This window comes from Castor canadensis, chromosome 8, assembly GCF_047511655.1.
Source record: "Castor canadensis chromosome 8, mCasCan1.hap1v2, whole genome shotgun sequence".
Lineage (NCBI taxonomy): Eukaryota > Metazoa > Chordata > Mammalia > Rodentia > Castoridae > Castor > Castor canadensis.
In genome coordinates, this window is record NC_133393.1 from 8,750,961 (window position 1) to 8,823,049 (window position 72,089).

At 37.7% G+C, this 72,089-nt stretch overlaps 2 protein-coding genes and 1 long non-coding RNA gene across 6 annotated transcripts; 1 reads left to right on the forward strand and 2 right to left on the reverse strand.

The window, feature by feature from the left end:
• Window positions 1–9,250: 9,250 nt before the first annotated feature.
• On the reverse strand, window positions 9,251–13,530 carry LOC109690995 (uncharacterized). Of its 3 annotated transcripts, XR_012450456.1 has the most exons (4): window positions 13,375–13,530; window positions 12,439–12,607; window positions 12,233–12,341; window positions 9,251–11,038 (listed from the first exon to the last, which is right to left on the reverse strand). It is a non-coding gene; the product is annotated as an uncharacterized lncRNA (long non-coding RNA). The 3 variants fall into 3 exon arrangements; XR_002212838.2 differs by having other exon boundaries at window positions 12,233–12,607; XR_002212839.2 differs by having other exon boundaries at window positions 9,251–11,405; window positions 12,233–12,607.
• Window positions 13,531–18,285: 4,755 nt separating this feature from the next.
• Rhag (Rh associated glycoprotein) lies at window positions 18,286–39,812 on the forward strand. Its single transcript, XM_020170665.2, has 10 exons — window positions 18,286–18,506; window positions 29,511–29,694; window positions 30,087–30,237; window positions 33,075–33,222; window positions 33,602–33,768; window positions 35,279–35,416; window positions 36,294–36,415; window positions 38,021–38,094; window positions 38,440–38,513; window positions 39,173–39,812. The coding sequence occupies exons 1-10, from the start codon at window positions 18,350–18,352 to the stop codon at window positions 39,245–39,247; spliced, it is 1,290 nt and encodes a 429-aa protein (XP_020026254.1). The 5' UTR covers window positions 18,286–18,349; the 3' UTR covers window positions 39,248–39,812.
• A 22,777-nt stretch (window positions 39,813–62,589) lies between these two features.
• On the reverse strand, window positions 62,590–67,020 carry C8H6orf141 (chromosome 8 C6orf141 homolog). Of its 2 annotated transcripts, none has more exons than XM_020170669.2 (2): window positions 66,050–67,020; window positions 62,590–63,289 (listed from the first exon to the last, which is right to left on the reverse strand). In XM_020170669.2, the coding sequence occupies exon 1, from the start codon at window positions 66,902–66,904 to the stop codon at window positions 66,296–66,298; it is 609 nt and encodes a 202-aa protein (XP_020026258.1). In that variant the 5' UTR covers window positions 66,905–67,020; the 3' UTR covers window positions 62,590–63,289; window positions 66,050–66,295. The 2 variants fall into 2 exon arrangements, with proteins under 2 accessions (XP_020026258.1, XP_020026257.1); XM_020170668.2 differs by having other exon boundaries at window positions 65,989–67,020.
• Between the last annotated feature and the right edge of the window lie 5,069 nt (window positions 67,021–72,089).

The following is a 72,089-nucleotide window of genomic DNA, read 5'->3' on the forward strand; positions in this document are numbered from 1 at the left end:
CTGACCAGCCTCAGATTCAGGCCTCAATTTCTCACATTTTTGTCATATTAATTCTTAGTTGAGCTTTACATTTCTTACAGAAAAACCTAACAATTCAAATATTCAGGAAAATTTTTTGAATATTTGGCTATTTATGAAATATCATAAATTAATGGTATCTTTCTATAATTCAAAAAGGAGAGAAATGCAATTAAAATAAATGGTATAATCTAATAAAATATATTTGGTGGGGGAACAAGAAGAAGTAATAGAGGAGATGATTATGATCAAAGTACAATATATGTGTATTTGGAAATATCACAATGAAACCCATTACTATGTACAATCTACATACACTAATAGAAAATAAAAATAGGCACATCTATTAGCAGCATCTTATAAGTCAAGGGAAAAGATTGATGCAGTGAGTAGGTGTAGGGAGCCCTCATCTCAAACCTGTCAAACTTCCTTTCTCGAGGTCATAGAGTTTTTCATGACCACCATCACTTCCAAAATACTTGAAAAGCTTCTCTTTCATTTTCAATTTATTTATTCTCAATGGACAAAATGCATCCATAGAAGAAGAATTTCACATTTAACCACAATTTAATTTTCTACTTTGAGCAAGGGAAAACTTGATTTTAATCACACTATGGATTTAAAGGAAAATATAGCCATTCCTGTGACATTTTTATTGATATAACAAAATGTAATGTATAAATATTTTTAAGTGAAAAGTGTGATATAAATATTAATATAAATTTTAATCATTAATGTCTATGTGTAATGAAATCAATCTAGATGATATGCAAATGAGAATCTACTATATGGCTTCAAATAAAGTATTCTTAAAGCATCAAGATGAACTCATGAAGTTCTCAGCCAGGAACACAAATGTAAACTTAGATAGTCTCCATCAGGAAGCCATTTGCACTTTCTGTACACATGGCTGATGATCATATTTACATGGGCACAAGTTAAAATTGTCAAACATGGTATGACAAACATATATAAAGAACAATTAGCTTTTCCAAAGATATTAGAGTTTTCCTCTTAGCTTTATTACACAGCTCTTAACTATTTCAGTTCAAAATACAGGAAATAAAGTCTCAGGGTTTTTTTATTTTCTTTTTGAGTCCAATGGACTTGCAGGACATCCTGTAAACATTTGTGTAGAATATGTTTGGATGCTATTTCAACCTTCACATCCAGTTGATTTTCCAAGAATGTGACTTCTTTTATATTTTCAGGTTTATCAATAGATTTACCTGAATATCTCTACCATTTATTCACTACAGTGTCCTCCATTGGAACTCTCTGGAGCTTATACATATAGCACAGGACTGTGCAGGAATTATTTCAGTCTTATCATAACAGTCTCATAAACACTATCACACTTAACAAATTAAATTGAAGTGAGAAACAGGATCAAGTCGTGCACCTGAAGTAACATAGGATTGTGTGAAGAGTATGAATTATGAAAGCAGACAGCTGAAATCTTATCCTTTACTCATAAACTATAGGATGGACAACCTATTTTAACTTCTACGCTTTGACTTCACATTAGTGAATCTTGTTGGCTTTATCTGAAAAAGGTTTTCAGACTTAACCCAATTTCCTTCATTTTTACTGCCACAAACCTAGTCCGAACTGCCATTATCTCTGAACACCACAAAAACCTTTAACAGTTCTCTCAATTCTTGTTCATATTCCTACTACCTGATTTGTTCTGTTTATGGAAGTCATATCTTGAAAAAAATAATTCATATCATACCATTCCACTTTCAACAGCTTCTCGTTGTTTATAGCATAAAACCAAAACTGTCTTTATTTTTTTCCTCATCTACCATCTTGACTATTTTAACAGATATCTGCTCTAAGTCTATAATTAAGCAATTTTATTACAACTCAAATCAATTGGGCATTTAGTTCAACTTATAATGGATCATGTTTACAATGTTTTAAGTATCTAATCAATAATGTTTCATGACAGTAAAAATCAAAGGAATTATTTAAAAAGCTTGTTAAAGCCAAGCATAGTAGAGCACATCTATAATTCCAGCAATAGGGAGGCATGAGAGTCTCAAGTTCCAGGCCAACCTGGCTGCACAGTCAGACATTGTGCCACAAAAACAAGCAAACAAAGAAAATTGTTTAAAATGTTAGCCACAAAGGTCTTCTTTTGAGAAATCACTACTCATTTCCATCACCCATTTTTAACTGGGATGTTTTGTTGAGTTTTATAAATTCCCAATATATTCTGGATATTAATCCTTTGTTAGATGAATAGTTTACAAAAAAAATTTCTCATTCTCCTCTCTGTTTATTGTTTTCTTTCTTCAGCAGAAGCTTCTTAGTTTGAAAGAATCTCGTTTGTTTCTGTTGTTTTTGGAGTCATATCCAAAAAAAATGTTTGCTATACGAATGTAGTGAAGTATTCCCCAATGTTTCTTGTAGTAATCTCAGAGTTTCGAATCTTATATTTGATTCATTTTGAGATGATTTTTACAAAGAATGAAAGCAAGAGTCAAGTTTCAATCTTCTAAAATTAAAGATAAGGATTTCAACAAATTGTAGCTCTTGCATACTGCTGGTGGGAATATAAAATGTTCAAGTACTTTAGATAATAGTTTCTTTTCTCCTTTTCCTTTCTTTTTTTTTTTGTCAGTGTTGGTGTTTGAACTTAAGTCCTCAAGCTTGATAGTCAGGTGCTCTACCATTGAGCCACTCTGCCAGCTACAACTACTTTAGAAAACATTTTTAACGTTTACTAAAAAGCTATGTATAGAGTTACCATATGACTCAACAATTCCCCCCATGTATGCAACCAAGGTAAATAATAATATTAAAAACACTTTACAAATTTCATAGCAGGATTATTCATATTAGCCAAAAGTCCATTAACAAAATTGAATTCCAATATTCCATAGAATGGAATATTATTCATCAATGAAAATAAGTTTTTAATACATGCTATATTATGGATTTACCTCAAAAAAAAGGATGCTAAGTGAAAGAAGCCTATTGTATAAGCCTGTTTACATGGAAGCCCAGAAAGTTGGATCAAAAAGTACATAATTATATTTAAAAGTAGCAAGCAAAATATATAATCTACACACACACTTTGTGTGTATATATTCACACACAAAGTTCATATATATATTTTATTTTTGTGCTAGAGATACATTGTGGCATTTACAAAAGATCTTAAAATATATCAAATATATCATACTTGAATTTACCCCCTCCATCATACTTCTTTATCCCCTCCCATTCCTGGAATAGTTTCAACAGGTCTCATTTTTCCATTTACATACATGTGTACACAGTATTTGCACCATATTCACTCTCCTACACCTTTTCACCACATCCTCCCCCTTCCCATTGGTACCACCCCCTCAGAGAGGACCTGTTCTCTGATTTTGTAAATATACACATATGGAGTATATACGTACATTTTGTTTCTAAATTTTAAACTCAGTATTCAAGAATTCTCACTGAAAGCAATTATTTTATTTTTCTGGATTTCTGTTTTCTTTCTAGCATCAATATTCCTATGTAATTAACTGATAAAATATCAATTCAAAAATACTATACACACAATGAAATTAAATTTTAAAAAAAGAAGGAACCCCTCCATTTGTGACATGAATGAGCCTGGGAGGTCATTATGCTAAGTGAAATAAACCAGACTTAGAAAGAAAAGTGCTGCACAATCTCACATACGTGAAATCTTAAAATAGTCACACACATAAATGTAACACGTGGGATGGAGATTGCCAGGGCACAGGTGAAAGGTGAATTGAGAGATCCATTCCAAAGGTACAAAGTTGAAGATAAGTAAGATTAATAAATTCTGGAGATTGAATTACAGCATGGTGACTATAGTCAATGATACATTATTGTATACTTGAAGAAGAACAAAGGAAGGAAGGAAAGAAGGGACGGAGGGAGGGAGGGAGAGAGGTGCTGGATATTTTAATTAGTGATCATTTCACAATGCACACACATACCAAAACATCAAATTATACCCCTAAAGTGTATACAATTTATATTTCTCAATTATACCTCCATGGGGCTGGCAAAAGAAAGAAAAATCTTTGGGGAGGACCCCAGAGGACAGTACATGGTTATGGAGCCAAGAGCAGATATCTTTCTCTTTGCCTGCTCCTCACTTAGGATGACTTCCATTGTCTGAGTTAAGCCCTGAATGAGAATGAAGTCTTCAGAACAAAAGAGGCCACCAGTGATACTTCACTTTGAAAAATAAAGTACATTTGAGAAATGCAATTTACATAAAAATCAACCTCAGCATGTCAAAATAGCACAATGACAGGAGCAGTTGAAAAAAAGACAAGGATCTTGACTCTTGGCAAGTTGTGAGATGTCACTTTCCTGTTCAACAATGGCCTGAAAAGTCCCCCAAGTGTCCTGAGCAATCCTGAACATCTCCTTAGGAGAGCCATGTATATAACTGTGTCAGATCCTTGAGACAGAGGAGCTACCAACAGCAGACAGACCACCACTTCACACCCAAGTGACATGGAACATCTTTAGGCTATTCTTTTCTCTCCATATCTCTACAATTTTATTTCCCTAAATAAATATTCTATTCCTCTAAATACTTTTTCTTTCTCCATATATATTATACATATTATTTATATATACATAAAAATATATATATTATATATATTATTTATATATACATAAAAATATATATATATTATATATATTTTAGTGAGACTGGAGTTTGAACTCAGGGCCCTGCATGCAAAGGCTAGGCAGGTGCCCTATCATTTGAGTCATGACACCCCCCACTCCCCTAGCTCTCTTTGTTTTAGTCATTTTTCAGATAGGATCTTACACTTTTGCCCAGGGCCTCAGACTATGATTCTCCTACCTCTGACTCCTGCATAGTTGGTGTTATGGGTGTGCCCCACCACACCTGGCCAAATAATTTCTAAACATTATTTTCCCAAAGATATATATGCAGTAGACACATGCAGAAATCATAGAGTGTTCTGGATTCTCAGAAAGAAATGTTATATGTTTCAACTAAGATAGACCAATCTAAAAACCAGTTCTGAAGAAACAGGGAAGAACCAACTCTCATTTATTTTTAAAAGTAGTCTATAAATTCAAAGGGGGTATTTTTTTTGCAGCCTTTCCCCTACCCCTCCTTTTCAGTATATTAATCTGTACTTAGAAATTACAAAATATTTCAAATGTAATGATTAACCTGTTTCCTTGCTTAGAAACTCAATGAATTAAAGCCACAGTCTTTTTTTTCCAGCTAATTTGTTTTTTTTTAATTTTTTTTATTGTTTTATTATTCATATGTGCATACAAGGCTTGGGTCATTTCTCCCCCCTGCCCCCACCCCTTCCCTTACCACCCACTCTGCCCCCTCAATACCTAGCAGAAACTATTTTGCCCTTATCTCTAATTTTGTTGAAGACAGAGTATAAGCCATAATAGGAAGGAACAAGGGTTTTTGCTGGTTGACATTAGGATAGCTATACAGGGAGTTGACTCACATTAATTTCCTGTGCGTGGGTGTTACCTTCTAGGTTAATTCTTTTTGATCTAACCTTTTCTCTAGTTCCTGGTCCCCTTTTCCTATTGGCCTCAGTTGCTTTTAAGGTATCTGCTTTAGTTTCTCTGCGTTAAGGGCAACAAATGCTAGCTAGTTTTTTAGGTGTCTTACCTATCCTCACCCCTCCCTTGTGTGCTCTCGCTTTTATCATGTGCTCATAGTCCAATCCCCTTGTTGTGTTTGCCCTTGATCTAATGTCCACATATGAGGGAGAACATACGATTTTTGGTCTTTTGGGCCAGGCTAACCTCACTCAGAATGATGTTCTCCAATTCCATCCATTTACCAGCGAATGATAACATTTCGTTCTTCTTCATGGCTGCATAAAATTCCATTGTGTATAGATACCACATTTTCTTAATCCATTCGTCAGTGCTGGGGCATCTTGGCTGTTTCCATAACTTGGCTATTGTGAATAGTGCCGCAATAAACATGGATGCGCAGGTGCCTCTGGAGTAACAGTCTTTTGGGTATATCCCCAAGAGTGGTATTGCTGGATCAAATGGTAGATCGATGTCTAGCTTTTTAAGTAGCCCCCAAATTTTTTTCCAGAGTGATTGTACTAGTCTACATTCCCATCAACAGTGTAAGAGGGTTCCTTTTTCCCCCGCATCCTCGCCAACACCTGTTGTTAGTGGTGTTGCTACTGATGAAAGCCACAGTCTTTTAAATATTGGTTCTGAATGTGCACTAAATGAAAATACTCAGGAAAATCTATGAAACTCCCAAAACTCATAATGTCAAATAAGTGTGTGACCCAAATAGATTATCAGGTCTATCACAAAATTCATAGTCTTGATTTTGCTGCACACTTTCATTTTTATAAGTTGTGCCAATATTAGTTACGTTTAATAACTAACTTTTTATGGATTTTAATGTGGTTATTTATTTATTTCCACTGAGAGTGAAAGGGTCGGGACTGTCCTTCTTTTTTTGCACCTGAGACCCATTCTTCCCTGTCCTGCTTTGTATCCCTGGAGGGCTGGCACCTACGAACTGTGTCACCTGACTGAACACAGACAGAGAATGGAAGGAAAGAGAAGTCAAAGAGGCCACCACAGTCCTCGCCTAGATGGGTGTCTCAAGGCAATGGCTGCATCCTCTGTTTTATAGTTTTAGTCTGGGTGACCCTTCTGACAAGGGTCACTGGACTCTGTAACTCAGTTTGCTCCCTTTGGCTCCTTGGGCCTGAGGGTGGTTCCTGTGCATATTAAGATCCTATCTACTTTATTTCACTTTGCCTCCTCCTCTATAGACAATCTATTCATTGTTTCTTCCTACAATCTCAGCTTACAGTGGCTTTTACTCACTATGGAGACTTTGAATGGGAGTTTGGACAAGATTTCAAATAACAAGTTGAGAAACTAACTTACCTCTGAAGAAATTCTTAAACCTACGGCTGTGGTTGTGCATCAAACACATAAATCCCATCAGCTGAGAGAATTTCTGGGGGAAATAACTGCTAAAATGCTTGGCACACCATGGGGGCTTCAATAGAAAACAATCCTCTCTCATCTACAAACATCACTTAAACAATTCTCCACATTTATAACAGACACTTTTGATGATTTTCTACCTTTATGAATCACCAATATTGTTATTCCTGAGACAAAAATAAAGTCAAATCTTCTCTCTAAAATTTACAAGAACTGCACACTCCTCCCTTTGTCCCACAGCCTCTTTGTTGGACAGAGGTTTATGAGCTTACACTGTGCGGTGAAAGCAGACACTAATTTCAACTACAGTGTCCAGCACAGGATATTCAGGAGGAAAATTCAATTCTTTCTGAACTCTTGAGCACATAGCTTAGGTGGATTTTGATAGGTACGTGGGAAAGAATGTGAGGAATGTATTGAAACTTTATAGGAGTAAAAAAAGTTCCACAAAATTTATATTCAAGAAGTTATCTAAAATTATAATATGAAGATGCCATGTTAGATACAATGGTGGGGCATTGTATATGTGGAATGGCTTATCAACAAACTGTGGAGTAGAATTTGTCCAAGTAGAGGAAAATTTGATTTCATTTTTAAGCAATTAAAGTAAACACGGTTTTTAATTTATTCAAGTCTTACTAGGTTTGATAGTTAACTAAACCTCTATTCTCTATTTCATAAAGAAAAAAGGAATAAGAAGGCAGCCTTTTACTGTAATTTTTCCATGTATACACTTCTCATTAACAACAATACATTCATAAGTGTTCACCATGTGCAGGACCTTTTGTCTGCCTTAGCACTTTCAGTTAATTTTTTTCATATTTAGATGCTGTTGCATGCATCATACATGCATATACATGTATGTATCAGTCACATGACCATCTTATTTGCAATAGCCTTCCAACAGCACAGTCAGGTGAAGGTCATTATTATTTACATTTCATAGATTAGGACCTATTAAACATTGTGTCAATAGACACCTTGCTCATAAAATACTGAGTCAGATTTGAACCCAGGTGCTCTCCACAGCTCATGTGCCTGTGTGATGTGTAAGTACAGGAGTATGTCATCTTTCAAAAGAATGACCACCTTCTGCTCAAAGTTAACCTAGGTTCTGGATGCTCCACCCTCCTGTCTCGTCACTTAGCTCCCCTTTCTTCACTATCTTTAATAACTTTATCTGTATGGGATTCTTCCTAACAGGGTAAAGGCAATAACTGTCCATTAAGTTATAAAGAAAAAGTCTAATTCACCAAATTCCATAAAATTCTATTCTCAGTAGTAGTTTGGGGACACTTCTAAATAAAAGGCAAAGCACAGGATAGGAAAGGCAGTCTATGCCCATCCTAGCACCCACTGCGCTGCCTTTATCACTAACAATGATCACAGCACAACGTGGGAATTACTTTCTTGGTGAGGGACACCAGTGCCTGCCTGCCGTGCCTGGTGGAAGAGGGCTGGCCTCTCAAAAGTGGCTGTTTAAATTTGCAGAGCAGCAGGAAAGACAAAAGATCCTGGCAGAGAAGCAGATGACAGAAGATTAACAAAAATTCTAAGGACTCTTGTACTCAGCAGAGAGATGAGGGCCAATTGCAACAGGTGGAAAATGTTGAGTTAGAACAGCAAGAAAAGTGATAGTGTCCAGTGGAGTATTCCTTACCAGCTACAATCAGCAAGAGACATGGGCTTGCAACCATACCCACTGGATACTGCAAGGGGTCAAAAAGCACAAAAAACTATTGCATCTGAGAGATAATCCAGGTGCAGCAGTGGCAGTCCTCAGAAGCTATACAACCCTGCTACCATGCAAAACAGAGACAACTACTAGCAAAATTGCCTTTATCACCATAGGTAGTACACTACCCAAAATACTTTGACATAATTTGCAAAGTACAGGAGTCTCCTATATGGGTAAATGCACAAAATCTGTGAAAATATGCACAAAATAATGAAAATTTTTAAGAAAGATCATACACAGGAGAATGCATTTTCTAGTATGACTATACACACCCCTTAATTAAAAATATCATTTAGGAACTGCAGAAAATTCCAGGGAAGGGATGTATTCTAGGAAATTCTCAAATTATATATATTTTTGCTCACTGGAAAAGACAGAAATTTCATCAGGGAAGCTGAAAGGGATCACATCTTCTCTGGTGATGAGGACAGGAAAAGTGTGAAACTGGATGGTACCTTGTTAGTGTCCCCTGGCTACCATAACAATGTACCACAACCTGGATGCCTTAAGACAACAGAAATCTATTCTTTTTTATTGTTTTACTTGGAGTACAATGTGACATTTACAAAAGCCCTTATTATGTATCACAGTTGAATTCCCCCTCCATCATTCTCCTTTATCCCCCCTCTCCTCATTCCTGGAATAGTTTCAACAGGTCTCATTTTTCCATTTTCATACACGAGTGGATAATATTTCACTACATTCATCCTCCTACTCCTTTTCCTTATATCCCCCCTCCCACTGGTACCAACCCCACAGACAGGACCTATTTTGCCTTCCTGTTCTCCATTTTCGAAAAAAAAAATGACATTTTTGTTTAAGTAGCTACACGGAGTTTCCTTGTGGCATTTCCATGTATATATGTTTTGTAAGCCAAATTGGTTCATCTCTACTTTTCTCATTTCTACCTTAGTCCCCTTCTTATGGTGATTTTAACAGGCTTAAAAATTCTATACTCCTTCTTGTGTAGGAAGTACATCAACTTTGATAGGTCTGGAAAACAGAAATCAAAAGTGAAGACGCTGGCAAGACAGGTTTCCTTAGACTCTCTGGGAGAGAAACAGTTTCATGCCTCTCTCTAAACTGCTGGTGGCTAAGATCCTTGGCATTCCATGGTTTGTACTGCTTCTGCCTCCATCTACTCCTGACAGCCTTCCCTTTGCATATTTCCTCTGTGTCTGCAAATCTCTCTCTCTTTCTCTCTCTCTCTCTCTCTCTCTCTCTCTCTCTGCCTCCGTCCCTGCCTCCCTCTTTAGATTTAAGGCCTCTACTCAAACTCAGTATTATTTTATCTTAATTTGATTACATCTGCAAAGACTTCATTTCCAAATAAAGTCATTTCCACAGGTACCAGGGTGAGGATTTCAACATATCTTGGGACTAGAGTATAAGAAGCAAAACTTATTCCACGACAGTTGACTATTTTCTTTTTTTTGCAGTACTGGAATTTGAACTCAGGACCTTCACCTTGAGCCATCCACCAGCACTTTTTTTGTGTGATGGGTGTTTTTGACATAGGGTCTTGTGAACTATTCACCTGGACTTGTTTCAAACCACGATCCTCCCAATCTCTGCTTCCCCTTTCCGAGCCACTTGTGCCCTACTAACAGCCGACTTTTTTGCCCCTTCTCCTCTCTTCCTTTCTTTCCAATACCTGTTATTGACACCAGTTTCTTCTCCCCTAATCCCAAAGCTGCTCTTTCTGCCAGCTAGCTTTGTGGGTGAGAATAGTAAATCACAGACAGGTAATAATTTTGTTACTCTTCCACTTGGCTCGGTAAATTGAGTGTATCACAGTACCTTTCAGTAATTAGCTGATTTATTAAAATTAATCAGTCAAACCAGGCAAAGAAAAAGTTCATATAGTTGGTCATGTAACGTCAACATATAATTTTAAAAGGATAACGCAAAGATGCACTTGTTAGTCTACTGCTTAGTGCCCAGCTGATGATATATCATTAAAGCCTGCCTTCCTGCTCCAGCCATGTCTAAGTCAGGCTCCTAAGGAACACAAACAGATCTGGAAGCTGTTCATTAGAGGACCGAGGTTTAAAACAGAGGGCAGGGGTGAAATGTACACATGGTTAAACAGTCTCAGTCACAGACGTGGCTGGTTGGTTGTTACCTCTGTCCTTGTTTGCAGAGGGAATACAGAGACGTTTTTATCATTGTCATTAGCAAAGTCTTCATGCCTGGTGAGTGGTCTTTCCTGAGGAGGTTTTGCTGTTCCTTTCCTTGGGGGCAGTTTCCTCTACTCCTCCTTGTAAAGATTTTGTCCATCCAAGGTGGCTGCAAAGAGAATGGCTCACAGCAAAGAACACAAGTACAAAATGGAGGTTGGGATGCCCAGCTCTTACCCTGCATTCAGTTAATTCCTGGCCCCGAGTCAGGAGTCCATGCTTTTAAGCAAAAGCAGTTTAAGTACCTGTTACAGTTGGGAAGTAGGTTTGAATTGGCTCAGAGCAAAAGAACCTTGCACTGGTACATTACATCATTACCTTACAGTAGAAGCCACTGTAAATAGAACGGTGCTGTCCATTAAAAATAATCCAGGGCCCGTTTGACAGTCTTCATAGAAATGCAAACAAACAGAAATTGCCAGGTTTTTACATCTGGACAATACTTGCTGATTTGCTTTCCAGTTCATGGGAAATGGCTATAAATTCAAAGCACATCTTTTAAAATGTTGATCAATAGACATTTAAATTCTTGTTTGGCTTAATGTGACTTTTTTACTGAGAAGTGATGTCTTTGTAGACAACCAGTCTCACAATTCTGACTCACAAATATGGCCTAAATTCAGTGACAGATTCTGCAATCCCCTGCAGTTTGATCAGGGTATCCTAAATGGAAATGTTTTTTTCCTGGGCAACTTTCTGAATTTTTTAAGGAGGAATAATGTCACAGGTTGTAGCTGTCTGTCAGTAAACAGGAAGTCCTCAATAAATATTTCAAGTGAATAGTAAGCTAAAGAACAATATAGAGAAAATATTGACTCCTCAAGTGTCAGTACAGTGTCAACTATGTGTACTGCAGTGACAATGGGATTTTTTTTTTTTTGGAAGGGAATTTTTAGAAATAGGTCACAAAATCAAATGAAGACTGTCCCAGCATCATTTTACAGATCTTCCCCAAGTTATTCAACTTCGGTATAAAAGGACTCAACTGACTAAACCAAGGGCACACATAGGATTTAACTGCCACTGTGAGGGAAGGAGAGGAGAACTGGAAATATCTGCCCCAATGTGACTTTCCACAGTGGGAAGGAAGGCTGTAAAGTGAATTTCAACATACAGTCTTGGCTATGGACAGTCAAAAATGACAAATATAAGAATAACAGTTACATTTATTGTATCCCAAATATGTCCCTAAGTCTCTTTTACATGGACTAAAATAATCCTCATTAGAAATTTATTATAGCTTTATGCATGCATTATCCCCATCTTTTAGGGAAAAAACACACTAACAGAATTTGTGACTCACCCAAGTTCACACGTCACATGGAGGTTGCAGCTTGATTCAGGTCTGAGGTTCTAAGCATCAATCTGTCTGTCTGCTCTGAAACATCTCCCATCTGTGCTTATTGCAATGCCTAAGGTTTCAGAGTGCAGCCTTTATCCTCTGGATCATATGTGCTAACAAAAATCTTTAATGATCGTTTACTAAATTATACTACGGAATAATCTTACCATCTTTTAGAAATAAAAAGGTAAAGTTGCTATTCCAAGATATATAGTTAGGCTTTTAATTTAAAAAAAAAACTGTAATCCAGGCATGGCAGTGCACATCTGTAGTCCCAGCTGCAAGATGAATATAGCTACACAAGTTTTAGATCAGCCTGGGCAACATGGTGAGATCCTGTATCAAAATAAATAAAACCACTGGATTATGAAGAGCTTTTAAAACAAGAAGTATATATAGGAAAACATACCTGTGGACAAATGTATAGCAGGAGATCAAAAAGATGAATAATAAACTATGGTCATAAACTTAACAATGAATGGATGAACATTCATATTTACTTTGTATATTTCTGTATGGTGCAAATCATTTAAAAAGAACAAAACTCTGCAGTTTCTATAGTGTAAAAGCTAATCTGGAGTGGTGGTGCATGCCTGCAATCCCAGCACTCAGGAGGTAGAAGTGGAAGATCATCATTTTTAGGTCAGCCTGGGCTACATAGCAAGTTCCAGGCCAGTCCTGGCTATGGGATGAGACCCTGTCTCAAGACAAAACAAAAGGGCTGGAGGTGTGGCTCAAGTGGTAGAGTGCCTGTCTAGCAAGAAAGAGGTCCTGAGTTCAAACCCCAGTACTACCAAAAAAAAAAAAAAAAACAAAAAAGATACAATTTTAAAACTGTAAGTGTATATTAATGGACATTTGTGTGTGTGTGTGTGTGTAATTGCTTATATGTCTATGAAGAGAAGCACTTTTTCTAGGAAAAAAAAAGTGAAAGTCTTAGTAGAAAAACAAAAATCAATTAGCTAAAGAAAATGAATGACAGTTTTAGAGCCAGACAGATTTGCATTTTAATTTAGGTACTGGAATCATCTCACTGGCATTAGACTTCAGCAGCCCTGTAGTTTATCAGTTTTCCATTAGTAAAATGATAATTAAAACCCTACCTTTCAGGACTGTTCAGAGGATTAGAGTCACAAATGTAAAGAGCCTGGCAAGCATCATATGCCAGTAGATGTTAAAAGTTCTTCCAAATGCTTACTCTGAAGTCACATGTGTGCCCAAGGCTCAGCAGGCTGAGGCGTATTGATAAAAGGTCGTGGGGAATGAGACCAAGTTCTAAAAGGAGAAAAAGTAAAGACTTGTCATATTTTCTGGGAGGTCCTTCAGTGCCAGCCTTATCTTTGAAAAACAGCTTGCTCATAACCACAGCTGGCATAAGTGACTTCCCTTCCGTTTAAGCTGTGTACTCCCATGGACCCAACTGCCAGGCCACTGATAGGGTGGGATCTCTCTGGAGCACAGATGAAAGTTTCTGTCGCCTGTCCTCCTCCTCCACCACTTTCACCTCTCTAGATCCTCCTCCTCATTTATTCTTTAATTGTGGCGAGTGATTACCATGGTCATTTTATTATTAGAGGATCTAGGGATAAAGGTTTGGGATCCCACACTTTCTGAGCAAGGTTTTTTAAACATAAACTCTTTTCTACCTTAACAAGTAATTAAGATTCACATCACCAGTAGTGATACACACCAATATTATGTACCCCTGAGATCCTATGATAAGAAGGGCACTTCACTCCTGGAATATTTAAATTGAACTTCTATAGCTCCTGTCTAATTCTGAGAAAATATCAGACAAAACAAAGTTGAGGGACATTCTGCAAAATATCTGACTAGTACTTTCAAAAAAGCCCACGTTATGAAAGAAAAGGGGAAGTGAAGTAGCACCGTATAACATGGGAGACTAAGACAGCACGATGACAAAATTGCTAGTGAAATATCTGGAGTTAGTTAATAATAGTACATCATGTCCTCCTATCTTAAATAATTACACTCTGGTCATGTTAGATGTTAGTATTAGAGGAAATGGAATGAAGGGTGACCAGTAACTCTCTTACATCCTTTAGATTTATATTTTCTATACATCTAAAATTATTCAAAATAAAAAATACAGATGCTCAGAGATAGAATGAGAAATAATTTCAAAGCAGTGGTGGTCTTATTCCAATCGCTGTTTATTAATAGCAATAAGCAAATGCAAAGTTCCTAACAACAACTACTAGATGCATTTCACATGTATTCAAAAATTGACACAAAGAAATTCTGTCACTTTTCTAAAGCCACATAGCAAGTTAAGGATCAATTTAAGAGGAGAATATAGCTACCTTTTCATGATTCTTTTCAATTTCACCTCACTTTCTAAAAGGCATTAAAAGAGAGCCTGCCTATGGTTTAAAAGCAGACAAGACAACAAATCATTTGCACTTGAGAACACCTGCAACTCCCAGTCTGTTCTCTTCATCATCAAGAATTGTGAGAAATAGCTGGAGGAATGACTCAGTTGGTAGAGTACTTGCTTAGCAATTTAAAACCCTGAGTAAAGACAGAAGAAAAGGAAGCATGGAAGGAAGGAAGGAAGACAGAAGAAAGGAAGGAAGGAAGGAGGGAAGGAAGGAAGGAAGGAAGGAAGGAATTACAGGCATGGTAGTATATGCCTGTAATCCCAGCTACTTAGAAGGCAGAGGTTCAAGAATTACAGTGTGAGGCCAGCCCTGGGCAAAAACCAAAACCCAATCTGGAAAAAATAAGCTAAAATATAAGAAGCTAGGAGCAAGCCTCAAGTGGGAGAGTGCCTGCCTAGCGAGCACAAAGGTGTGAGTTCAAACCACAATACCACAAAAAATAAAAATGTCAGGAAAGAGATTTTCATAAATGGCTATTGGAGTCTTCAGGGGCATACTGCCATATGTCCATCCTGTCCAGTCTCTGGTCCTTCTGAGTTTCACGGTTTGAGTTTGACCCTCAGTTTTGTTCCAGGCACAGAGATCTTGATGACAAGCCACTGATAAGAACAAAGAAAGAGCAGGAAATATTTAAGCTTCTGTTGGGGTTCTATACATTCATAATTTAATATGCAATCTTAAGGTTAAGATCAGGCTCTCCCGAGCTCCCCTTCTCGGGTGGAGGTGTTTTCCTTCTTCAAGCATGCCCGTGATCATGTCAGTCAAATATTTATCAGTTTTCACCATGCTAGGCTCAATATTGGCTCTGGGCCAGCTGTTTTTGGTGGTAGTGGTGGTGGTCATGGTGTTTTTCATGTATTTATTTATTTTATTTATTTTTTGGTGGTACTGGTTTTGAACTCAGAGACTTACACTTGCTAAGCAGGCACTCTACCAGTTGAGGCATTCATCCAGCCCTTCAGTACTGGCTAAACAAAGTGACATGCAGTAGAGACACAACCCTGGTCCTCATGAAGCTAGCAGGAGTAAGAGAAAGAGCCACTTAAAATTTTTCATATAAACATAGTATACACATCCTTTCATGCTAAGACCACAAGTTAATGAGTGCTATGGTTCGGATGTTAAGTGTTCCCAAAACACATGTGTTAAAGGCTTAGTCCTGAGGGTAGCACTATAGAGAGATGATAAAATCTTTAGGATGTGTAACCAAGTGGGAGGTCCTTAGGTCATTGGGTGTGCCCAACCCCCCCACCACACACACTCACCTGCACACACATGCATATGCATGTGAACATACACCCTGCAGTTCTTCAAAAAAATATTTCTTACGATACAAACTATGGTCTAGCAGTCATTTTCTCTCTCCTTCATATTTTGCATAAAATCTTTTGGGAAATGGGATTTACTGAAAGAAATTTTATTTAACTGCTAGCTCTAATTTTTTGAAAACAGATCTGTTCTGCTATAAGAACAATTCAGCATGAAACATGAAATCCAAAGTCCACACAGTGGCTTTGAGTTGTTTATCATCTTACTTACACTGTTTGCCAGGGTAATGGATTTTCTATGTCCCTAATTAAATTCACTCTCTTCTTTTGCAAGACTAAAATGCATTCATATCCTTGCATATTTACATTTTTGTGAATCAGAATATGCAGCCAAGAAGATTATCCTAAATAAGCAAAACTATTTCTTTTTTATTAACATATAATACAACAGTTGTACAGGGAGGATACATTGTGACATTTACATCCTGCTTACAATGTATTTTACCTAGATTCATCTCCTCATTTTCATCCCCCACTTCCCTTTCTTAGAATAACTTCAACAGTTTTCATTGTTCTATTTTCATACATAAAAATAGCATTTCCTGATAGCCTCCCCCTCTCACTGGGTACCCATACCCAGACAGAAGCTGTTTTACCCTCCTGCCCTTCATTTTTAAAGTGTGTATTGATAGTTTAAGGGAGTTTTACTCTGGTATTTCAGAGATGTATATATCGTGCTTTAATCAGATTAACCCCTCCCTTACTTACTCTTTTTCTTTCACCCTGCTCCCCTATTATTCAACAGCTTTCAATGCATTGTTTTATATTGTTTTCATACACAAGTGCAATGTTTCAATACTTGTCACTCTCTGACATTCCCTTTCCCTGTCCCGCCTCCCTGTCACCCTGTCATTCCCAGACAGACTAATACAATCATTCTCTCTCTCTTTCTCTCTCTCTCTCTCTCTCTCATATGTGTGCATATATAAGATCATCTGTGGTTTTTTGTGTACACTTATGTACTTCTTATAGTGCTACATATCCCCATGCCAGTGGGATAACACTCAACATCTAGCATCCTTAGTACCGAATGCAAAGCCCTTTGCAATTCAGCCCATGTACGGCATAGCTTTCTCCATGCACGCTCTCCTTCCTTCCCAATCACATCTCTATTCCAGCCTGGTTTAACTAATCACTATTCTGCAAACATGCCACATTCTTCCAAGACATATGCTCTTCCCTCTTCCTTTTTACTGGCAAAGCACATTTCTTTTTTTAGTTTTGGTATCAGTATCATTTCACGAGGTAGTGATCTTTCTTATGTATTAAAGATAAAATTATGCTCTGCCTTGTTTATACTTGTTTTTAATACTTTTTAAAAATCTGTACACCTGTATGGGATACATTATGGTAACTCAATACATGTATGCAATGTGTGTTATCAAATCAGTTAATGCACACTTCCATCTCTTCAACCATTACTCATTTTTCCTTGCTGCAAATGTCATACTTGTCTCTTCTAGTTATTTAGAAATATATAACCACTATTTCATTGCTTATTTGCTTCTATACAATCACTGGCTTGTTTATCTTCCTTCTCAACTAAATTCTTAACTTCTTCAAGGAAGTTAGTCGATGCAGCCTATATATAAAGTTTTTGTTTGTTTTTGCGGTATTGGGACTTGAACTCAGGGCCTGCACCTTGAGTCACTCCACCAGCCCTTCTTTTTTTTTGTGATTGGTTTTTTTGAGGTAGGGTCTTGTGAACTATTTGCCTGGGCTGATTTTCAAACCCTGATCCTCCAAATCTCTGCCTCCTTGAGCAGCTAAGATTACAGGTGTGAGCCGCCAGCACCTAGCTATATTTTGTTTAGAATTGCAACTCCTATAGAGTTTCTAGAATGTAATAAGAACTCAAGAATTGTCTACTGAATTAAGTTGAATAGGATTCTAGACACTTGTACAATAGCTTGTTTCATGTCTTCCATTCTACACTGAGAGATCTGGATTCTCCCACTCTACTTTGTGTATTCTTCAACCCACATGCAAAACAACAATTAGGGACTGAGGATGTGGCTCAAATGATAGAGTCCTGGCTTAGCAAACTCAAGGCCCTGCATTCAAATCTTAGTACCACTCCCCCCATCAAAAGAGGTGGCTCCTTTCATCTAAATGGTTTTCACTCTCTCCCACCCTTTAACACGACCAATAACAACAACCACAACAAAAAAACAATTAGATTACAGAGCATAATTTTCCCAATGGGTGGGACATTTTAACCATTTTTTGTGATGTCACTGATGTGCCTTGCACATGCACCCTATTGCCACACACAGAGCACTCCTCTGTTCTTATCAACCTGTCTCAGGCTGTGAAGCCCTCAGTGCATCTCTTTCCTCTGCACAAACATGAGGTTCACATTTCCTTTCTTGGCCATAAGCTTGGAAGTTGCCTTGATTGTTTTATTTGGATTATTTGTTCAGTATGAGACAGATCAGAATGTTGCACAGAAGCTCAATGCCACCAGGTCAACAAAAATGGACAGATTCCTTCCATTATATCCTTGTGAGTAGGCAATTTGCTTATTGTTATTATTGTCATTGTTAGTGTATGTTTTTTGGTTCTCTGGGTTCTCAGAATGTGAAATCTTTTAATACTGTAATACTGTAACATCTGAACTACTAATAGAATTACGAGATAGTTATGAATGCCAAAGATATTCTAAGTATCTTCTGGGGTATACGGTCTTCCACTCTCTGTAATTAAGGTATTTGGATAGAATCTGTGTGTATTAAAATATCAGAACAAAAAAGTTGGAAGTTAAAGTAATTGGTCAGTTTTGTGTTGCTACCTACTGCTAAATTGCCTTCTGTTTCACTTGACTTTATCACTAGTTGTTAAGTAATAAAAGTATAGAAATCCACCTCCTAAAAAAGAAGAGTTAATGGTAACTTTGTTGGAGAGAGAATGGAGAAAAAGCAGAGTGATAAGAAGGGAAGCCTGGATTCCCTATGTTGTCCTCAAGTATGAAAGGAGTATTTAGGATGATGTAAGAAGTTATTGGAGTTTTATTTGAAAATGTTGTATTAAAGGTTTTATAATATTCTAAAAGGAAGACAGTTTATTACTTTGAAATTAAAACAAAACTGTGAACATTTAAAATACTATAAAAGCAGACTCCTTCTCTGGAAATGATGGCTAAAGGAAAGGAGAAATTGAGTTTCTAGTTTGGAAGGATAGGTTAAGAAACAGTTAATATATAATAACTACCATTTACTAGAGGGTTGCTATGAGCCATTCATTGCCTCATTAACCAGGGAGGGAGATGATAGGGTATCATTGTTATATAGGTTGTTCATTTTTAAAATAAAACCCAAATAATTTTTTAAGTTTTTAAATTATTTTAAATAATGGTGATGTTTATCATGACTTATAGCATATAAACTATATGACACTTGCATTTTCATTCTTACATTTTTGAGGGACTTGATATAATGGGAAGACTTCTCATATAGAAAGTATGGCCTATGGTGACTTAGCAAAAATACAAAGTTGAAAGTTAGGGGAAGAGTTAGGATCATAGGTCAGAGACTCAGACTCCAAGTCTAGTCACCTTTACACAGCATAGATATCCAGGAAGGTTTTTAATTAAATAAGTTTTATAATTTTTTGAGGTACTAGGGTTTTGAACTCAGAGCCTCATATTCACTAAGCAGCCATTCTACCACTTGAGCCACTCCACCAGCCCAAGTTTTATAATTTTCAAGTTAAAGAACAGTAAAACAATTATGTTGAATTTTGTATGGTTGTACATTATAGTTATCCATTCATTTATTCCTCTAATAAATATTTCAAGTACCAAACATTGGCTAAAGAAAATGTATTCAGAGATAAACAAATGCAATCCTTTTGTTGTAAGACTCCTGTCTAGCACACATGGAACCAAAGAGATACAGCAGAGAATAATAAGCAAAATTCCAAAACTAAGGTTAATGCTACTCAAAATTTTATTAGGACCACAAGAGCTTACTAATTGGCATAATTAAAGCTGAACTTTCTAAATTGCAGGGTAAACGGTCCTAGTTAAAACTTAATGTCAGAATTTAAGGCAAAAACAAAGTTGGAGGGAAGCTACTAAAAATGGTCATTTTTCTCATTTTCAAAATCCTAGCAACAGATGAGCAATTTTTGCGTATTCAGTGTGTAGAATGGTGATAATAACTAACACTGTATTGTTTAGTTGTAATTTGTGAAGAGAATAATTCTAAAATCTCACCATTCACATTCACACACACACACACACACACACACACACAGGTACCCATGCAAAAGTGATGGATAAGTTAATCAGTCTGATTATGGCCATTTCACAAGGTATGTGTGTATGAAAATGTCACACTGCACACTTTAAATATATTTCATTTTATATATGCCAAAATTTTACTTCAATAAAGTTGTTTTAAAGTTATTTAGAGTTGTTCCCCACAAGTGAGGAATATGGAAATTCATTCAATGTATGAGTCAATAAAAGAAATATTTATTAAACTCCTAATTCTTGTCAAGAACTTTTAGGTCTTTAATCCCTGGGCAGTGACTAAAACAGACAAAATTCTCAAAGTCCATAGCCTCACAAAATATACACTCCATTGGGGAAATACATATATACACATATGTACATATATTTACATGTAATAAAATTCCATGGCTATAAATGAAGAAAGATTAGGGAAATAAACACATCAGGACAAGAGATGTCCTTTCAGCCTTTCTTACCCAGAATCGTGTGAGAAATCTGAGACCTATAGTTCAAACTATTTCTCAAATGCAATTAAATTTTCTCCTACCTCTGGGAAGATACTCAAATGAGTGAAGGTGTATTTGTGTGTACATTTTAAAATGTAGATTTTTCATTTGATAGTAAAAAAATGTCACAAAGTAAAATTTTATGTAGAAGGCAGTCTTCATCCATTAAAAATGCTCTCCATTCTGCAGTCCACACACAATTTTAAGCACTCTCTTCTACGACAGTGGCTCTCTGGGCCTAAAATTCCAGCTACTTCTAAGCTCCAGCTGAGCTGCATTACCTCTGTTTAAAATGCATTGCTTTGTTTCTCACACAATAATCTAAAGAAACTTCATGATAGTGATTATGTATCAAATAATTGACTTACACAAAGTTTGTGTAACAATGTAACTTACTGGAGAACAGACTGTTAATATTCATTATTAGAAAAAAAAAGTCTGAGTCTAATAAACAAAAGTTTGGGGTGCCTACCTCATGCTATGCACTGTGCCCAGTGCAGAGATTCAAGTATGGAGAAGTCTCGGTTTCCTGCCAAGTTCGCAGTGCATTACAATAGTTCTTAAGTTTGCACTTTTCACAGATAAGTATGATAGTAAACTATATTATAAGTAAATCAAAGCTTATATGAGCTTATTCTCTTAGCCCCTCACTTATATTTTGCTGTGCTTTATTGAATGAAAGATGATGTTAAACAGTGCTTGGATTTGCACATTCCAAACTACAAACACAGACATCAGGTTTGATGTTGCGAATGAGCCCTGTGATACTCATCTCAGAAACTAGGTAGATGGGTTTTGGCCTCTAATGCAACTAGAAAAATATTGGTCACTCTATTAGGGTAAATAATTTGACACCATAAAAGCCTTGAGGAATACAAGGAAGTTGATAAAGTTTGTGGTGGGCAAAACTTCTGGTGTTTTAGGAGCAATAAAACCATCAAGCTGCCTCACACTTGCAAAAAAAAAAAAAAAAAAAACAGGCCAGTTCTACTTAGGAATTCCTTGATGAAGAAGTAAAAGTGACTAATTTTATCAACTGCTGATATTCTCCTATGTGTCACAAAAGATCTATGATCATTGGGCAAGTAATTAATTATAAAAATAATGAGTGAAAATTATTGGAGAACATAGCACTCACACGGTCTGAGGAAATCACTTCAGAGATCCCTTACTACTTGCAGGGAAGAGGGTACATTTATAACGGGGAGATCTGGCAGCACAGGCATAACCAATGATCAAAGCTTCCATCACTGATAATGGGACAGATAAACCATGTCCCTCCTGGAGTGATGCCATGAATTACACACAACCACCTTATAATATTCCTCTCCAAATATTTAGTAGCTTTTTAATCATGATGAGATAATCAAACAAACCCAAATTTTAGATGTTTTACATAAAAGGTGAAATAATATCACAAATTAAAAGCATGTGGGAAATTTTAAAGTGTCTAAAAATATATGAAAACACATGAAGCTTGAATGGAAAATGAACCAAGAAAAATCTAAAAAAAAAAAGACAGTTTGGGGACATGTGTAGTATTTGAATATAATTCTATATAAGATAATATTGTGTCAGTGTTATGTTTCTTAGATGTGCAGGTGATTTATACTAATGAGGCTTGAAAGAAAATATCACCTGTGGTTTAGAAGAAGGTGTGTGTATGCATATACACACCCACAAAGAGAAGGAGTGAGAGAAGTCAACAGTAGCAAATAGCAATCGCTGTTTAATGTAGCTGAAGAGTATGTAAGTGTTCATTGCACTGTTGCCAGGGGAGACCAAGGGCAAGCTGTTGGTCTCATAGGAGAAAGAATTCAGGGGCAGACACACAGAGAAGTCTTTAACAGAGTAGATTTATTTAATCGAATGCTAGGTTTTGTTAAAACAGAAATGATTACAAAGCAGAAATACACTCCCAAAGGAAACTGAGAGCAGGCAGTTTGACCAAACAGCCAAGTTGCCCAAGCACTCAGACTTGCGTAGTTTTAAGAATAGAGTTTAATGGTTACACCAAGGATGTGTACATAATTGTGGTCTTTTCCAAGAAATGGGAGGACATTTCTGAGAACCAGGAAATAAGGAGTGGTTCACCTAATAAGGTGTCTTCAGCGCCAACACTGCAATTTGAGAGGCGAAACCACAAGTACAATGAGCTGGGAAAATCCTTGTTGGGGTCATTGCCAGGGAACATTGGCCACTGTACCAAGAAGTAGCCTCAACTGTACTCAACCGTTACTCCAGGACAATGGTGGAGCAGGATGTTTGGCAAAATGTACCCGGATACGGTGCTGCAGCTGGTCCCTAGCTCCTTTGTCTTACTGCTATTATTCCTTTTTTACCTATCTATCAATATCTTTTCTAAATTTTACCTATCAATATCTTTTCTAAATATTTGAAATTTGTGAAAGTAAAGTATCTGGAAGGGGGAGGGAAGATGTTACATAAGGGTACTATTCTCTGGGAAACGATGTGTTCAGATTATAATCCTACATGTTCAAAGCAGTGGAACTCAGTGAGGCAAAAAAAAATGTTGAATCTATTGCAAACTTACCTGTCCCTCAGCTATTAAAAAAATAATAAATTAAATAGGAAAACTAACCAATGTCCAGTTGTAAAACAAGCTTTGCAATTTTCACTAGTGGTCTAGAAACACAACTTTCCTGAATTAGGGCCATAACAGTCCCATTTATGTGCATGCTTAGTGGCCCTCTCCCGTAATTCATTACTCAGAGGAAGCCAAGGCATTTCCTAAAAAAGCTCAAGATGCCATGGTTCCCTGCAAAGATGCCTCATCGTTCTTGTCTTCAGATTTGCAGTCATTTTTCCTGAGTCTCTAACTCACAGTGCTCCATCAACACTCTATTTGACAAAATGGTAAGCGAGCACCAAGTACAACAAAACAGACAAACATATAAAGAAATTAAATACAGTATGAGGGAAGGGCACAGTGTAACCTCTGTGTTAGAGTGTTGATTCTAGAAAGGTATATAGCAGTTTTCCAGGTAAAGAAGTATTGCGTGCAGGATCGAGAGGACATTTTGCATTTACAGGAAAAAGAGAAAAAGAAGGGATTTGTGTTTCATTTTGTTTTGTTTTGGTGGGAAAGGATTAGTTAGAATAATAGTAAGCCAAGTTTTAAATATGTTGAGGTTATCAGAATTTGCAAGATGTCCTATAGCAATATAAATGTAGAATATGAACAAAATAAATTGAACTTTACTAAAATAATATTGATGAAAGGGATGAGGCTTCTGCCACTATTGGTGGTGGTGGTGATGTTGATGGCGGTGATGACCGTGATAACTATACACTGGCAGGTTCTGGTTTCCAATCTCAAAACCAAATCCTGTTTTAGAAACAAAGTTGTGCAAATTTTAAATTTTTGATAAAATCAACAATTATAAAGCAGCTGAATTTTCCCCAGGTACTGTGCTAACTTACTTTGCATTTATTTTCTTTTTTTCCTTTCATTTTTGGCAGTACTGGGGTTTCAACTCAGGGCCTTGCACATGCCAGGTAGACACTCGAACACTCGAGCCCAACCCCCAGCCCTTCATGCTTTAATCATTTTGGGGATAGGATCTCACATTTATGCTCAGGCAGGCCTGGATCATGATGCTTCTATTTAGGCATCTTGCATAGCTGAGATGGCAGGGGTGAGCCACCATGCCTGGCTACACTCACACTCTAATCCTCAAAACAACCCTTAGCATACATACTAGAAAGAAACACTATGACAAATTGTGGTTTAGAGAGATTGAGCAATACGGTTAGTAAGTATGGCCTACTTGGAATCCAACCCTGCTTGTTTGCCTTTCAAACCTGTGTTTTTCCCACTATATGAGTAACGCTGCTTATCATGTTGAAATTTAGGCTACATTTATTTGTGTTGACTGACTGTCCTAATAGAGTTGTCAAAATATTTTGGGGTGGAGTGAGGCTGGAGGAATGGCTCAAGTGGTAGAGTGCCTTCCTAGCAACTACAAGGCCCTGAGTTCAAAATCCAGTACCGCCACCACCAAAAAAAAAGGAAATGCTAGAAAAAAATTTTTTGGGTTGCCATTAGCATCCGCCAACTGTTAACTTTCACAGGAAAAGAATGTATTTTCTGTGGGGTGTTAAGTTTACTCAGTGAAAACAAGTAATCTTTCCCTTTATTACAAACAAATGGTAGAAGATATCCAGATAAACCACTGTGAGCTTGAAGTATTGCATATATATGATATCACATGCACACACACACACTCATACTTGAATTTTCATGCATCAACAAAATTTGTCTATTAAGACTAAAAAATGTTTGAAATTGACTAAATATTGTGTACTTCCTAAAGATGATAGTCTTCTTAATACAAATATCAATACTGAAGGTGAGAACTCACTGAGTGTTATACATACACTTGAGTTTTACACGCTTATTTTGTATTTATTTAACATGTTCTCTGTCCGAGGTACTGGAGACATGAGTAGGTAAATAAGTTGATGCTCTTATGTACAGTTGACGAAAGTCCTTGGTTGTCCAAGGGTACAAAGCTAGTAAACAGCTCAAGTGGAACATGAACCAGTAGCTGTCACAGAACTGGAGCAATATTCTTGATAGGTATGATGCTCCCCTAAAATGTGGAGGACACACATATCCCAGCCAGGAACATGGGAAGTCTGGCAACACTGTAAGATTATAATTTACTGAGATCTCTTCACTGTTATATTTTTCAGTTTCTCCATTTTCTGCTGACAATTTTAAGAAAATGTTTTTTAAAAACCAAATCATGGTGTTATTACAATGTTCCCAGAGGGAAGCAATGAATGGAAGAAGAAAATAAGGAAAAACTGGGTACCTGGTTCCATCTCCCTACTATCTTGGCTCTAAACAAAATGTGAAACTCACTGCACAGCTGGGCAGCAGACATTCGTGGCTATATCAGCTCAGTGTTTTCTCCTATAGTCAAGAAAAAGAAAATTTTATAGTACTCTGAATCCTTACAAAAGCACAATTTGACTTAGATGAGGGTTTCTCAGCAATGGCACTGTTCGCGTTTTGAACCAGATAATTTGTTGCTTGGGGTGAGCTGTGAATTGCAGGATGTAACATCCCCAATCTCAACCCTCAGGACCAGTAACCTCGCCACACCCCATCGGGTTGTGACCATCAAAAATGTCTTCAGATGATGCCAAATGCACTCTAAATGCTAAAAGTGGTCTCTCTTGAGAACCACTGGTCTAGAAAAGTAAAAAACCTGCCATGGGTGACTCATACCTATAATCTCAGCACTCAGGAGGCAGGGACAAGAGGATTGCCAGTTGGAGGCCAACCTGGGCTACATAGCAAGACCTTACCCCCAAAACAAACAAACAAATAAAAACTTGTTTGAAATCTCCCCAAAGTGTAACCCCTGAAGAAATTCCTCTTTCCTTTAAAAAGTATATACTTTATTCTTTTAATGGAAGAGTCTTGTAACACAAAACTAAAATTGTGGACTTTCCCTGTTCCCACTCACAAACTCTTAAATAGGAGTAAAAGATAATACATGATTCTGATTGTTTGTAGGCTTGTCTATTTATACTTTTCTTCCAGATTCTCTGTCAAGAGCTTTGCATATCTTTCTAGCTTGCTTTATCAATTTAAATAATAGATAACATTCTTATGCCCTCTTGTGGCCAAAAATAGTAACATAAATTTCATTTTGGGAAACCCAAAAAACATTGGCTCACAGTTAATATGTGAGCTTCAACACACACATACACACTTGCATGTAAAATGTCAGGTTTTCCATCAAAAAGTCAGGGAAATTGAATCTTCAGAGTAATCTCTCCCAATTTGAGGCATTACAAAACTTAAAAAAGTAATTTTTTAATGACCTGGTTATTGCACACTTTAAAATAAGTAGTTTATGGGGCTAGAGAGGTGGCTCAAGTGATAGAGCGCCTGATAGAGAACCTGCTTAGCAAGCATGAGGCCCAGTACTGCCAAAAACAAATCAGTAGTTTTTAGGGGATGGAAAACGTGGGGGGAAGACAACTCTAAGAAAAAAAAAAGTTTTGGAAAATAACTTTGTGTAATAACAACAAAAGAACACTGAAGTAAGTAAAACTGTATCTTTATTTTTATTCTAGTTTTGTAACTATAAGCCACTAACCCAATTTCTCTGAGTCTTCAGGTCCTAATAAAAACTAAAATAAATCAATTGCAGGGCTAGAACACACTTTGAATATCATCGAATCCAAATCTTCCTTTTTTTTTTTTTGAACATTTCATCCAACCTCTACACAATATACATTCTTCTCAGCAGCCCATGGAACCTTCTCCAAAATAGATCATATCCTAGGGCACAAAGCAAGCCTCAGCAAATATAAGAAAATAGAAATAATACCATGCATACTATCTGACCACAATGCAGTAAAAGTAGAACTCAACAACAAAAGTAAAGACAAAAAACATGCAAACAGCTGGAAACTAAATAACTCATTACTTAATGAAGAATGGATCATCGATGCAATAAAAGAGGAAATTAAAATGTTCCTGGAAGTCAATGAAAATGAAAACACAACCTACCGGAACCTATGGGACACAGCTAAGGCAGTCTTGAGAGGAAAGTTTATAGCCATGAGTGCATATATTCAAATGGCCAAATCTTCCTTAAGAGAAGAGAAAACAGAGTCCCAGGATGGTTTAGTAAAACCATGGTTAGTAAGAGTTATGACTGTTTTTTAGGTTGCCCTCCAACTCGGTCTATAATCTAGATCAAATGCTTAAGTATAAACATTAAATGGTGGCAAAAATAATTTGTAAAGGACAATGGGTACAGGTGCTCATCAGGAGATCAGGTGAAACCCAAGGTAAGTATGGGATGAGAATCAATACCATAAGAATTGGTACCTATGTCAGGAGGACATAGGCAGAGGAGAAGGCCTCAGGAAATCCCCCAAGAACTCTGAAGCTCTTATTGTCTGCTTCAGGTGGTCTGTTCCTGAGATGTGAGTCAGTCGTTAGATGCAAACAACCCTAGGGAAGGACAGTGACTATGAGCAAACCAAGAGCATTTTCCAGAGAGAATCCAGAGTTTAGGGCTATCATCAGGCAGCAGTCTCAACAGCCAGTAAAAACGAGAAGCAAAATTCCTTCAGTTCTGAAGAGGAAATCTGGACAGTACATCACAACCTCCATCACAGTAGGCAAGCCTAAAAGGGGACATAGTCCATAGTCTCCCACCCTCAACACACTGCCTCCTGAGCTCTACCTTGCTTGTCTACACATCTACCATATTCAGTGAATGGAATAATCAACCAAATAAGACCTAAATTCAAATCTTGACACTGTCCTTTGTGGAAATCAATTAACCTCTAATAATCCTTTCTTCTGGAACATGCTTTCTACACCTGCTTTCCCTTGTACCTATTTCCATGTAAACCCTCAGCCTCTGTGATTAACACTGACTCAACACCTGCATTTTTTACTTTCTCCCTCTGGTTTTACATTTGTCTCCAATTTTATCTCACTTTGCTTTGTGCATCTATAAGATTGAACCATAAGTGATGCCAATAGTCAACTATTTTCAATGGTAATTGCAGTGCAAAAATATAAATTTCATTTGATTCATACAAATACACACTTCAATGACTAAAGCTATAGGTTTTGTAAGGGCAGAGCCTGTGTTTTTACTTTGCTGCATTTTGATCCTATGTTTTATTTGTATTGTACTTTACTGTATGAAATCAGGTTAATTCACTAAGAGTAACCCTGTGAAAGAGGGCCTTTTCAGTCTTGCACGTGAAGCACTGAAGCTCATAAACAGTGAGTGATCTGCCCAAGGTCACGTGGTCATGTGATCGAATTGGATCACAATCGAGTATTTCTTCCTCAAGAGGAAAGAGCCAGTATGTTTGTTTAGTGCTTATTTGACTTATAAATGATCACAAAGACATTATTCTACCTTGCTCAAATAAAAATTTGCTAAGATTTCCAGAGCTACTACTATTACACACATTTGATAAATGAAGCTCATTCATTTATTTACTCATCAATCAAAAATTCATCTTTGTCTATTATATGCAGGCTAACAAGTCAAGTTCAAGGGAGAAAAGGATGTATATGCCCTAACCCCTTCTATCAAGAAATCTGCGCTAGGGATTTGACGCACTTGCTTAGCATTTCCGAGAACCTGGATTCAAATCCCAACACGCACACACACACATGAACCCTCAATCTAGTATAGGAGGTAAACACTTCATTGACTGACTATTACAGCATAATGCTTTTTAAATAAATGTTATACAATGTGACAAAAGATAAAAGCTCTTGTCACAGAAATGGCAAGATGAAATGTTAATTTTCCCTGTATTGGGAGTGTTTTTAAGGGGAGGGGGTGCCCTGTGTTCTGCAAAGTTGTCCTTGAGTGGAAAATCACAAAAAAATTCTTTAGGAAGAAGATGGAAGTCACAATATGATAGTACCTAACTTTCCAAGAAAAGACTGAATACTGAATAACTTGCCAAGATCTCACGCTGATGTGTAGCTTGGCTGCCCTGTCCTTATGCTTACTAGCTCTAGTGTGTCCCTGCTCGCCATAAAACACAGTGGGAGCCCAACCTTGATGAGAGTGACACTGTAGCAGATAGTAATGTTAGCTAGCACTTATTCCCAGATAAAGCTCTGCTCTTGGAAAGATTTAGATAAAGTTGGCAACCTTTAATAAACAGAATATACTATGATATAACACTTTGTGTTCTTGTCATGCAATCATGTTTTTCTCTGCTCTTTCTCAGTATTCCAAGATGTGCATGTTATGATTTTTGTTGGCTTTGGCTTCCTTATGACCTTCCTGAAAAGCTATGGTTTCAGTGCTGTGGGGATCAACCTACTCATTGCTGCTCTGGGCCTCCAATGGAGCACTATCGCACAGGGGCTCCTGCACAGCCACGGACAGAAATTTCACATTGGAATCAAAAAGTGAGTGTCCTTGATATGGTCTGAATGTTTGCGTCCCCCACCAAGAAAATTCCTAGGATGAAAAAAGTGATGATATTAGGAGGTGAGGCCTTCAGGAGTTAAGTCCTGAATATGGAACTCCCATGAATGAGGCCCTGGAAAGACTCTTTACTCCTTTCACCAGGTGAGAGCGCAGCTAGAAGTCACCACCTATGAACCAGAAAGTGAGAGCAACTATAGTGTGTGCTGATAGGAAGAGTGGAAAGAAGAGTGGGGTGGGAGAAATGCCAGATGGGGTCAAGAGGGAGAGAGGCTTATGCTCTGGATAAGCTGTCACCATAGTTCAACTTACATCTCACAGTTTTGTCTTTGGTAGGCATCTCTCTTCAATTTGTTCTTTTCTTCCCTTTCAGCATGATAAATGCAGACTTCAGTACAGCCACAGTCCTGATTTCTTTTGGAGCAGTCTTGGGAAAAACGACTCCCATCCAAATGTTGATTATGACAATTATAGAAATTGTTTTCTTTGCTGGCAATGAATATCTGGTTGGTGAGATATTCCAGGTAAGGGTAAGAGGATTCATGCTTACCTAGGTCTGGGCATCAGTTCTGTCCATGACATGTAATGGGGACAAACTGGATGACAATGATACCATAGCAACAGCAATGATAGCCACCATTTATTGAGTGCCTCTTATAAAGCAGGGGTTTTGTACGCATTACCTCATCTCTTCTTCACAAAAACATATAATGGTTAGTTATTCTTGTTGTTAGCATTTATATGCAGTAAGACTGATAATCACATGTACTAAATGACTCACCTGAGTCTGAATTTAAATCCAGACTCCACCACGACCCTTTTTATTAATCATTGGTAAATAATTAATTCCCATTTATAGTTAAACCCTGCATAAATCCTTGTATTTATTGAGGCTTCTGTCAGATTTCTTCCCTTCCATGAAAATTTCATTGATTCTCCCAGGGATTATAAATAGAATATTTCTGGTCACTCTCCAGTATTTTGTTATTTTGTAGCTACTTTTATCTGAGCACCTAATTTGAGAGCAAATATTTTAACTTTCTTAGTAGTAGCGACTCAACAAACAATAAAAGTAAGGCTCCTGTCTTCATAAGAACTTACACTCTACTGGAGGAGACAAAAATCAAACAATAATACATCCACCATATATTAGTCAGCTTTCTGTTGCTGTCACAAAACACCCAAGAAAACCAAAGGAGGAAAGTTATTTTGGCTCACGTTCACTTGGCTCCATTGCTTCTGGGCCCATGTAAGACAGAGCATCATGGAAGGAGCTCATCTCATCTCATGCCAGACGGAAGGCAGAGAGACACCCTCCACGGGCACACCTCCAGTGACCTACTTCCTCCAAGTAGGTCCCACTTCTGACAGTTTCCACCACCTCCCAATGTCCTTTAATTCATTGATGAGATCAGAGTCCTCACGGTTCAATCACTTCCCACAGCGCTACCTCTGAACAATGCTGCATTAAAGACTATGCCTTTGACACATGAGACTTGGGGAACATTCCACATCCAAACTATAACATGCCCTACCACCCAACGACACAAAAAATAAGTACTAGGAAGCAGCAGGTATAAGAAAGTGTATGTAGGGCCAGCCATACTAATGATGTCTATAACCCTACTTAAGAGACAAAGACTGGGAGAATCCATGGCTTGAGATCAGCCCAGGAAAAATTTAGCAGAAGTCCTACTTTAACAATAAACAAGCTGGATATGATGGCATACACACCTGTTTCCCAGCTATGAGGAAGGCATAGGCAGGAGGATCACAGTCTGAGGCTGGCCCTGGGCAAAAATCATGAGACCTTATCTGAAAAAAAAAAAAAACTAAAGCATAAAAGGCCTGGGAGCATATAGCACAAACAGTAGAATGCCTACCTAGCAAGTACAAGACCCTGAGTTCAGACCCCAGTACCAACCAAAAAACAAAATAAGAGTCTAATTTAGATTAAAGAATCAAGGAGGGTCTCAGGGGAGATGACAGTGGAGTTGGACATGAAATATATGTAGAAGTCTTACAAGTCATTAATGGGGAGGAATGAACTTTAAACAAAAGTAAAGTGAAGAAAGACTGGTGAATTGGTAATGAGAAACTAAAGCAAGGGTGTAAGAAGTGGCTGGAACAAGATGAAGCCACAAAGGTATGAAGACCAGATTATCCAAAGGTCCTATAGATTGTGAGGCTGACAAAGACTAATTTAATGGCTTCAGGAGAAACTGGGCAGGCCTTTTGCTTACAAATATGAGAGCATTTAAAGAGAAACACAGACTCACATGGTATCTGGAAAGTCCAAGCATGATTAATTGCCCTTCCCACTCTCCTGAAGCCAAGGTGAAGGAAAGCAAGGTTTCTGAACTGGGAAAGGACCATGTGCGCTGGGTGGTTGAAGGTTCAGGTATGCTAGAAAATTCCTTGGATTCAATCCAACCAAGTATGGATCTTTAAGGGCACTGGATCTATGTCTAGTCAAAGACTAAACACAACCAGGCCATTCTTTTTAATACAACTAGAAAGAGTTTCAAAGTCAAAATAAATAAATTTGTTTCGTGCTTTCCTGTCTTAATGAGTACAGGGCAATCTTCCAGGTTTGGCACTCAACTTTCCCTCTGGAAGCAGGAAGGGAGGAAAACTAGGTCAAATCCATACCATGTCCTGAAGAGGGAGCTAACATGATTCCCTCCAAAGTAGTCTTGAAACTTGGCTGGTTGTCATGTCACCATATAGCCAAGCGAAAAAACTCTGCCTTTGGAAGCTTCAAGTCTTTGAGTAGCAGTTAAAATGAGCCTTTACTGCAATGCCACGTGAATGTAAATCATTTTTGGTTGAGTCAAGTGAAATACACAATAATAGTTCACCGAGAATCTCCAAAACTGAGAGAAGTAACCTACAATGTGTTCAGTGCCCACCAAGAATGTGGCACTTCAGAAATATGGTCTTAGAGATCTAAGTGTCAACGCAGCTCTGTTAGGCTGTTAATAGGTTCCCGTTTTACAACCCTGAGAGAGCACAGTCTCTCTCTCTCTCTCTCTCTCTCTCTATATATATATATATATATTTTTTTTTTTTAACGATATTCGAGTTTGAACGCAGGATTTTCACCTTGAGCCAGTCTATCAACCCTTTTTGGGATGGAATTTTTCAAGATGGAGTCTCATGAACTATTTGCCTGGGCTGGCTTCAAACTGTGATCCTCCTGATCTCTGCCTCCTGAGTAGCTACTAGTACAGGAGTGAGCCACCAGCGCCCAGCTATCTGTCTTTTATTGTATAAATAATGAAGTTCTTTCACTGACTTTCTTCCTGAAATCAAGACTCAATTTCACCTGTACTTATACTTGTGCCATTTTGTCCCCTAGGCCTCTGATATTGGAGCATCAATGACAATTCATGCCTTTGGAGCCTACTTTGGTTTGGCTGTAGCAGGAATCTTATATCGATCTGGCCTGAAAAATGGGCATGAAAAAGAAGACTCTGTGTACTACTCAGACTTGTTTGCCATGATTGGTGAGTGGGTATGAACTGGCCTGCTTCTTGTCTAGTTGGTGAGGCATGAAAGAAAATTAACTTCAGCATGGGTGTGACAATGCTCAGAAAGGAACATGTAGGCTGGCGCATAGGTAAAGTGATAGAGTGCTTACCAGTGATGAGCACGGCCCTGGGTTCAAGTCCCAATACCTCCCATCCTCCCACACTCCACCCACCAAGAACAAGGGAACCAGGGAACCTGCTTTCAAGACCCTTGTTTATGCTGCTTACATATTCCTCTTTTCTTCCAACTCTTTAATAATTGAGTCTAAAATTAGAGACCTTGTCAGTGCCCAGAGCAGTGCCTCTCTTATGTGGTCTTCCATGCAGAGCTAATATCCCTTCTTATGATTTACAGGCACTCTTTTTCTATGGATATTTTGGCCCAGCTTTAACGCAGCCATTGCTGAACCTGGAGATGAACAGTACAGGGCCATTGTCAACACTTACTTCTCTCTTGCTGCCTGTGTGATCACAGCCTATGCATTATCCAGCCTTGTCCAGCACCGAGGCAAACTCGATATGGTAAGTGCTATGCTCATCCCAATGGAGGTTTTTTCACTTAGGAGCAATGAGAGTTGCTCAGATAAGTAGGTCATTTCTGCACCACTGAGGAGATATCAGGACAGATCACAAAATGACAAACCTAGGAGAATGTTTTGAAAACATTCGTATTCATTCATTCATCAAATTTATACTTTGACAAATTAAAGTGTTTTCAAGAATTTATAGCCTGTAGGTAATGTAGGCATGTAAAAAAATCAGAGATTTAAGATTTGTTTCATTAACAATAGAGCTAACTGCTCCCAAATTCTTAGAACATCCCTCCTAGAAACAAGACTTGTCAGAGAGTAGGAAAAGAAAATAAGATGATGCATTTTTATTTTCCCAACCGTAAATATTCCTCTCAAAGAAACTAAATGCAATGAGGGATCCTGAATAGGCTTCCAGAAAAGAAAATGACACCAGTGGAAATAATATTGAAATTCTAATAATGACTTCGCTAGTATTCAATCAATGCTAATTTCCTTTTATGGTTGTAGAAGACGACAACACTGCGGGGGAGAGGAAATTACTGAAAAATATATACAAACTCTCTGAAGTATTTTTGCAACTTTTGTGTATCCAAAATTAGGTCAAAGTATCATATATTGTTAAATCCACCCTGGCCAGCCTCTTGAGTTTCTTGTCTACAAGACAAAAGAAATGGTAGTAAAGGAAAAACCCTTACATCAGTCACTCTACTTTTCTAAGTGGGGGAGGAAAAGGATACTATAGTTTATTTTTAAAGAATTTTTGAGGACATGTATTTCAATTTTCTATGAAATGCATCATGAGAGACAATTAGAAGCAATGAAAAAAGTCTTACATGTACAGCTCAGTGGTTCTCTTTCAAAATTAGGGATACGCTCTCCTCCTGAGCAGATCAGCCAAATTATAGTTTCTGAGAATTGTGATGAACAGAAATTGATTCCTCTTTCTTCATTCTCAAGTATTCCCAGTACATCACCACTTCCAAGGGCTGTTGCCTCTCATATGCAATGTGAACATCTCAATGTCTCTATATTTCCTTTTCAGATATTGGGATATTGTCAGCTTTATAAAGCACACAGCAGTCCCAGTTCTTTCCTTGAATTTGGGAGACAGATACCTATTCTAAAAACTGCTTAAGTAGTTAAGAGACTGCTAGAATATTTGCACTTCCTCCACTGCAATTTTTTTTAAATCTTCTCACCACTGTTTCCATTAACTGAGTGACTAAGTCACTGGGAAGACATCCATGAAAGAATGATGGAAATAACTGCTTGAAAGAAAAGTCTTCTGTAGTGAAGCATAGGTTACATCATTTGTATAGTTTTGTCTTAATATTTTATACATAAGATTTGTTCATTTAATATTCTTTTTAAATTATTTTATGTCAGTAGTTCTTTCAACTGAAGACTGGCCCAGGAGTCCATTGACTTCTTTACTCCTCCAGTCCTTCCCAACTCTGCCTCATCCAGCTATCGTCACTCATGGTTGTGCCTCCGTACAGGTTCACATTCAGAATGCCACCCTGGCAGGGGGCGTCGCAGTGGGCACTTGTGCCAACATGGATATCCACCTGTTCACTTCCATGATCATTGGGAGTGTGGCAGGAATTGTCTCTGTGCTGGGATACAAGATCCTGACTGTAAGTATGGCAGATGTTCTGAGTTAAACCTTGAATCTGCACCATTCCCTGCTCACATCCCACCAGCAGAGAAAAGACAGGAAGTTAGCTCCCTTTCTGAAGCTCCTCTCCTTGCTTGGAGGCCATTTACCCTTCCTTTCAGAAATACACACATTTCAGCCATCATTGGTTCTACTCTACTGTGATTTCTGCATAGCGGGAGAGAGGCTGATATCAATCAGTTTTTTGTAAGTTAGTAGGAATTTGAGTGCTCATGTGTGGCAGTCCTCTGGGAAAGTTCCCGTGAACATACTTAGGTTGTTTCGGTTTTGTATAAAACAAAACAGTGCTCTTTTAAAGGATTGGAGCTGCTATAGAAGTGAAAGCTGACAAGGGGTAATTCCTAAAATTTCTACACTTCACACACAGCCACTAAGGGACTGAAGTGGCAATTTTTTGCTAAGGTATTCAAATTATTATACTTAAGTAGATTTTAGATGTGATGGAGAACTGAGCAGTAGAGGAAGTTTCTTCTGGATGGGGGAAGAAATAGGGAATGTAAGCCAGAGGATACAATGTAGCAGATATTTAGGATAAACAATTCTAGAGGTCTAATGTACATAAGGAATATAGACTTTTAAATGTACTGCATATGGAATTCATGCTAAATAAGCATCTCTCAGACTCTCACACACAAAAACTGTGAAGATGATGGAGATATGAATTCACTTCACAATAGTAACCTTTTTGCTATTTATATGGTTCCATAACATCATGTCATCTATCATATATACCCAATAAAATTTAATTTGTAAAAAATTTCTTCTGCATAGTTATTTACTCCAGTTATGGAGCTCTGCATGTCTAACGAAATAATGTCTCCCCTTTACAATCTTAGCCATTTTTTGCTACTAAGTTGATGATCCAAGATACTTGTGGGGTTCACAATCTGCATGGCCTGCCGGGTGTCATCGGAGGCCTTGCAAGCATCGCAGCCATAGCCATGGGAGTGCCTAGCACGTGAGTAAAGCAAGAGGCTTCCTTCCCTGGGTCCTGGGCTCTTTACTCTTACTTGTTGAAGTATCCAATGATGGGGAGCACTTTTTTAGCATTCTTGGCCAAAGTTTTTAAGTATCATCTTTATTTACTAAGATCAAATAGATAGGACTAAGAGAATAAAGTTAACTACCTCTTCCAGTTGTTGACTTTCCGATAATCATTCATTTAATCTTTCACCAGCTCTATTCACTGCCTGCTCTGAGACAGGCATTGTGCTAAGAAGACTCCCACATTCCTAGGTCACATGTCACTTCTGTAACAACTTTTCAATAACCTTTTATTACCTTCCTCCATTCTCCAAGTTATAAGACTTGCTGGGCACCGGTGGCTCATACCTGTAATCCTAGCTTAAAGCCAGCCCAGGCAAATATTTTGTGAGACCCTATCTCGAAAAACCCATCACAAAAAAGAGCTGGTGGAGTGGCTCAAGATGAAAGCCCTGAGTTCAAGCCCCAGTACCACACACACACACACACACAGACACACACACACACACACATTTAAGATTTTTTAAAAATTACTGTCAGTTTAATGTAACTTCTTTTATTTTTCTTTAAACATTAATTAGCATGTATTAGTTGTACAGGGGTTTCATTGTGACATTTACATACATGCTTACAATGTTCCTTGGTTTGGTTCAGCCTCTCCATCATTCTCCTTCACTCCTCTTCCCCCTACTTCAAATGATTTCAACAGGTTTCAGTGTTCTTTTTTCATACAAAGATATAAAGCACATTGACCATATTCACTCCCCTTTAACCTCTTCATTCACCTTCCCCTTCCCACCAATACCCACCCCATAGCAGGACCTGATTTACATTCCTGTTCATTATTATTTAAGTGCACATTCATTATTCAAAGGGGTCTCACCACATTTCACCTGTAAATATATTGTACTTTAATCAGGCTGAGCCCCTCTATTACTCTTGCTTAGTTACTTTTAGTATAACAGACACACACTTAAATATCTTAAGTTCTTTCTGTACCAAACATGCTGAAATTAGCTTTTCTGATCTTACTGATATTCTAATTTAACTATAATTGTTTCTTTAATGAGTGAGGAGTTGGTATTCATGTTGGGTTTTTTTTTTCTTTTCTTTTTTTAAATTGTGCTGGGTGGGGGTACATTGTGGCATTTACAAAAGTTCTTACAATGTACCAAATATATCCTTCTTGAATTTGCCCTCTCCACCATTCTCCTTCATTCCCCCTTCCTCGCTCAGTTGTTTTATATATTATTTCACTCTTGAAGAGAGCTGGTACTCAACAAATATTTATAGAATGAATTAAATCAGGGATCGAGGTTTTGAGAGTGCTAAATTCTTTCTAAGGAAGGTCTTCTTATTTTTCCTGAAGATATATCAAAAGATGGATTTTTTAAATTGTGTATAAGAATTTTGTAACAGAAAATAAAAATATTAAAGAAAAAAACCGTAGCCAATAGCTGTTTGCTCGCGTGTAATGCTGTGTTCTGTCCTGAAGATGGCAAACATCCATACTTTTTGTAGGTAAGGTTTGTTTGCTGGGTCTAAGAAAAGTACAGTTCTTTCTTATTTGGTTTCTTAGGTCTTCCGTGGCCATGCAGGCAGCTGCGCTGGGTTCTTCCATTGGAACAGCAGTTCTTGGAGGTCTGATTACAGGTGAGCCTAAAAAAAGAATGCGTGGCTGAGCACTGGTGGTTTATGCCTCTTATCCCAGTCACTCAGGAGCCTGAGGCAAGAGAATGGTGAATTCAATGAGAGCGTGGGAAACATAGCAAGATCCTGACTTAAAAAAATAAAAGAGAACACTTCTCTGTATCCCATGCTGTCAGTAACATAAATGAATAATAAGCAAGTCAACTGGTAAATTCAAAAATGGTTTAAGCTTCTGGCAGTAAAGTCATTCTATCAGCCTGAGGGAATGATGTAGTGACAGTATGTTAATTACTGTGTACATAGACTTTGCTCTTCAGAATCTGTGGCTTTTCCCCTCTGTCTTCACAGGTTTAATTTTACGGATACCTATCTGGGAGCAGCTACCTGATGAGTACTGCTATGATGATTCTGTTTATTGGAAGGTACTGAGCAAGGTTCCAAATAAGAATGTAAATGATGACTTCACTAGCAAAAGGTGTCCTCACCTTTAGCCTGTGTGACACATGTGTGACGAAAGTGGATGAACTCCTACTCACAGAAATAGCGACCATACATCCAGTCAAATAAACATTAGAAGTTAAGGTACTTTCCAAAGCAGAAACTAAATGAAGCAAAGATAAAAATTTGACAAATGTCCTTTCAGTAATCTAATAGCAATAAAAAAGTTAAACATTAAAAATAAGATTTCAGGGCAATAGTGTGAGATACACTAAATTTAAAAGTAGACAAACTCAAATGGAATATGTAAGGTTGAAGACTTTGAGTGAAGATGTGTAAAAATGTCCCACAAATAACAAGACATCAGCCTCTTTCTGTTCTCTACTCTCTATCTCTTCAGACCACTGGGATTTCTGCCCAAAGTGTTTCCTACACAAATTGAGAGGAATAAATGCTTGAGAGCTCTCAACAGAATTTTTATGGAGAGTGGATTTGGGAAAGAGGGAATGTAGTCAAATTGAATAAAATAAATATTTTCATTCTTTTTTTCAACTCAAGTTTTTATTTCTAATTCTTTATAAACTTGGATAGTAGCTTAAAAATACTTTATTTCAATTCTAATTTCTGTTTTCTTTCTTTCTAGGTTCCTGAATACAGAGAATATGACAATCGCTTTCTTCTGTACGGATACCACAAACAGCTGGAACCTGAAATCTAAATACCATTGCTGCACCCCAGCTTCCTTCCCATTACCAAGAATCAAATTTAAATAAACAAAAAGGCACATCCAGAAATATGGACCAACATAGTTAGATGTTAGGTCCCAAATTACTAGTGTAAAAATATCTTTATATTTGGTGCCATTTCTCAATATTTGAATGATTGTCTAATTGAAGTAGTGTGACTCATAAAATACATGGTCTGATGGGTTCTCTCCAGCACTCCAAAATGATTTTGATGTAGGCTTTTGAATTTTTTCCCAATGAAATATGTTTACACAGAAATCAGTGCTTCCTACTTATGTCAATTTCTTAATGTATATACCATGCCTTTAATCCCAAAGACAATTGAAGCAATGAAACAATACATGTAAGAAATCTATATAAGAAAAATGATAGAGATGCATATATATTATTGTCTTGGTTGACTAGTCAAGTCAGTAATATTATGTCTTATTCTAAATTCCCTTTGCATGTTTACTATTTTCAGTAAGAGCTCAAATGCTATCTGATAAAAGTATTTTGTATAAAATTTTGTAGAATTAAATGTTATTATAAAATGAAGTATTCGTCTTCAGCTCCTTTTTCTTCGGTGGTTGAAATTCATTTTAGTAACAAGCATGAATACTTATACACTCCTCAAACTAAATTGTGCTTAATTCAAATACGACTTTGCTTTAAAAATCAAGCAATTATCACATATTATAGGATAAGTTTTAAAGAACTGAGTTTTAGAAAATGCAAATGACATAGTTATGTTAAACCATTTTTTGTCAGTATAGGGTTTGAATGCAAGGCCTCACACTTGCTAGGCAGGTACTCTACCACTTGATCCAGGCCTCCAGCCTAATCAGACCATTTTTAGGAGAATCAAATAACTTTGGTTTTCTGTTTGGAAACTTTTAAGATTTTTCTTCTATCCCAAAAGTCCTGGAATCTTGCCAGTATATTCATAGGTATTAATAAGGAAATGAGTTCCACCACCACCACCATTTACTGAACTTGAGTTTCTTAATGTTAGAATTTAAAAACTACAACCAATGGTGGGTCATTTAAATTTTTACTTCAGGCAAACTATTATAATGTGTGTGCAGGTCCTAAATATCTTGTTAAACATATAGGTGACTTCTCTCACTAGGGTTTTTTCAAATGGGCTTTTCAAAATGAGGTCATTTATAAACAAAGTCCACTGTCCTTGCTAATCATCATATATGATCATTTTTATTACCAGGGTGTCCAAGACTTTCTTATCCCTTATTGAGCATAAGGAAAATCTTGGGGGGTCTTGGATATGCTCGATGTAGAAAGGTTATCATTCTGATTTTCTTGAGTACTGTGATGTGATGGCTATGAGTTTCTGTTGTGCCAACCCTCTTACCTGCCTTCTTTCAATGCAGTCCTTATAACCATTTAAGTCTTACATTTTTTAGAAAAGATTCCAATTTTGCCTTCTTTTCCATAGTCCATTTTTATTGCTCTTGTCTGGAATTTAGTGAATCATTTTAACCTGAAAATTTGAGTCTTCTTCTCAGAGAAGTTCCCTTTTACAGTTTAGTAAAATGTCCTCCCTTTAATATCTCTGCCTACGTTCACCTGGAATATCTGTTATCCACATCTCTTATCTTTCCCATCTTCATTTCATTTGTTAAACTCATCCACTCCCTCAATTCATTTTTGTCTGTTTGCAAATTGTGGTCCATTTTTGTAGATCCAAAAAGTTGTATGTATGTGTGTGTGTGTGTGTGCATGCATGTGTTATGCTATGTATGTGTGTATGCTATTCTTGAATCTCCTTAATTAACTTTATGATTTTATTTATCGGTAGAGGTGTTATTTTTGTCCATATTCAAAATCCAGCTCTGCATTTTTAACACTACAATGGCACTATTTGTAGCTTCTTTTTTCCAAAAGAAATTTAAGATGTCAAATAATCCTATTATGATCATTGATTGGTGTGATTTTAAATCTCAAGCTCTATTTAGGTGATCAGTTTCAGGAAGTTTTTGTTATTCTTTGTTCTTGTCCAATATGAAAGATTGGTCCATAATTGTTAACTTTAATTTCAGGGAGTTTTGTGAAAGTTGAGTTATACTCTTTAAGCTGTTTATTGCACAAGGTAAGAGAGCTCTGCCAAAAGAGTAGGACAGGGTGGGAGTGGACTTCTTTCATAGTTCTATTTCATTAGAAACCACTCTTTTTCAGAATACACATCTTCATGTTCTCTTGATTCTCTTCATTTTGGGTGCTGGGACTCCTTCAGGTAGGTGTCCATTTCACTGGAAGTTAAATTTGCCCTATTGAGGAGCCTTAGATGGCAACAATCTTGAAAATGCTGGGAAATATAGCAATCTCTTGCTGAATGAGTCAGAAAGTTGCCTGCAAACAAAATACAATTTGTCCAGGTTGATAACTAATGAAAATCTTTTCAGCCAGAAGAGACTAAATGTTTCTGCTAAGAATTTCAGCAACAAATGAGAGACCAGGTAGACCAATTGCCATTCTGTGAGCACTCAATTCAGAAGTCATATCACCATATATGGGAATTCACAAATCTCTGAAAACCAGAATTTCAAATCCTTACATGGTTCTTTTTGATAACCTCCAAAATCTCCTCCAACACAGAGGAGGGAAGTTCTCTATCAGTATTCTTTGTTTGCTTCCCTAGGTTGTAGATCTTCTAGATCTGGTGAGCAATCAGCTCAGCAGAGGTCCTAAGATTTACTTAAAATTTTGGGATGAGGTTAGAAAGGACACATTCAAGTTCCCATCTCCCCACTGAAATAAAGTATAACAATGCAATTCCATTCGTTTTACAACTTGGTAACTGTGAAAAAATAATTTATTAAGAATTAATATAGCTCGTTTTCCTTTGTTAAGAAAATTAGACCACATGTGTGAATAGAGCACATATTTTAGGGATGCTTGTCCAGCAGATGAGTGGGTAAATGATTCCATGAATGAACAAACCAAGGAAATCAACCTCAGAGAAGTAAAAGTAATGTACTTTTTAATATTGTTACTCATTTATTTGATAACAATTTCTTGAGCACCTGTGTTCCATACTCTGTAAACATAAAATCATATCAGAGAAACATCTTGACCTCAAAAAAATTTTTGTTTCCAGCTCATTCAGTGGTTCAGTGATAGAATAGTGTGAAGACTGATAAAATGACAGCACACATAGAGCATTCTGAGGGGAAAAGAACCTAAATCAAATTCAGCCATTCAAGGAATACTTGCTAGCAAAAATAATAATAATAAGGAAAGCACATAACTAAACTGAGACTTGTTAAGACTCAACTTTACTGAAAGTAAAGGCACTATCCCAGAGATTATCTCACATATGAAAGCTTGGAGGTCAGCTCTATCAATACTTTCCTCTTTTTAAAAGTAGAGGTTATTTTGTTCAGATGCCTGGTGGTAGAGGTGTTCATTGGAGAGAACAACTAATAGAAAGGGTTTCTTAACAAACTCATGAACCATCAGATCTCTCCATTCGTCATTTTAGTTCCTGGATCACTCATTTTTAACTCTGTTCACCATTAGACAGAGATTCTGTTCTGCTAGACAAAATCTAGTCTTTTTAAACTAATGACACTGGGTTTTCTACTGGCCTTATTGTAATGTTATTTACTGGAAATTTCTCAGGTAAATATCTATCTCAGCTTTATTCAACATTAATGAGAGAAGCTATGATTGCCTTCAACCAGCGCACTCTGGTCTTGAACCAGACACAGACAATTCTGAAACAATTTGATAAGTATAGATCCATCAGGTCTCCTTTCGGACAAAGTCCTTTTCCCTTCCTTTGGTGCCCATTAGCATGTCAAGTCCTAAATCTTATCCTTCATTTTTTCCTATTGAATTGTCTCTAAACATAATACTTTATCTTTCTGATATCTTTGTTGAGTTATAAAAAGAGATAATACCTACTTTGCCAAGCTATTTTGAGGATGGAGGGAGAAGGGACACAATCAAATCTTGAGATTCCATTCCCAGTTGTTGCTGTGATATCCTCTGTAGAAAAATGATCTAGCTCAGAACCACAATTTGTATTTAGTTGTAGGAACTCTTTAGTTCTTCAGTTTGTAACAGTTCCTCAGTCTTTCTCTGACTTTCTTAACCTTGACACTTTTGAAGAGTAGAGGCTAGTAATTTTGCACAATGTCCCCAAATTTGGGTTTGTCTGATGTTTCCTCATTAGATTAGATTCAGGTTATGCAACACTAACAGCAATATTGCAAAGGTATTCTTACATACTGAATGGCATTCTACCAGGTGGAACATGCTTTTGAACTTGTTCCATTATTGATAATGGGTCACTTTAATCATTGATAGGGGTGATGTCTGTTCCTCCATTTTAAAGTTTCTGGCTTTACCTTTGTAATTAATATTATTTTGTGGGGAAATAAATGAAATACTCTATGCCCTTATGTCAAATGATCATTCCTTCTCATTCAACTCATTCATTTTCTAAAATATATCTCTGTAGAATCATAATTTTTTGTTCAATTCTTTACAATGTTATAAAACACTGTGATCATGAAATTATCCTAGATTTGGCCAGTGAAAGCCTATTCAGTCAGGTTTCTATGTTTATCTAAAGTGTGTTGATCTTATGCTTTCCTGATCTAGTTCTGCAATAGGTATTTCTTAAAGCACCAGTTTCTTTTAGATGCATTTAGATTCTGACATCTGCAAGCTAGACGTGCTCATTGCTATTGGGGTGCTGCCTCTTTCTGGTTGTCAGAGATAGGGAATTATTGGTATGCTCATATGAATATATGCATTTGAATCTATGTTTATTTCTGTATCTATCTAAATATTTCTAAATAAGATGAGGACTGTAATATCACTTGCTTTGAAAATGTGGATTTGTTCCAATATAAGTCACATACAAAGGAACAAGTTGAGAATAACATAGATTCTGTGTTTACACATGCGTGATTTCATTTGCAAGAAACACAAGATGAACTGCAGCCAGCAAAATAGCACTGCACAATGTTCGAGCAAGTACAACTGCACACACATACACACATACAAAACTGTAACGTTTGCCAGCTTCCTCAGCTCATTTAATGCACCATGAGCCATACTTATCTAGCGTCACATCTTCCACCACTTCACAGTAACTCCAAAACTGCAATCCTTCTGATGCCTACTTCCACAACAAAACTTCAGATCCTTTTTAAGGTAAAGAGCCACATTTGGTCATTCATACCTTTAGTAACCGTAATCTATGCTACCCTTTTCATTAGGTTCCTATCCTGTGTGTGCATGTATATGTGTCCCTGATGAAGTTATTTGAGTTTTTGGTTCCAACCACATTTTTCAAAAAACCCTGTGCTTTTCTTACTTGGTTTTGCATGGCATGACAGTTTTTAATAACACGTATGTCATGTTATAACACAACTGACACTATTCAAAACTACAAATACTATGTCTAATTTAATCCCAACATTCCAGAACTCATTCTAATTTTCTGCTTTTCTGTATTATAGCCTTCTTCTCCAATAGTGATAAATCCAACTCCTAGGACCCTTATTATAATTACTCAGTTGATCAAGCTCTTGTACATAACTAACTAATCTCCATCACTACTGCTGCCCCATCCCCCCATGCAGATGACTCCATCACCACCCACTCAGGCTCCATCGCCAGGTCTCCATCGCCCTGCAGTAATGCCACTTCACCCTGCACCAGGCTGTGAGAATGCACAGTACCAAGCTGATGCCAATCTTGTTTTCCCCAACATTATGGCTGCATAAATGAATTTCTCATTAAAAGAAAAAATGGAAAGGGAAAGAGGAAGTAGAAGACTTGAAATTTTTGACAAATGAATAAACAGTAGTAAACTGTCACCCTTGGAAAACTTTATTTGTGGAATTTGCATTATGGAATTAACAGTATTCCACTTTAGAAAAGTCTTTTTATCTTGTAGAAGGAATGAGGGACTATACATATAGTAAGCAGGACAAATAACCAGATATTCTTCTCCCCAAATTCTAGTTCAATATGCCCTAAACAGGGGCAAAACTCAATTGGAAAGTATTGCTCCATAAATTCCTGGTTCAATATGTGGTTTGCTTTTCACATGTTCCCCATTAAGGAAATTCATTTTATCCTTGGTTTCAAGCAGAAAGTGACTTTTTAGTCCAAAGTGAGTTTTATATGCCCATGATGATGGTATATAGAACCCAGATATATGGATAAAATGCTGCCACAGAAGGAGTGTAAGGGTCCAGGGACCAAACCACACCAGCAGTGAGCTGCATCACAATGCAGCCACCTCTGGACTTCAACAAACAGCCAGTAAGCATTTAGAGCATAAAAAAGAAAGATAAAGCATATGTAAACCGATCACTGAAAACTTCTTCATATTCTTTGAATAAATGCAAAGGCAAAATTAAAAGTCTCAGGGCAAAGACCCTTAAAGCAAAACACAAGTATGTCTAATACAAGATAATTAGGGGCCGCAGAACTATGTCTAGGATCTGACCTAAGAAGTACCTAGTTCATTCCAGACTGTTCTTTTACTAATAGTTTTAAAAATCACCACTTCTCCAAAGAGCTAGTGGTGAGACTTTATATCAGATTCCACAATATATCATAATTTATTGGTTATAAATATACATAGTGAATTTTACATATTTTGAATTATAAGGTATACATTCTATCTTTCAGAATAAGCCCTTTTAACATCAGCAAAAAGTCCTGAGTTAAAGAACACTTTCTGATATCATTATGTATTTTTACAGAGGAAATAGCTAAAAGTTCATGTCAGGCGTGATGGTACCTGCCTGGATGCCAGCAGAGGCTAAGGCAGGAGTACTGCAAGTTGAAGGCCAGCCTGGGCTACATAGAGAGACCATGTCTCAAAAAACACAAGAGCTGGGGATGTAGCTTGATAGTAGAATTCTTGCTGACTTTAATCACCAGCACTTGGCAGGGGCGGAGGGGTCTTGTATCTGAAGTGAGTACAATAAGGCAAAAAAGATCTTATTATTTTCTTAACCAACAGTAAAGGAGCTTTCTTTACTAGCATCCGCTTTATTCAAATAACGAAGCAAGGCTAACTCTTTGCAAAGCTATCTCTACAAACACGTAGAGATGCCCACAGCAAGCTGGAAGCACACGAGACATACTCTGAGTAATCATCAGTCTCCTATGCTCACCATTGCCTGTGTCTAGCAATTATTCATGGTATTGTAATCAGATAATTCAAGTGGTTATGTGTTACCAATTTATGTCATACTTTGTATGGTACAATTTTAGCGATTTGTCTTTCCAAAACATTCAATTCAAGGCTTGCATGTTTTATTAGTGTACTTAAGAGAAATGTTAATTTCTATGTTAAGTATGTTAAGAAAGTACAAAGTTCAGGAATCCTCAAAACCACCTCGGAGATCAATAATTTATTAGAAAAACTCACAGAATTCAGAAAGGATATTACATTAACTGTTTCAATTCATCACAGCGAGGGAGGAAGTGCACAGAGATGGTACAAGAGAATTCTGGCCATAAGTTTCCAGTAGATCTAACCCAGTGAAGTCTCGTGGACAGGACTTCCCTCCAACAAGATGTGTGGCAATACACATGGAGTACTGCCAAGTAAGGAGGCTCACCTGGGCTTTGGTATCCAGTGTCTTACTGTGCTTTGGCCATATACAGGTGACTGAGCACTCACATGGCTGATGTTAAGTCTTTAGCCCCTTCAGAGGTTAAGTTGATACTATGTAGCCCAAGGCCCATACCATAAATTACAGTGTTAACATACTTCAGTCTCCGGTATATATATAAGAAAAGAAAGAAACTCTAACCAGGCAGAACATTCCAAGGGCTGTAAGTTACCTCCCAGAAGCTCAATGCAAAGGGAAGACTTCAAACAACTATGTGTTTTATCAGTTTCCTTTAAGACATGTTTGAATTATGCAATTTAAGCCAGTTGCCTAGATGGAGCCTTTCTAAAACACCCAGTTCAAAGCTCACTTATGTTTGATAGGTGTATTTAATTTAAAAAATAGCAATTTTGTGTTAAATATATTAGAAAGACTACAAAGGCAGGTTGCTTAGAGAAAACATAAAAATGAAATTAAAAACAAATAAATAAATTGTATTTACATACAATATAAGTAAGACAACAGGAGACTGGAAAGTGATGTGCAAACCTAGAAAGAATCTTCATTTGTATTGCTTGTCAAGTTGCTTTAACTTCCTTAATGAACCCTAAATTGGACATCGTAGTCAATGTGTGTTTCACTCCAGGAAGAAGATAGGCAATTTCAATCACTACACTCAAAGGAATGCACTTTGTTTTACAACACAGGTTGGCAAATAAATGTCTCTGTGTTGATCTTATTCTCCAACTCCTTTTTATTGTTTAGGAACAGGTTTTTCAATAAACATGAGAAGATCAGATGTCAGAGATTTGGCGATGTTGACTTTTACCAGGGTCCAGTGCTCCAGGGAAATCATGAAAGTTAAAGGAGTACACCTAATCGTGTTCCAGAAAATGGCTTACTACAAAAGTACACCCGACATGACATAAACAATACTGACAGGAGCCCCCTTACTTACCTGTGACAAAGCACAGACCCTCCAAATTCTCTACCTCATAAATGATTAGCTAAACCACTTGTCCCCACTGATTAAACAAAGTGCATATTAACCAAACTGGTTAATCTTCTTTCCTTCCTCCACACTGCTGAACTTTGCCTCCTCCTCAGTCTGAGCAAACAGTAAACCTTTCCTGAGATGAGGCTGGTCCCCTGGTAACTTACTCTCTGATCTAATCAAGTCATTCACTCATCCCACACACCCAACTCTTTCCAGTCTGTTCACTCCGCTCTGTAGCAGTAAAGTGCTCGCAGACCTATGATCACAGCATTCTCCCTACTTCAGGACTTCCGTCATCCCTTATTGCCAAAGTCCCTTTCTCTCCCATGCAATAATCTTTGCAATTAAAATCTCTTCCTATTAAACTGAATTTCTTTTTAATTTGGCAGATTCAATTGCATGTTGAGCCTATGTAGTCTATGGAGTACATTTATATAAATGAAATTAGGTTAATTTCACAATAAAGAAGAATTTTACTCATTTAAGGATTTTATCAGAGCTAAATAGATATATACAGGCATCTAGTTTATTGCTCAAGTTGCCACTTTTGTCAATAGCAGGGTACATTTTACTATATTTGCAGATTAGTGGATAACCCAAGTTCCAAACATATTTGACTTCTGGGAAACAGTTTTGAGAATACTTGATATTCTGATATTCATGGGTATAACTCACTTGCCTTCCATGCATGAGGCTCTGGGTTTGATCTTTAGTGCCATTAAAAAATGGTAAAGAGGTCATTCTCATTTTCTCTCTAGAGATTAGAGCTACTTTCACTCTATTGAAAGTGTATTTCTTTCCTAATAAACTTTATTGTCACTTTCACTACAAAAAATGGTAAAGATAGTATACAGAAGTAACTTATTAAGAGGAGGGTGATAGAATCATGGTTTATACAGTCTTGGGTACAGTGAAAGAGGAAAACATACAAATTAATAATTATAGCACTGTCTATACAGATCTATTTATGTATATCCACAATCTAACAAGGTGGATCAAATTTAAGGAGTCAAAGTGACCGTCATTTCAGTTGGAAGTTTGGTGATCTAATACCCTGGAGTGGTAGAAAACACTCTCAATCATTAACAAAACTTGACAACAGGCCAATTAATCAGATTGCTTTTATACAGTTATTTTATTTTTGGTACACTCTAGATGAACAATACTGGCTGGTGAGCTAAAGAGTTTAAGTAACTTGCCACAAAAAACTGATAAAAAGCAGAACTTAAATTCAAACTGATATGTTTGGTGCCAAAGTTCACAGTCTTTTAGTCATTATGGTATATCAGACCCTTCTTATGTCCAGAAATTAATTACCATGGTGTGATATTTAAAGATTAAGGCAGAAGAATTTTTTGATCATAATTCAAGAATCCCAACAACAGATTATGTTTGTAGCATTTAAATTTTCAAAATTAGTTGTGTTTTAAGATACAGCTATATATGTTAGAATACATTCAGAATAGCAAAATTGGCATTGTAACATAGTTTTTAAATATTAAGTGCAAGCAGAACTTTGAAACCACTTCCATACATTCTTTTATGAATGAAAGTAAAATATGAAGAAGTGTCTATTAAAACAACTTCATCTAACTCATTAACTTCAGCCCTGAAAATTCCAGCTTAGTGGTCTGTGTCCGGGCAGGTCTGTGACAATTATTCTCTATCTGTCTGTACCTTGACTTTCTGTAACCACCTGTTATGGCCTGGATTGTGTTCACCAAATTTCATAAGTTGAAGTCTAAACTTCTACTGTCTCATAACATGACACTGTTGTGTTTTTTGGTGACAGGACTTTTAAAAAGTAATCAGGATTAGATTAAACGAGGTAGTTGATACAGACCTTATTTCAATGACCAGTATTCTTTAAGAAGAGGAGATTAGGACACAGACACAAAGAGGAAAGACCATAGTAAGACACATGGAAAAGGAGCCATCTATAAGCCAAGGAGAGACCTTAAGAAGAAACCAACCCTACAGATATCAAGATTATGAATGTTAGCTGCTTAATTGCCTTGCTGTACAATACTTTCTTAGGGCAGCTCTAGAAAATTTAAATGCATCCTCTCCGTTTTAGGGAATTGCTCCATGTTCTCCTTACTGTTTCTTTTCCCTAAACTTGCAGATTTGCTATACTTTAATCCTTTTGCTTGTCCCCTTCATTTCCCTTTTCTGCTTGGAGCTTATACAATGACGATATGGTTCTAAGGTCCTGGAATAAGCTGGGGACCTATGTTTTGCCTATAGAATTAACCACTGGGTTTGGAGCCTTAGAGTCTGAAGTTCATAGTCAACTATCAGTTACTGTTCATCTTAGAAACCAACAATGCACACAAACCTATTATTAATACGCCAAGGGATCATCACTAAAATACAAGAGGAAATCAGTACTGGGAAGATGTTTAAACTAGAGTAGTAATGTAATCTGAATAAAGTGTGTACTTTAGAGCGAGAGTGCCTGGATTGGGACCCAAAGTTGTCTCTTACTTACTGTGTAACTTTGCAGAGTTCACTTAAACAAAAAATCTTCATTTGAAGTGCTGGGGATCAAACCAGAGCCTTGAACATGCTAAGATAAGTGCTCTACAACTGAGCTACATCCCTGACCCTTACATTATTTGTCTGTTTTCTTACCAGAGATGGTACAAAAAATACTTGTTCTCATAAGCTTATTGTATTTATTCTGTACATACATAAAGTACTAATAATAGCATAGGTATGTGATAAACTTTCAATTAACATCATTGCTATAGTAATGGTAAATCATATCACACATTACCAAAATCACCTGCCTTGAGAAATGGCAGGTGATTTTGGTAATATGCCCTATCAATTTGCGAGCTTGGTGGCATGCACACTATTTCTTCAGAATAATATCTCACCTGGGCCCTGAAATATCATGCATCCAACATAGACATGCCAACTTATCATGAATTAGAAAGATAACTGAGTGAAATGGGCTGAATAATCCAAAAACCTCATTTTCATGATAACAGTTTTACTCTTTTTCTTTTTAAACTGAGCCCATTCTTTATTAAAAATGACTATCTCTGGTGGCGCAATAATTAATGTGAAGAGAGACTATAAATTGTAGACAACCCTAAAATGAATACAGACAAGAAACAGAAGACTCGTGTGGTAAATTGTCAGTACCTGCAATTTAGAAAAAGAAGATCCTGATGGGAGAAATTACACATGAGAAAATAACTGTTCCTTCCCCAATGTGAAGTTCTTAAGACACCTTAATTTTCCAGAACTTTGAGTATACAGTATCCCCCAAGTTGAATTTTTTTGTATTGAAGAATAAAAGCCATTCTGTTTCAGCACTCAGAAACAATATTCCAAAGTAAAGACTTCATTTGGAATGTGTAGTTCACCTGGTCTACGTCTTCAATTTAAAGCCTCCTATGTCATGTAAAACCATGATCACACAAATTTGTTATGCTCTTCTTATTAACTTGTCTTTTGGTATAATTATGTCAGCCATGAACCTTTAAGATGGCTAGAAAGGATTCACCTTTTTTTTTCCTTTCCCTCTCCCTTTGTTTTGAAGAAAAGGCATCTTCCATTCAAATTCCCCTAGGCATTCAGCCTCTGCATTTAAGGTAGGTACTGATTTTAAGAGTGAACTCTAGCAATTAGAATTTTTTCTCTTAAAATTAAATGCCCATCTACTGATGCATGTTTTATAATTTTAGTGTATTCAATGACACAGAGAACACCAGGCTACAGATGCAGAAACAGGAGGGAATGAAAAAAGGAACTTCCCTCATGAAGTTCTTTAAAATACAGTCATTTTAATTACCTCCCTGTTCTATTTTAAGCTTCACTGAAGCCTACTAAGTTGAATATTTTCCCCGATACTATGTGTTAGCACCCACACAGATAGACACACAAATATTAAGATACCCTTGGCACATTTTTCTTTCTTCAGCTGAGCCAGACACAAATTTTCCTTGATGTTTTTTACTTTTAGTTTTCCTTGTGATCATCTTTTAGACAAATTCTAGGTATTTGTGAAAACCCATTAAATTGTAACTCTCCTTGAAGGGTACAGTCATCACTAATCCCCTTCTATGAAGTTCTTTACTTGATAGTCTGTGCCACACAGTCTGGAACGGACTTAATACTGTATATGTGAATATTTCTGATCTAGTTGATGAATTGCTTTGTAGGAAAATTCTTTTTTTTTTTTTTTTTTTTCAGTCCTGGGGCTTAACTCAGGGCCTACACTTTGAGCCACTCTGCCAGCTCTTTTTTCAAGATAAGGTCAAGTTATTTGCCCAGGCTGCAATCCTACTGATCTCTGCCTCCTGAGTAGCTAGGAGCCACCAGCACAAGGCTACTCATGAATGCTTCTCTATGCCAACGTCATTGTGTTGGTGTTCCTTGGAAAACAGTTTGACTACCAAGAACCACATGCCTGAGACTCTTAACCTTGATTGGTAAAAATGTAAAACTCATTGGAGGGCCTAGAATTGTGGTATCCCTGTCTTTCTTGTTCGCTTTCAGTTCTTCTGAGCTACAACTGATTGTTCAAGAGACATGAAAAAGATTCATTAGAAAATTGCCATTTCAAAAATGCACACTTTCTGGAACATTATCCTCCCACTATCTCTTTCTATCCTGTGAATACCCTGTGGGAAAAAACACCATGTCCACCTTTGGAATTTCTCTTTCCAGTACACATTAAATACACTGTTGGATTAAGCTGATCAGATTAGCAATGAAATAGAAAAACAAATGCTAGCAATGTTGCACTTGTCAGTCAGCTTCACATTACTACAGCAAAATACCTGAGGGAAGTCACTATAAAAAGAAATGGTTTATTTAACCTACGTTTTGGCAGTTCAAGTCTAAGATCAGATATTCCCATTGGTTTGGGCCTCTGGTAAAGTCACCAGATGGCCCTGAGAGAGCACTTGTTGGCACTTTTAATCTTATCTCAAGCCTGAGAGACCAGAGCGCCACAGTGCCCTTTGAGATCATGCTCCCAGTGACCTAAGGACATCCATAGAGGCTCCACCTCTAAAGGTTCCACCACCTGGCAACAGCACCACCCAGGGCACCAGGGCTTTCGATGACATTATCCATACTCAAACCATAGTAAGTGTACAATGAAAGTTGATCCTCAAAGAAACAGTAATAATGATAGAATTTTAGTTCCAGCCATCTTACTTGCTGTGATCCAGGTAGAACACTGTATTAGAAAAGGATTCACAGTTATAGAGGTAATCTAACTGACCTGCCATGACACTGGGTTTTAGGACACTCAGTCCCATCAAATCCCAATTATCTCTTTGGTGAAGTGAAAATTAACTAACACAGAAGGAGAAAACCCGTGTACAATGCCCAGGTATGAAATAACATAGATGGATGATGGATTGATAGAGAAATCATACATTACATACATACAAACACACATATTTACATACATATATAGGTGAAGAAGGTTTTTAAAAGAAAATATTTTAATACAGTTGTTTGCTTTTAGTGATTCAAAAACTAGAGAGGTTTCATGTGTTAAAATAGTAACCAGAAGATGGAAAGATGATATTCCAAAGCCTTCTTAAGGATGTAATCAATCATCCTTAATCAATAATACGAAGTGATCTATATTTGCTTAATCTTAAAGAGAATTCTTTTTTTCATGGCCAATCCCAGGGCCTTGTGTATGCTACACAATGGTTCTAGTGCTGAGCTACAACCTAGGCTTGGGGTTTTATTTTTTATCATTATTTTATTTAATTTCTGAGATTATTCTTCTTGCCTCAATTTCAGAGAAAGTTCTTTCCTTTTTTTGTATAAAGTGTGTAGCATGTGGCAAACTATGGAAGGAGGGAAGCTTATTTTTGAGAAGTTGTATTAATGTTCTTGCTTAATTTAACATCAGCTTTCACAGTGAAAGCTCAAACTTCCACCAGGAACTCAACCAGGTCCTTTCCTACCTATCCTTTCATCTGAGCCTCGGAACTCCAGATGAGGACTGTTTAGCTCCCATCATGCAAATTCAGAAATGGGTTTATCAAAAGCTAAGTCACATGTTCTTATCACATGGAGAGTAGTAGTTTGTTCCCAGGTCTCAGTCCAAGGCATGTTTTTTAGGTAGATATTGAACAAATATTTGGTGAGTAAATGAACATTCAACTATGCATCTCAAACCCTGCCTGATACTTCTCTGCGAGGGCTGATGGCTCACACCTGTAATCCTAGCTACTTGGGAGGCTGAGATGAGGAAGACAGCAGTTCAAAGACAGCCTGGGCAAATAGTTCTCAAGATCCTATCTAGAAAATACCCAACACAAAGCAGGGTTGGTGTAGTGGCTCAAGTGGTGGTGTGCCCTCTAGCAAGCATGAGGCCCTGAGTTCAAATTCTAGTACTGCCAAAAAATTAATAAATAAATAAATAAAATCATGCTACTATGTTTTCAACTAATTTTTCTTAAGCATTAACTATCATAATACATGCTTTATCTTATTGGGTAGCTAAGATCTTGCCATGAAACTTAATAAGGTTTAAACATAAAGTGAACAATTAATACCTTAAGTTAGATAACACCACTCAGTCACACATTTGTTCCTGAGCAAGTGGGAAAATCAAAGCCCAAAACCTATATTAAGCTTTCCTTCAATGGCTCCCCCGTGGTGTGTGGTATCCCCTGGCGGACTCCTCTCTACACAGTAAATCCCTTGAGAACCATGGCAGTCTCAGAGCCATGTTCAATTACTGTGTCTTGTTGACAGTAAACATGTTTGCAATATGAATGGTTTGTTTAATGGATGTTTCTAGGCAGAGAGGTAACATCCAAAGGCTTTCACCCCTTAAAAACCTTGCCTTGTTGCTAGCTGCTAGCGGTAGTAAGAAAATGTTTCCCTATTTGTGGAGTTGTTCTCTTCCCTGAAGGTCCTCTATAAACCAAGTGTTAATATGGGACAATTTTCCTGTGCTGTAAAATATCTTCATGTTAACATTTTTCTGAGCTTTGAAGTCTTCTGTGATTCAGTGCACTTGTGGTTTATGGATTTATGTTCAAAGAAATAAAAAAGAGAAATGTAACTGGACTGCCTACAAAATTTTACAAGACAAAAGTAAGAGTAAGAGTAAGCAGCAGGTTTAGTCTCTCTCTCTCTCTCTCTCACTGGAGATGGAACCCAGAGCCTTGTGAATAACAGGCAAGCACTCTACCACTGAGCTATATTCCCAATCCTTTAGATCAGAAACTTTTAACAATGCTACATTTTGTTCAAATATACTGTTTTTGTTCTCTATAGGACAACCATAAAACTCACTAAATTTAAGCTAAGAAAGATGCACCCTTCTCAACATATCTTAAGAAATATATGTAATCATTAATAGCTCTCACTTATTTTGACAAAAGCCTACCACAAAAGCTTCCTTTCTCAATTTTAATTTATGTCACTTTCCATACATTTTCCAAATAATTCATGTATCAAAATAATACTAATCAAGTATCTTCTCAAATTCTTCAGTCCCTCAGCATTGATTTCAAGAGCACCACAATCTGAAGCCACTCATCCCTGTGGCTCAGACCTGAGACAAACTACCCCACGCTCTGTGCTCTAATGAGAGTCAAATTCTTCCAGCCCTCAAATGCAAGAGGATCCATTCTGCATTTTCCCTACCTTTACCTGGCTACCTTCTTCTCATCGATTGTAAGAAACCTTAGGTTTAAAGCTCCAATCAGTGAAAGTCCTCCCTTATCTTCCAACTCACTTTTGTATCATGTCTTCATGTTCCCATAACACACTTGAAATAACATTTTTCAAGTTAAAATATTAATATCTGGTTGCTTATCTTACTCATGGAGCTATAAGGTAAAGCTGGCATTTGTAGTTCATTTTGTATTTTTAGGACTTAAACTCTGAGACCAAACCAGTGTGGCTCACAGGAGGTAAAGTGACAGACACACATTCCAAAGCAGGAGAAATCCTATGTGTTCAGTTCTTGACTTTGTCCAGACTGTTGTTCAGATTTTTGTGCTGATGACTTATAACTGACCAATGTGTCTGTCTCTCCAGATTACCGAATGTGTGCTGGTGAGTCACTGGCCAAGCTGGAGCTTTTCACTTCCTTCGCCTGCCTCATGCAGAAATTTGCCTTCCAGCTACCTCTGGAGTCTTCCATCTGGATCTGAATCTAACACCAGTGCTCATAAGATACGTGCTCTGCTTTGAGCCTAGGCAATTCTAGTTTGCTGCAGCCTCATTTCCAGGAATTTTCTTGTGGTCATTACCCAGACTCCCCATTTTTGTATCCTCACAAAAGTGTCTCAAGCCATCAATTATGCTAATTGCTATAGTTCTTATTGCTATTGTCCAAGACAACAAAAAAAACATAACATTTCACAAAAACTTTTACTTACTGCTCTTTAAAAAAAAATTTGTGTTAGTATATAATAGTTGTATTGGGAGTTTCATTGTGACATTTCCATATATGCATATAATGTACCCCGATTTGGGTCATTCCTTCATTATTCTCTCTCTTCTCCCTCCCCCTTCTTAAAATAATTTCAACAGGTTTCAGTGTTCTTCACTTACTGCTCTTGAGGTTTGCCTTTCGAACATGAACTGACAGCATCCTCCAAGGAATAGGAGACAACTAAGTACCACCAATCAAGAGGAATAATTGGTGCTTGTGTGCAGGGGCTGTGTCCTAGTTTATCTTGGGATACCCAGGAACATCACCAAAACTACACAGAAGAAAATTCTAGTACTAAGCACCAGACACTAAATGTAAGTCATTGTTCTCATTATGTGAATAAGCAAACAGTGGTTAATTACAGATAATTGGTGGGACAACAGCCAGCTTGCTGAGGTCAGAATGTATTCCTTCCTCCTCTTGGCATATGGGAATATGAAGATCTCCACATCCCGTGTTCAGTGTACAAAGGTCCTAAGGAAGTCATGTGCAAGGGACCCTGTGAGTAGAATAAAGAAAACACCATTGGTTCTTCTGAGACACAAAGACATCTTAGCCTTTATGAAGTCGAATATATCTTCCCATCACCAATGTAAGTGCATCTATACTGCTTTTATCTATTGCTCATCAAAGTAAAAGTTGTGTTGGACAAAGGTAAACAGTCAAATAAGACTTTATTTAAGGGAGTTTTAATAAGCCAGAACTTGCTCAGAATTGATCTCTGCTGAAACAAACAGCAAAAAGACTTTTCAGTAGCAGGGTGAGCACCAATAGGATATGTCCAGCTCACTGAGTTACTCCTAAATTTACAAATATTCCTATGACCAGGCCAACTGTGCTTGCTAGTTGGTGCCTATTGAAATTAGATTTCTACCTCCCATAGAGAATAGGAGTTAGGGGCTCTGTCTTCCTGGATGATTACATTGCAAATGGAAGGATCTTAGGTCCTTCGAAAGGACTATCCTGACCTGAGAACTGGCAAGACACCTTGGAAAAGATTTGCATCTCATAGGGAAAGAAATAATAAGTCAAAGTTTTCCCAGGCAAAGCTTCCAGGGAAAGGGCCTCGAGCCAGCAGGAAAAGAGTCTAAAGTCCAATAGACCCAGATGATAGGCCATCAGGAAAAGAGTCTAAAGTCCAATAGACCCAGATGATAGGCCATCTGGGTCATCTCCAAACCACCATGTTCCACAGGGCCTTTTTTGAATAAGTCAAATGAAGAATACTCAGTTGCCCTGAATTCCCAGTGAGCTAAATGAAATTGTAAATAATATAGAAATGGAACCTGCTAACTACATGCTATTTGAATACACTTCAGGAGTAGCTGCATTTTTTAGTTGCCCTAGTTTACAATTGTTGTTCAATAATATTTCAGTAAATTTTGAAGGCAAAGTCAAATTAATTAGTAGACTTTTCTCTGTTATAAGGAATAATAGAAACAGCTTTGATTAGAAATCAGGAAATCTGTGTTTTAGTTACAACCCAGTCAGCATTCTACTTTTATGATTTTATGGTTACCTATTAGCAGAGGCATACTTGGTGTGTCTGCCACCAGAAGGAGGTGAGGAAATAATTGAGGCAGGATAGCTAGGCTAAGGTGACAGAGAAATGGAAATTAGATCAAAAACTAAGCTGAGTTCAGGAGCTGGGACAGAACCAATAAAATAGGATTGAAAAATCACTAGGACAGCAAGGAATTGAGTCAACTGTTCACCCATTTATCCCTCAGTTCCTAGCTTCGGACAGCTTGTCTGAAGGTGATCTGAACTTATTCTCTCTCTATCCTCGCACCCTGTTTTGTTTTCCTATGCTAAACAAATCTTTGCTGGCTCTGCCTTGTGTGTCTTCTTTCCAGACTACTTCAAAATTCATTTTGTTGTTATTCCATGTTCCTGGGAGTCATGTGGACTTGGAAAATTGAAAGAGTTGTGCTCTTCTATGGTGGAAATCTCTTTTTCAAATACCCTTTGGAGGCAGAATGTTTATTAAGAATCACAAAGTAAAACAAATAATAACTTTGAATCTTTGATTAGAGTCTGATACAACATAGTTTTATGTACATAATAGTGAAGTAACTAATAAAGAAACTTTAATAAAACTGAAATGTCTACAAAAGAAATAAGAAAATTAAAATGTACTACCCAGATAATATTGCATTTTCTTGATTCTTTACTTTTAAAATAATTAATAATAAAAAGAATAATTTTACGCTGGAGCTATTGAAATCCAGCAAAATAATTCACCTGAAGACTAAATTTGCACTTATATAGCAAAAATTATAGCCGGATGCTGGTGGTTCATGCTTGTAATCCTCGCTACTCAGGAGGCAGAGATCAGAAGGATCACGGTTTGAAGTTAGCCCAGGCAAATAGTTCATGAGACCCTGTCTTGATAAAAACTATCACAAAAAAGGGCTGGCAGAGTGGCTCAAGGTGAAGGCCCTGAGTTCAAACCCCAGTACCTCAACAACAACAAAAATAATTATTATATTTTGTGATGGATGTGTTTTGTATTCATAAATGAAAATAGAGTAAAGAAACCTGTTGAAATTGTTCTAAGTAGAGGAGGAGGGGGGATGGGGAAGAAGGAAGGAGAAAGTGGATCTAATTAAGATATATTGTAAACACATATGTAAATATCACAATGTATCCCTCCATGTGACTATTATAAGCTCATAAAACATTGACATTGTATTGTTTCCCTATTTTATAAGTCACATATAATGTCAAAATTGATACAACTCAATTTCTTTTCCTTAGTAACTACAATTGCTGTGTTGTTGTTTACATTGAATCAATTTATTTATTTTGCAGTGGTAAGAACTCTACCACTGAGCTACACTGCCAGTTGAATCTACTCTTAAAATTCAGAAATATATGAGGGTTGGAAAACAAAGTGCACTCAAAGTGAGCTTAAAAAACTGTGATGTCTTAGGAATCTACTCTCAAAATAAATGCTTGTAGCTAAGAGAGAGAGAGCGAGTGTGAGAAATAGACAAAGAAACAGATAGAGATACTGGAGAGACCACACTGAAAGCCCTTTAAATGAGCTTCCTTATTGGAAGAAATAGGAAAAGAAAATTAAAATGTGTTGATACAGCAACCACAGTAATTTCTTAGAATTCAAATCAGTGATAGATTTTTTTTTCAGAGAGGAGTATTTTGTCACTAAGCATAATAGTAATAATAGAAAACAGACTTGCTTCTAGTATGGCCTTACAATTGTTTTAAAATCTGTAGACAATGCACTGTTCATTGTATACTGCTTGGTGCAACACCCTCACCCCATGCTTTAAAGAGAATTAGGATCAATTTTATTATTAAGATTATTTCGTTTTTAACTTTTCAATCTTCCCACCCAGTTGGAGTAGAAAGACTGTGAAGCTTAAATTTTTATTACTTGCAGGACCTGGGTCTACATTGAGGCTGGCAGGTAGTTTCGTAGATAGGCTTAGGGTGTCTGTCTGAGTCAGAGCAGGTTATCAGAGAATACTTACAGAAACTGCATTCAGAACCTCCATGAAGTTCTTTTGGTTTGGTAATAATTGTCTGGAGATATATTGCCTTATTGTTTCTCAAGTAAATTTAATTCACAATATTAAATTGTAGGTACTTTTTCAGAAACCCAGTGAGCTCTCAAAACACATTCAAAGTCACGAAGTAGAATATGTCTAAATGATTGTCCAGTGGACACACGAAGCAGTTTTAACACACAGGAGTTTAAGCTAGGTTATGTCATCTTAAGGTTAGATTTATGTACCCTACAACCTCATGACCACTGGGTAGTACCCCATACTTAGGTGGTCTTTCTGCCAGCCTTACTTTAGTTTCAATGTAAGGTGGCACTAATCTATTGGATTTCATTTTGGGTACCAACAGTGAGGACCAAAGGAATAAGAAATGACTTGCAATGCTGCATTCTGGATGTTTCTAAGACATAAGTATAATTCAGTTCAGTTATCTCCAAAGAATTCTGTGACTAAATATTCCAGAATTCTCAGAGTCTTCTAGTTTCTGTCTTGAAGACTCTTTTAACATTAATTAAGACTAGAGACTGTGACTCAGTGGTAGATACATGCTTTGTAGAAGACTCTAGGATCAATTTACAGCACACATATACACACTTAATGAAAGAATGAGCCTATAAATGGTCAGTGGTCATATTGTATATGGTAATATTTCTGAAAAATGAAAAGAGTCTATGTAAAAAAATCAGTGACTTAGATGTGAGAGTATTTCTTGTGTTATAAGTCTCCTGTTCTTTGTCAGTTAAAGAGTAAAGCTTGGCTAGGATGAAAAGTGAAGCAAACCACAGCACCATCACAACTGTTGCCATGAATAATAATTGTTAATTTTAATTTTGTTCATTTATTATATACCAGGCACTGTTCTAAGTATTTTTCATTTACTTATTAATCCTAGATAATGACCTACAAGAGTGATAGAATGCCAGCCTACATAGAAGGCATATTAGTAGCCTTCTATGACAACTAATCTGAAAAAGCAAACCATAGCCTCTGTAAAATAAGTCCAAAAGGACAGGACTTAATAAATGAATGTCAGCTTCCCCATTTTTTTATGGCCTTGCAACTCAAGTTACCCACCTGAGAGAGTTTTAAGCAGATCATATAAGAAACTCTCCTTCTGGATAGTTTGCTTCCAGCTTCCTCATGCCAACAGAATCCAATCAAAGCACACCCATGCTTTCCCTTTTTCACTATTGTCAAAGGAAAATTGCACAGGACAGTCAAACAAAGGAAGATTTTATTCAAGGTTATTATGTGAGAGGAGAGAAAATGACCTCCAACTGCTGTGAAATAAATGGCAAGAGAGATTTTTACCTGTGATAAATTAGTGAAGAAAATACTGAAGAATGTTGAGGAGAGATTGGTTAATGTGACGAGGTCATCTGTGTTTGCTAAAGGACATTTACTCAAGTTGGGCTCCTACTCTATCATGGGGAAGGGGAATTTGAGGTCCTTGCTTCCTTTATGATTCCATTGCAAAGAGGCTGGTAGGGACTTGTAGTGAAACTAGTAAAAAGTGGGGGCAGATTTACTACTCAAAGCAGCAGAGAAAATTCACATGGCCACGTTTTCTAAAGTTGTAGAGGAGAGTCAGAAACCTATACTCAGAAAGAAGCCTACCTAAAGCTTAGTCAAGTAGAGGGAAAGTAAGTTTTCCCACTGCCCTGCCTGGCGTTTGTGCCAGAGAAGTGACACTGGCCATCTCCCTTCCAAACCAAGCTTTGAACATATGGCCTCTGCTCTAGTTTGTGACGTCTAGTCTCCCGAAAATACTCTTGTTAAACTGAAAGCTCTGACATTGATTTTAAATTTAATCCCTTGCTTTGAATATAACTGTCTTCTGCTTTGTTGGTATGTACTGGCTGCACAGTGCAAAGAATTGATCATAACTCCTTACTCTCCCCAAAGAAATCTGGACTGTTTCTTTTCTTATCTTCATCTAGAGAAGCAGGTTCATAAAGATCTGCCCTCTCTAATTAAAGGGCAAAGTCCTAACTGTGGTTATAGAGATCTCATGGTGCTCAAGAGTCTTGGCTCATTGTTTTCTTACCTGATTCAGTTGATTCAAATTCAGTCTCCACCTTTTCCTCACCCTCTCACAATTCATCACGAGTGGATAACAAGTCCTGACTCAACAGGCAGAAGTGTTGTAATTGGGTTGTAGTTAGTAACTTCCTGCCCTTCCTCCCCTAAGGGGTTTTTGAGAACATATTAATTTCACATTCTCAGATAATTGGGGAACTACATTTTTGAATTAATTTAAAATGTAATAATCAATCAACTGTTCATTAGGAAGAATTTTAGAATAATAAAGCAGTTTAAAAAAGATATGACAACACTTTTTTAGAGATCTTTTCACCAATTCACATACCCCTATATATATTTGTTCTTCTGTGATCTTTAAATGTTTCTGTAATTTTACAAAAGCAACTAATGGGGGATATAGAACAAATAAAACCTTTGTAGTTTGATAAATGACTATGATACAGAATTAAATATAAGGGATATGTCAATGACTGTTAAACTCTATTAAACTTTGATATGAATAACCCAGGGATTTTTTTTTTCAAAATGTAAATTCTGGCAAAGTACATCTATAGTAGGCTTAAGATTTTGCATTTCTGAAAACCTTCCTGGAGATTCCCATTGTCACTGGCTCAGAAAATATGCCATTATACACATCTGTGTATATATATATATATATATATATATATATATATATATATATACACATATGTAAGTATATATATGTTCTTTATGTAAAAATGATACACTAAAAATGTACAGGGGCTGCAGAAGGACTATTCTTATATAATTTATGCTTAAAAGAGTATAAGTATATATGTGTACATACACATAAAAATAGAATGAAATGAAACCACACTGAAGACATATCCGATATTAGCAAAGGTTTGAGATGATGGGAGACTTTTTTGTTCTCTTTTATTCTACTTTTCTTTTTCTTCACAAATTAATATTTCTCCCAATTTTTCTGCATGAGTAACTCATATCTTTTTATAGAAAGCTTTTGTCTTCTTTTAAAGATACACATCTAGTTTTAGTACCAAGTACTGGTCAAGTCCAACATTCAGAGCAGCAAGTCAAACAGGATGCATACAAAGGTGACAAAGGTTATGGGGTAGGGTTTATTAGATGCAGACACTTGCCTGATCCATGTTGGTTATGTGATTGTGACATTTGTCTTATAGTTATTCAAATGGTCAGGTGGCTTCTGGTAGTCTTTAATGTGATTTATTCACCTAACACAATTTTGGATGATAATATTCTTATGTGAGGTGGAGGTGAGACCCTAGAGCCAAGACCCAGCTGTTCTCAGAGGCTTCCTAGTGTTGAGGACAAGGCTCACTGGGGATGCTCTGGCAGGACACTCGTGAGTGACAGGTTTCCTTTCCTCAGGCTCCCACTCCATGTCAGACTTCTGCTAGGATCTGGAAAACCTGGAAGGAAAATTCAACAGTACTTCATCTACCACTTTCTGTTTTCGGTGAGACATCTGTTTTAAAAGAAATCTATAAACACGTTGTAGCCAGCTAACAAGGAGGTTTTAAAATAATTTTTCACTTAACAGATAAAATTAACTCAAACATATTTGGGTTAAAGGAGTTAAGCTCACTTGAAAGCATACATTTTTGACAGAAAGGAGAGAAAAAGAAAACTGCTTATGGCTATTCTGATTTTTTGAGATGACAGCACCAGATTAAAAAAACCCAGAGGGACAACAAACTAACCTGACAGGTCCTTAAGGAAGTATGCAAAGCCCTGAGCTGCCAAAGAGGCTGTCAGCCTGTGAAAGCTTTTCTAAGACTCCAGCAAGCAGAGGTCCTGGGAGCCTTAATGAGTCCTTACACTGGACATGCAAGTCATTTCTAAAGCACTTAAAGAATGTACTTTCTGATCCATTAAAGTTTGGGAAAAGCTAGAAGTAAATCCTTTCTTTCAGCAGTGCAGAAGAGAGTCTTAGTAAAATTCACTGGTTTGGCTTTCATTAGATTTTTTTTTTTTATATATTCTATGCTTTCTGCTCTTTGTCATAAAATAAATAACTAAATCATACTTAGGATGAAAAGGGAGTTAAATAATAACTACATAAGTGTACTAATAATAAGGGCTAAATTGGAGCATGTATTATATGTAGGCAGGATTCTAAGTATTTTTCATTTAACTTATGTTAGAAAGAAAAACTCTACGATGCTAGTTATCTCCAGTTAGCAAATGAGAACACAGAGGCATGTAAACATCAGGCACCTTGCCCAAAGTCACAGTTAGTAAGAGTTAGAAAGAGGTGAAGCCAGATCTGAACCCAAGCTTAAGCTTAACCCCAGAACTTGCCTCCTGAGGGAAAGAGCTGAATGGTGCTACCATTTTTGGTCATTGTAAAAAGAGGTTCAACTTGTCTACAGCCAACGCTCAGTCACCTGGGACATGGTATGACTCAGCCAGACCAATAAGCTCAAGTATAATACTTGTCTGCCAAGAAGGTTAACATTGCCTAGAAGCCAGGCAGGTTTGCTGGAGGAAGAGGATTCCACTTTCAGAGGCCAGTGTTACCTTTCCTTCCTTCCAAACAGTTTTGAACACATGTGCTGAATTCCTCTTGCAAGTGAGGGTCCCACAGGCCTGAGAACTGCTAGCAGTGATTTTCCAGTCCATAGACCTTGCTGTGTATAGGGACATCAAGGTGACTCTCAAACCGTTCATACACATGACGTAGAAAACCCATTAAGTCCTCAGGCATCTGTTGACGCCTAGAAATCAGTCCTTCTAAAGGTTATCCCAAAACCTCTTAGGAGGGAGATAACCACATTTTTTGTCTACTTAGTAAGTAGGCTTATTAGTCGTGTGAGCTATATGTGTTATATGACCTTTAGGCCCCAGCTGGCTCATCTGTAAAACAGGGTTGTACTCTCAAAAGACTATTTTCAGTCCTAACTCTCCTTTTGTGAATAGTCACCATAACCACACTCCTTTGATAGTAGCATAGTGAAGCAGCTCACCTCTCTCAGAGGGTCTGTTCTGTTCCTCATGGTTCCAAACTAGACCAGATACTAAACAGTTAGTAGAGTTAGTAAATATAGCCAGGCTCCAGGTAGCTCACACCTGTAATCCTAGCTTCTTGAGAAGTTGAGGTGGAGAGGATTGAGGTTTGAGGCCAACCCAGACAAATAGTTCAGGAGAGCCCACCTCCAAAATAACCAGAGCAAAATGTACTGAAGGCATGGCTCAAGCAGAAGAGTGCATGCTTTGTAAGTGTAGAGCCTTGAGTTCAAATCCCAGTCCCACCAAAACAATAATAAAATTAGCAAATATTGTGTTAAATGACAAGTGGGAATAAATAAAATCAGAAAAACAAATTGTTCCTAAACAGTGCCAAGGAGATTCTTTTAAACACCAAGAGAGAGATATTATTGCATTTGTGACCACATTCTTTCTTAATAATGAATATTTATAGATAAGTGAAGAATTACTATAGATAAGAATCAGGAATATAGTCACTTTAGGACACATATACAGTACTGCTATTACTATAAATGATATTTATATGTAGCATTTTCAACATTAAATAATTTAAAATTTCAGATTAAAGGCATTTTTACTAGACTAAATTAGATATTCTTTGGGGTAAATCCCTTTCAAATAACATTCTGTCTTTGAGGCCAGTATTGCTCCCCCCTTCTTTCCCTAGGTCCTCTTTTCTTAACACTGAAATTTGGGGGAGGGGTAATGACAAATGCACATCAGAAAAGAGTGACAAGAAAACATTGGCTTCAGTTGATGTTTCATTTTATGTCTTTTTTCTCCACTTTTTAAAACGCCCTTTCCAGCTTTTAAAATAAGCCTCAAGGGTTGGAGGTGTGCTTCACGAGGTAGAGCACCTGCTTAACAAGCGTGAAGCCCTGAGTTCAAACTCTGGTACCGCCAAAAAGTACAACAGAACAACAACAAAAAAAACAGGTTTCTCTCTCTCCCCACCCACCTCCACACACTTCCTACAAAGCAGACCTTAAACTGCACTTCTGCTTTTAGGTCCTAAAGAAAAGGGGGAGGAGGCAGACAAGAGATAAAAGTTGTTGCAAAATGAGAACCAACAACAGGTTTTCTGGTCCAAAATTCCTACGTTCTACCAATCTGAAAATACCTTTTGTCCCCCTTTTTTTTAATGGTATTGGTCCCCAGACCCAAGAGACACTGGGCACCACCTGCGTCCCCGAGCACTGCGCCCTCCACCAGCCTGTTCCAGGTTCTTCTGGGGGGTTGCTGCTTGGGGTTCCCAGGAGACCATTTTCTTTTAAGGATCATGGCTCATCCTCCAACCCGTGCATTCCTCGGATTCTTCTGACTCCCGTGTCCCGTTTAATCTCCACAGGGAAATCAGGTCCTTGGGGGCGGGAAACAATCCTTGGTCTGCGAGAGGACAGCCAGGGTCCCCGCGCCCCAAATCGGTCTCATGCCCTGTGGGTGCGGAAAGTGACCGCGGTCATGGAGCGCTCCTCTGTCCTCATGGTCACTTGACCGTTCGTCCACGCGGTCTCCAGCAATTCTTCAGTCACTTGATAATCCACGACCCGCACGAGCACAGGCTTGAGTGGAACTGCGGAGTCCAGCGGCTGTGGCCGCGAAGGAGCAGACATTCGCCTGCCAAAATTCCTCTTTTCCGGTTGACAGACAGGACAGTCGGGTTCTTGATCGTGGTCGTCCCTGCTCGCCTGAGGAAGATCCTCCCCACCGGTCACCTCTTCCCATGCATGGCGGTCCCCTTGAGTCCCCAGCCACCTCGCTGGGTGCAGAAGAAAGAGGACTTTCTCTCTGACCCAGGACTCACAATCCGAATTTTCTCTGGCTGAGGGTCCGAGGACCCGACCTTCCCTCCGATCCCCGTGGGCACCGTCCAGGCTTCTGCTCCTCCCAGTCCTTGCTGGATTCCGGGCGCCAGGAGCCAGGGGGGCCCCGCGCCCCACTTCGCACTCAGTGCGCCCCAGGTGGCGAGTGCAGTCCGAGGGATCCGTAGGTCCGTGGGCACCCGGATTCTCCATCCTAGAGAAAGGAAGGGTCATTCATTCGGTAGTTCACCAGCTCACGCAGGAAACTCCAACTGAGCTCCGCAAAGCGCCGCCTCCACCGCGAGTCTGGGCTGCGCACCCGGGCGGGCCCGGGACCGGATCAGCCTAGGGCGGGCTCGGCTCTGAACCCCGCCTCCTGTCCTACTGAGCTCCGCCTGTGCAACTCCAGGCTGTCTAGCTATTCACAGACGGGCTGTCCTATCCCAGCTGTTCCTCTTCTAGCCCTAACCCTCCTTTTATACTTTGGTCCTATCTTTGATTTTAACTCCCGTGACTTCTCACTGTACCCCAGTTCCCCACCCATCCTCCCTTTTTCTCCAGAGCTGAGGTGCAAGACAATCTCACAAAGGAGCGCTCTCTTCAAGTGCTCAAACCACATGCCCCACCCCCCGGACTCTTCTCCACGCGAGGGAACAAGGATGCTTGGTTTCAATTATGTGATTTAATCAAAGTCTTCAGAAAAGAATTTCGTGTCCACTCCAAATCCACCCCACTGTGCTGCCCGGATGATTGAATGTAGATCATAGCGTGAGACAGGCAAGTTGAAGCCTTGGAGAAAACAGTTTTTCGTTTGTCTTCCTTTTTGGAGTGCTAGGATCCGTGGGAGATGGTCACTGTCTGCATTTTGGGTATAATCAAAGCTTATCTCAGGAAGGGGCTTAGTGCCTTTTTTGTTAAACCATCCTATAAAAGTGAAGCAATCCTGTCAGGTTTTAGATCCCTTCGCTGTCCACCGGCCAGTTCTGAACTCCAGAAATACATAGATAGAGATATACATTCAGATGCAGAGAAGCATAAAGATCCATACATATTATCCATATGCAAGCTCTTGCATTCTACCCACGGCCAGGCCCTCTGCACACTGACCTTTGCCTGAGGCTATTGAGGAAAAGGGGCTCAAATTTGTGATTTCTAACCCATCTTTGGAAACGTGCTGTTTTACTGATAATACACACTGCTTTCATGTCCACTTTAGAAAAATGGTGGACATTTCTGCTCGTATGTGAAGGACTAAGCCATATGGCAAAAGAGATATTTTTGGAAGAGAAGATCTTCTGATGTCTGCCAAGAAAATTGTTGGAGAAGGAGTTGTGCAGAAATATGGTGGGATCTGGTTGATTAGATGCCTGACCTTGGCTATAATTACCATTTTTTGTGTTTTTGACAAGAATTGTTCTAAGGACCCTGTATATTTAAATTCATTTATTCTTCACAACAAAGTAAGGTAGTACAATTTCTTTGGTATTGTTGAGAAAGTTGGAGCACAGGCAGATTAAGTATTTGTCCAAGGTCAAACATTGACAAACAGTGGAACCAGGATCATGTTTAAATGGTTGCTCCTGACTGACCTCTAAATTACCTATTTTAAGACTATGACTTCATGCTCTTTTTTGTTCATTTACCTAACCAGCAATTATTCAGTATGTGCTGAATGTCTGCCTCCATTCTAGGTGATGGGGACATCTGGAGGAACATGATAAACTGCTTATTGAAATTTTCAGTCTTAGATGAACAGGAACATACCTCAAATCCTCTGTCCAGGAGTTAGAGATAATAAATCAACTGTAATGCACATAAAAATTACCTGCAGATCAATGCCCTACCATCTTCTAAAAAAGTCTGTTCTTACAGGTTTGGGGTAAGACTTAGAACATTGATTTTATCAAAGTCCCCAGTAATTCTGATGCCAGTAGCACATGGAAATTATGAAAACATTTCCATAAATCTCCACAGATAAAATTTAGTACTTTTCTCTGCTTTAAAGTGGCAGTGAAAACACAGTATTCTCTTTTTTTTGGAGAAAATTTTGAGGGAATTTGTGACCTAAACCACACAGTTGTGTTGCTTCTCCATAGTTTTCTTGCCATTGGCATTGGATAAGGTATTGGAGAGGATAATGGGAAATGGAAACAATTATTTGCTGAGGAATAAAGTAGGTTTACCATCATATTGCACTTGAAATTTGAGTTGTCAAGAATTGTATATTCATTGAGGAACCCCTTTGAATATTGACTTAGGTATTAATGAAAGATAGGACTAAAAAATATGTACTATGGGGGGACACTTGTGGGATGGGGGAGTGAATGAAGGAGATTAAGGTGAGGAAATATGGTTGATGGACTTCATACACTCATACAAAATAGAACAAAGAAACCTCTTGCAATTGCTTCAAGTGGGGCAGGGACGGGGTTGAGGAGTAGAGACAGTGGGGGTGATCTAACCAATGTAAAATATAAGACTATTTGGAATTGTCACAATAAATTCCCTCTGTACAACAAATATATCCAAATTGAAACAAAATTATTAAATAAAAAAGAAGTTTTATATTAATGTATAAAAGTGCATGAGGGGAAATGTCTTAGTCATTTTCAAAATGATAAAAATCTAAAAGGAATATAAAACATAAAACCAAGTAGTTTTCCTTTAGGGTATTATATCTTCTGTTTTATTATCTCAATGTACCTAGAAAGACACCATAGCACAAGAAAAGATGCTAAAGTAAGCCCATTCACCCCCATTCTGAATTACCTATGATAACTGCAAATATGCAGGTCAGTGAGGGTAGGAAAGCAATTCACGACCATGGGGTCTGAATGGTAGAAAATCAGTCTACACTATACCATTATAGGATCAAAAGAAGCCCATCTTTGAAAGTCCAATCTCCAAGGGATAAGCCCTCTCATTTTGCCAATTAGACTCAGGAATTATTTCAAATTTAATGTCACTCAGTTATTCTTGTTTCTGTGCTTTTAATAGAGGTTTATACTCCACTTGCTCTGGCTTCTATTGACACCCATAGTAATATCTTAAACCTTTATTTGCCTATCAGATCTAACATTGCTTGAGTTGAAAAACTAGTCTAGTTAATGCATTTCAGCTTGTGAGGAAGTAAAAAGCAGCCCTTCCAGCAGCCAAGACATAATGACCTGAACTGAGCATAATCAACACTCACAGAATAGAAACATTGTTCATATATGGCTGCTCTGTAAATACATTAGGAAAAAAAGAAAGAGGTGTGTTAGTCAGTTTCCTGTTACAAAACAAATACCTGAGATAAACAACTTAATAAGGGAAAAGATTTACTTTGGTTCATGGTTTCAGAGGTTTCCATCCATGCTGCTTGTTCCTGTAGTTTTGGGCCTGTGGCAGCACAGTACCTCATTGTGGGAACATGGATACAGGAGGCAAATTCATCTCGTAGTAGCTGGAAGCAGAGAGAGAGATGGGAACATGGGAACGGGCTGGGGTCCCAATATCCCCTTCAAGGGCATGCCCCACCCAAATGATCTAACTTCCTTGCACTAGGCCCCACTTCCCAAGGTTCCCCCACCTCCGAATAGCCTGCTAGCTGGGCACAAGCCTTCATTCAACACAGGGCCTTCATTCAAGATCCAAGCTATGACACAAAGCCATACAAAATCATAAAGAAGATTAAATATCCTACTCTTATAGTTAAAAGAAGTATCACTTCTGTTTTACATCTGCTTTAATCCTTTCATTCCTAGATAAAAATTACTGAGGCAACCTATTACTGACTTGACCCCACTTTTTGATTACAGTCAAACCAGCACTAGTTCCTGCTTCTTTACATCCACTTTAGGGCCATGAGCTGAAGTCCAAATCCTACAAAATGGCTCTTCCAACCCTCCACTTAATGAAATGTCTCACCGTTACTCAAGAGTGCATTCCTTCCTGCTGGAACAAGAAAAACAAACCTATTGCCTTTAGTTACAGGTCTACTCCTGCTGATCTTTGTTTACTAGGATATAAAACTTGTTAAGTTAGAAAGCATTCAGCACCATGTTCCCAAATGAAACAGGAATGTAGGTTGGGGCAGGATGGTGGAAAGTGAGCAGATCAAACTGGGGTGACAAACAGCTTGAGGTGGCTCTGACATCAGGAGATGCAGTAACATATCATCTGAATCAACATGTTAATCAAATAGAGCAAAAACTTTAACAGAGCTTCTTGTTTAAAACTTAGGAAATATCAAAACATTACTGAAAGTAGAGTGACAAAGAACTTTGATGTTTTAGCATGCTAGCCACAATTTGTATTTCTATAGCTGATTCTAGAGTTAGTGTGACACTCTGTTCTATAGAGGTCCTCCGTACATTGGCAGATTAGTTGCCCAATAGTGCCTTTGGCAACAGAATTTTTAATTCAGACCCTAATCTTTCTTTCAACAAAGACTCTTAGGCTCACCTACTCTTATTGGGTTAGTTGATAAATGAATTTGTTCAGATGTTTTCCACCTTTCGAGACAAATGAGCTTAACGTAAGGATAGGTTGTGCTCACTTGTGTATCAATTTTATCAGGAAACAGGTTAGTGATGGGTTTTTTGGTTTTGTTTTTGACAGTACCTGGGTTTGAACTCAGGGCTTCACACTTGCTAGGTAGGATCTCTACTGTTTGAGCCATGCCTCCAGCCCCAGTTATTTTGGAGATAGGGTCTTGTTTTTACTTGGGCTGACCTAGATAACAATTCTCATATTTTATGCTTCCCTCCATTCCTGGGATGACAGGTGTGTGCCACCATACCCAGCTTTTTTCCACTGAGGTGAGGTCTCACAAACTTTTTTCCTGGGCTACCCTGCAACCATGACCCTCCTATTCTCATCCTCCTGTGTAGCTTGGAGCATACCTCTGCACCCAGCTATTGGTTGAGATGGGATCTCACTAACTTTTTGCCCAGGATGGCCTGGAATGATTCTTATTTCAGCCTCAGTTTGAGCCACTGGGGCCCACCTTAAGGGTAACTCTTGACAATGGCTGCACACGAACCTTACTCCTCACCTAATACTGATAGATCAGATCAGACTATGTGCCAGCAAGAATATTTGCTTTAAATCACACTTTCTTGCTAAGTAAAGAATTTCTCCTGATTATCCGTAATTGTGATTAAAATAAAATTGGGGGAAAAAATCACTCTTTCTGAAATAATCAAGGTGTAACTAATAATAAGGGCCACTGCATAATGGAGCTTATTTATTTGCTGTTGTGTATGCATAGCTGTGTTATTCTTGCTAAGTAAATACAAGAATTTCTACAACTACAGTTTTACAACTAGGCTGTGAAGGCAAAGCTAATAGACATGAAACAGCCAAATTTCCAATTTGTAAATGAGACTGAACTACTTTAGTACTTTTCAAACTTTGTTGTACATTGAAATCATCT

Excerpts from the sequence above, each read along its gene's own strand:
- Rhag (XM_020170665.2), top strand. The coding sequence starts at position 18,350 with ATGAGGTTCACATTTCCTTTCTTGGCCATAAGCTTGGAAGTTGCCTTG. Across the intron at positions 38,095-38,439 it reads TCTTGGAGGTCTGATTACAG|GTTTAATTTTACGGATACCT; the intron begins GTGAGCCTAAAA and ends CTGTCTTCACAG. Across the intron at positions 38,514-39,172 it reads ATGATTCTGTTTATTGGAAG|GTTCCTGAATACAGAGAATA; the intron begins GTACTGAGCAAG and ends CTTTCTTTCTAG.
- C8H6orf141 (XM_020170669.2), bottom strand. The coding sequence starts at position 66,904 with ATGACCCTTCCTTTCTCTAGGATGGAGAATCCGGGTGCCCACGGACCT.